Source organism: Papio anubis, chromosome 3, assembly GCF_008728515.1.
Source record: "Papio anubis isolate 15944 chromosome 3, Panubis1.0, whole genome shotgun sequence".
Taxonomy (NCBI): Eukaryota; Metazoa; Chordata; class Mammalia; order Primates; family Cercopithecidae; genus Papio; species Papio anubis.
Window position 1 is genome coordinate 112,320,218 of NC_044978.1, and position 72,089 is coordinate 112,392,306.

The 72,089-nt window shown below is 35.6% G+C and overlaps 2 protein-coding genes across 2 annotated transcripts; both read right to left on the reverse strand.

The window, feature by feature from the left end:
- Positions 1–4,899: 4,899 nt before the first annotated feature.
- TMPRSS11F (transmembrane serine protease 11F) lies at positions 4,900–53,424 on the reverse strand. Its single transcript, XM_031664824.1, has 10 exons — positions 53,398–53,424; positions 52,754–52,955; positions 45,236–45,354; positions 30,332–30,399; positions 28,407–28,570; positions 26,036–26,074; positions 24,643–24,844; positions 21,040–21,299; positions 15,616–15,758; positions 4,900–10,026 (listed from the first exon to the last, which is right to left on the reverse strand). The coding sequence occupies exons 1-10, from the start codon at positions 53,422–53,424 to the stop codon at positions 9,868–9,870; spliced, it is 1,383 nt and encodes a 460-aa protein (XP_031520684.1). The 3' UTR covers positions 4,900–9,867.
- Positions 16,862–19,654, reverse strand: LOC110743284 (putative synaptotagmin-14-like protein). Its single transcript, XM_021938576.2, is given in 1 exon segment — positions 16,862–19,654. A coding segment is annotated over 1 exon segment (573 nt). The 5' UTR covers positions 19,475–19,654; the 3' UTR covers positions 16,862–18,901.
- Positions 53,425–72,089: the final 18,665 nt, after the last annotated feature.

Sequence of the window (72,089 nt, forward strand, 5' to 3'; positions counted from 1 at the left end):
AGGAGGGTGCTGTAAAGAGTCACAGAAGCCGCAGCCCCGACAAGCCGGCGTTGTGGGCATGTATTTAGTACAGATTTAATGACAAAGGCTTTGAGTTAACACAACTTGTGGATAACTAACATGGTTGGCCCCCCCCCCCCACCCCGGAGAGAGCAGTCCTGCACACAGATTATTAAAGGCCAGGTTCCAAGGCCTAAGTAAACTAACTTATCTAGATCAATTCCTTACACTTTCTTGTTATCTACCCTGAGAGAATTCAGCTGCCTTTAGCCAAATCCTCTTTTGAAGCTTTTGCAAAACCTCCCGGCCTTCCAAGAAGGTTTGCATCTTCTTCCCATAATTTCTCCCCCCACCACCCTGACCACCTGACCACCATGACCATCCTATGTCTATCTGTGTAATAAACCTTCACATGTACCTCCAAACCTAAAATAAAAATTTTTTTAAATGAAGGTGCTGTCTATGTTTATTCACCAGACATTGAATCTGTCTGGCATCTTGATCTTGAATTCTTCAGCCTCTAAAACTGTAAGAAATAAATGTTGTATATAAGCTATCCAGTTTACGGTAGGTGTTTTTATTATAGCAGCAGAACAGACTAAGATGGTAACATTAATCACATCTACACAATCTCTTTTGCTATGGAACATAACGTAATTATGGGCATGGTATCTCATCATATTAGGACAGAAGACTTTGGGGGACCGTTTCAGAATTCTGTCTACCATAATGCCAAACAAAATATTATTTTTTATGCTTTAAACTATACATTTAAAGCATGCACACGTGCTTACACACACACACACACACACACCCCTATAATTGAAAAACACCCCAAATTTCTGTTAAAAGTTAATGGAAATAAAGATAAAATTTTTCTATCTAAATTTTGGGGCTCTAGATTAAGTAACTCTGCTTTAGGAGGTGAGAAAATGAAAGGAATTTGAAAAGAGGTGCAGGAGAATGAACTAGAGCGGATCAACAATGCAAGAATGCAGAAGGAAGATCAGTTTAATGTTCTTCCAACATGAGATGGTGGGAATCTGAACAGAGCACAACCCAGCAGGAATAGAAAGAAAAGATTCAAATAGAAGATAATGACAGAAAATACTGATAGAGGTGAGAAATAGGACAGAATCAAAGCTAATTTCTAGGTTCTTAGTGCTGTGGGTCAAGGGCACAGGTTCTGAAAATGGTCAGTCCATCTTTCCTACTTTCCTTCTTTTCTTACTTCTTTTTCTTTCTTGATAGAAGAATGTAGAAAATGTTTATAGCTTAACTAGAAGGAAACAACAGAAAGAGTGACAGAACAAGAGAGATGGAGACAGAGAAGGAGAGAGAGAGACATTTAAATACTAGAGAGAGGGTAAGTGATGAACCAACATCTGGGGCAGAACAGGAGGCAGTAATAACAGAACACAGTTTCTGGTCTTTCACTGAGAGGAAAACACTTTGGTAAGACAGAACAAAAGGAGGCAAACAATAATACAAACACTAGTGTGAAAGTGAGTTATTGAGTTGCAGAATTTTGGATAATCTCTTCTGTTCTTAGCATGGTTAGCACCAAAGTGAGTGGAGAGAGCGTGGGCTAAGTACCAGTGCTGGGGTGAGTGTTGTCTTGTTGGAACAACATGTCAGAAAAATGTTTTTAAAACAAAAAGAATTGGCCAGGCACGGTCGCTCACACCTGTAATCCCAGCACTTTGGGAGGCCGAGGCGGGCAGATCACCTGAGGTCAGGAGTTCAAGACCAGCCTGACCAACATGATGAAACCCCATCTCTACTAAAAATACAAAAATTACCTGGGCGTGGTGGCACATGCCTGTAATGCCAGCTACTCAGGAGGCTGAGGCAGGAGAATCGCTTGAATCTGGGAGGTGGAGGTTGCCGTGAGCTGAGATTGCACCATTGCACTGCAGCCCGGGTGACAGAGCAAGAACCTATCTCAAAAAAAAGGAGAAAAAAAAAGAAAAAGAGTTATTTGGTGTCATCAATAGTAAAACTGAAACAAGATAGCCCCAATTACTCATGGTGTTAATACGTATGGTTGGATTAATTTTCTCTAACTTTGCTCATTTGTACCAGGCACAGAAGAAGAGCCACTGAATTTTGAGATTGACCTAGGGCTGATAGTTTGTTGGATTGGTAGCCTGCAAGCTAAGGACTAGGAAACTGACCATTATAGTGATAGAAAACTAGTTTATGACATCTAAAATGAAGTTCCACAGGCTTGTATGAAAGTGTGGTTTTTAAGAATTAGACATACTATGATACTACGGAGACTCTGAGACATTTAATAAATCAGAACATCAGATACCTAAAGTGAAAAAGAAGTTGAAGTCATTTGAATTTATGAGCTCAAAGAATTAAGGATAGGTGTGGGTCATCTGCCTGGATTTTGAAATTGACCACAAGGAAGAGATGAGTTGGGTGGAGAGGTTTGTGTTGAGTCAGGTGCCTAGTCCCTCAGTAAATGCGGGGAGTGAGCAAGAGGCTGACCGTAACTAGGAGTGGCAATGTGCGGTATAGCTAGAGGCATGAATATCAGGGAAATACATTTTTATACTAGTGTGCAGCAAAAATTATTGGAAGACTACACAAGTATTTGAAAGTTTGTAGTTGGGAGTTGGAAGAATTCTGACTTAGTATTAAAGCCAGGGAGAAGAGACAATCACTTGAGATAGCTAAAACAAAGTGATGTTTTAGATAGTGACATCCAGACTTTAGTAAGATGATGTGGAAGCTTTCTGTGGAGAGGCTGAAGGTATAGGAGCATTTTAATGAAAGGGAGCAAGGAGGACTCAGGGAAACCAGCTGGGAAAGAGGGTGCTAAAGAGATGTTAAACCAGTGGAGGAGGGAGTGGTACAGGGTAAAGGGGGAAAAACCACACACATTATTGGCAAGGAACAAAACAGGGGAAATGACAAGTGGTCACAGGGTGTTTATTGGTGCATAGAGTGGGGAAGGGCAGGATGCCATACTTATGATTCCTGATCCTAGTATTAAATTTAACTGACAACAGACTAGCCTAATGCTCTGGGCTAGGTCTCTGTGGCTTAACTATTTGATGTATCGTAGACATCAAAACTGATGATTATATAAAAATATGGTCATAAAATATATAATTTAAGGTGGAGAAATACATAATTTTATAATGCTATTATGTCAATTTGTGAAATATATGCATTCATATATACAAGAATTAGAAAATAAAAAGTAAAAATAGTTAAGTTTGTACAATTGTATGCTCTCCCCCATCAGTATGTGTCATAATGTTCCTTTAATTTTTTTCAAAAGTGGTGAACAATCCATTTTTTCTTTACTTCTTAAAAAGTAAACTTTTGTTCTGAATTCCAGTTATTTTTTCTTCTATGAACCTTTTCATCAAGTAGCTGTGGTTTAGCATTTGTCTTTCCAATAGTTTCTTCTTTATTTTTAGATTCTGTTTATTTTTCCTATCCACTTTTAAATTCCCCCTTTTCTCATAGTGAATTCTAGCCTGTTCGTTTAACCTTTGAATCCACTTTTCCTAAAGATTATCAATGTAGGACAAACACTAATGGGTTTAAAAATTATCCCAAGAATTTAGGAGTCACCACATGGATCTAAATAGAAAGATACATTTTTGAGGTTCAGCAGAAGGTATTTGCTTTGAATACAGACCAAGGGTAGTAATTAAAACCACTAAGATGGCAATCTTATGTGTATATGAAATTTCTCCTTCTGGAAATAATTAAAAGAGGGGCATATGAGCATCTTTTGTGGAGAGTACCGAAGTTTGGGAGTCAAAAGAGAAGCCAGATCAAATAAGATGATCTCCTTATCTCCAATGCTACGTTTTAAAATAACAGTTAGGGACACAGGTTCTGACAGAGGAAGAAAATATATAAAAATATAACTCCACAGGAATTATGTGACCTAAAGAAAGTTTAATAATTCAGAATACAGACTGCTATGGCTCAGATGTTTTATGCCCACCAAAACTCATGTGGAAATTTGATCCCCAATGAAGCAATGTTGGGAGATTGGTCCTAGTGGGACATATTTGGGTCATGGAGGCTGATTCCTCAGGAGTGGCTTGGTGGTGTTCTCTCAGTAACGAAGGAGTTCTCACTCTTGAGAAACTAGATTAGCTCTTGCAGGAATGGACTAGTTCCCATGAGAGCAGGTTGTTAGAATGTGAGGTTCCTCCTCCTGTCTGGTATCTCTCTGTACATGTCAGCTTCCCCTTTGACTATCTACCATGTTTTGACTGAGGACAAAAACCCTCACCAGAAGTGAAGCAGATGCTGAAGTCATGCCCTTAAACGTTTCAGCATGCAGAATTGTGAGCTAAATAACCTATCTTCTTTGTAAATTACCCACTCTCAAGTATTCTGTTAAAGCAACATAAAATGGACTAGGATATAGACGAAAACATTACTTTGTAAAATGCTGACCCTAAGTAGCATTTTTTTTTAAATTTTCCACTGTCAGCTACATAATAGCATTAAAAACATTCCAAGTAGATTGATGTAGAGTTCTCAGGCATGCTATACTAAAATATTAGTTAAATAAAATAAAGTTGGATTATATTTATTCTTAAAGCTATCAAGTGAACAATAATTAATTTGATTCAGCTAGTTATTCCTTTTTCCAATAAATTAATATTAAATGCACACGTTGTATGGTATGTTCCTCATCAGAAAATGCTAAATACAATTTAAAGGAACAGCAGTATTTGCCAAATAACAAAACAACACTATAGATAAAAATGTTAACATTATATAAAAACTTCTTTACAATCTTAACAAATGTGTGGCATTGTCTGTGCTGAAATCAGTTTACAATAATATGCTTTGCACTTTTTTTTTTTTTTTTTTTTTTTGAGATGGAGTGTCGTTCTGTCACCCAGGCTGGAGTGCAGTGGCGCGATCTCAGCTGATCTCGAACTCTTGACCTCAAACGATACACCCACCTCAGCCTCCCAAAGTGCTAGGATTACAGGCCATCTTCCTCATTTCTCATTAGTCATAGTTAAAACATTAAGGCAAAGAATATATTGAAACCTGTAAAAGAATGTTAACTGTAAGCATTTACAAAAGTGACTTAATCAAAACTTGTTTATTTTTTGCATTTTAGTGGGCTTCTATAGCTTTTTTTTAATAAAAAAGAATATTCTAAAAAAGTAAAGAGTAAAACAGATATTTGTTGTTTTAATAAGGCTTGAAATCTTTTGCTGCCTTATTTTAAAATATGGTATGGATATTTTATTTCTATCACATTAAGGCTTTAAATTACTTCAAAATTTTAAAAATTATAACTGTGTGGAGAGTGAGAAAAGGATGGAATTAGGTATGAATTTGGGGGGAAACTTCTCACAAAGTATTATGATCTTCCTATTTAACTAGCTTAGTAGCTTTGCCTAATTCATCTTCTGTTTCCTTAGGTATGGTTGAATATAGTTGTAAGTGGCTTGTTGTCTTAATCATAAAACTGGTTTGGTCCAGCAATATACTTTGCAGAACACCATGTAAGTTTAGCTTACTTCACTTTTTTTTTGTATCCAATAGATGTGAGATAAGATCTTGCAATTCTTATTATTGAATTACAGAAATTAAGTATAATTTACTTACTTAGGGCTTTGAGGATTCTTGGTCTGATTTAACCTAGGTTTCTAGTTTAATATTTAAAATATTGGTGAGATTGGCAGGAATAGGGCTGAAGTAATAATGAATGGTGGTAGGAGGAGGATTTGTTTTATGTTTTAAAATTGCAATTTTAATGTTATTAGTTGTTAGGAACATCATTAGTGATGTGGAATAAATTAGATGTATATAAAAGTACAGGTTGAGAAGAGCTATGAAAGCCATGAATGTAGGTATAATGAGGCTATTATTTCTTGTTATTTCTTGAATGATAGCTCATTTGGGTAAAAATCCTGTTAGCAGGGGCAGTTCTCCTAGGGATAGTAGAGTAACAAGGATTATAGATGTTAGTAATGGTCATTTATTTCACATATAGGATAGTGATAATGTTGTGTTACTTATATTTGCATTGAACAGTATAAATAGGTTACTGTTGATATTAGGTAAATTAGTAGATTTGAGAATGACGGTGGGGATGTAAATTAAAATTGCGATTACTCAACCTATGTGGGTAACTGATGAATAGGCTAGAATTTTTTATTGTGTTTGAGTCCTCTTGAACCTCCTAGTAGAATGAATAGTACTGTGATTGCTAACAGTATATTTTGGTCTAGTGAGGAAAAGATTTAGAACATAATAGAAATTGGGGCTAGTTTTTGTCACATAAAAAGAATCACAGTTGATGTTGGGGAAATCCCTTGTGTTACTTCTGGAATTCAGAAGTGAAAGGGGGAATTCCCAGTTTCATTGCTAAAGTTACAATAATTATTGGAGATGCTGTTTGGTTTAGCATATTTATAACTACTAGGAGAAATTAGTTTGGCAGTAGTCATTTAACTTTAGTGACTTGTAGGTCTGCAATGATCCTGCCTACTGAACCTGCATAACTCAAGTTAGAATAGAGGAGAAAAGACTGGACTGGATACTAGAGCTCCTAGATTCTCTTCCTCCACTGTCTAAAATCCACTGTATAACCTTGCAGAAATTCTCTTGGCCTTGACTTCACATCAGTCAAAAGAGGAGGCTGATGTAGATAATCTCTTAGGTCTCTCCCAGCTCTAATAGCTATGATTCTAGCTTTCAAGTTTGTTTTTCATTTTCATGATTGCATGAAGAGATTCCTTGCATACCTCCTTTGTCTGTCAAATAAATACATTAACAAAGAAATAAGTTTATTCAGTGGAAAGAGTAGATTCCTATTAAAATATTTTTGTTCTCCATATTGTTGTTGAATCATATAGATTTCACTGAGAGATGGTTAGCTATTGGCAACAATTTTGGTCTAATATTGTTCTAGCATTATAAACTAACTAGAGTTCTCATGCCACTCAAAATTCCATCAGGACTGCACGGAGATTATGAGCTGCCTTATTTATTGTCAGCTTAATGAATCTGACCTGTATTTTAAAAAGAGTCAGACAAATTATAAGTTTTTTTCTATGAAAAGATATGAATATTACTATAGGATCACCACACAGGAGGCAAAGTCTGTTTTTCTTTATGTTTTAGGGTGTTTTTTTTTTTTGACCACAAATATATTTTCAAAACTCACAGAGCATAAAAATGCCAATACTGTAGAAAAATCCAAACTTCTTTACAATCTTAATGGAATTTCAGCATCATCGGGAATGATATCAGTTTATAATGATATACTTTGCACATTTGAGCAAGTTTTGAACATTCATAGAATTTTCAACTTTATTATTCATCTCAAAAGTCTCACAACAATGCCAGAAGGTAGACAGCTTAAGGTCCCATTTGGAAGATGTAAAACATGAGGTAAAAAACATTACATGATTTCTACAAAACCATTCAATAAGTCAGACACCTAACTAGAAATAGGACATATAAATTCTGTTTAAAAAAATCCACTTTTCCATTCTTAGATTTTCTTATAACCTTGTGTATTTATTTCTCTCATTTGTGCTTAAATATCATTGAACTCGATTGAATCAAGCACAGAAATATTTAAATCAGTATACACAGTTTCACAGATACTTACACACAAAAAGGTATCACAGTCTTGTTAAATATAAATAAGATTACATAAAACACATATTCATTGTTATAGAAATTACACAGAGGAAAGTGATTTTTTGGTAGACAGATTTGCTGTCCCATATCTACTAAAGGAAGTGTTTAAATTTAATATAAAATATGTTCATCATCAATCAAGCCTATCTTTAATATGCTAAACATTCTCAAAAACTTCAAATGTTTCTGTGCTATATACAAACTGTAGAAGTTTAAGTGAAGGACGTGTAAGAATTTAAATTTTTACTCTGCTTTCTCTGGTGGTATTTAGTTACATCTAGTCATTGACTCAGAAATTCGATGACATTTCGTTTTTAAAGAGAAAATGTGTATAATAAGCTTTTTGTGTTCATATCTTATTGACATGTGAATAATAGCTGGGAGATATTTTAGTTGTATTTCTCTCATTTACATGTATTACATATAAACACATGTACATGTAAACTAACAAAATTTTCTAACACTAGGGAAATTAATAGTCTAGATTTTTCTCTAATAAATCAGGGCAACAAATCTAATCTCACATTTGAGGTCTATAGATGAATACAAATGCATCTCTGTAGTCAGAACCATGGTGACAAATGATTGTCACATCCTATGACTACTTGTCTATAAGCAGACATAGTTCAAAGTATATTAATGAGGCATAAAAGTGATTTTGAAAAAATTCTAGTAGTTCACTGAATTTGTTTTACAATGTAATTCAAAGTACTTTGAAATCAATTACATGGCTTTAAAGAAGCAAAGATCAATTTTTTAAAAGTATAGTAAGTTTTATTGAGGAGTCTAAAACACATTATTAACGATAAATAGAAGCTAATTCATATTGAGAGACTACTGTGTGCAGACACTATTGCAAGTGTTATACTTGTTTTAATTCATTTAATTCTCAAAACAACTATATGAGGTAGTACTATTTTTATTCCCGTTGTAGAGGTGAAAGAGTTAATGAAGAGAGATATTAAGGAACTTGAGCAAGGACACACAGCTCCTATGAGGCAGAGACAATGTTTCAGCTTGAGGAGCCTGGTTCAAAGTCCGTGCTATCACTATTGCCATCCTTAGGATTTGGGCCGTATGTAACACTTACTTGAAAAATTGAGTTCATTTATCTTAAAGCTTGCCAAGGCATTCAATTCCATATAACAAAGATTTATTTAGTTCATAGTATATGCCAGGCACTGTCCTAAGTGCTTTACACAAAGCTTTACACAAATCAGCTCTGATATTCTGATAGACATCTGACCTGATACTCTGATGGACATCTGACTTATCAGAGAGCTGAAGACTTACAAAAGTACCAGTTGCCATATACTGATATAAATATTTCTAAGTAAATAATTGGATAGCTCATTCCATCAAAAATTAGCGTGCTTGTCCTGTTACTAATTATTTGAAACCAACTCTCCTAGGCTTCATCTGCTTCTTTTTATCCTCTTGTGCTCATGGAAAAACAAGAGTCTTTGTTTTGTTTTGTTTTGTTTTTTCCTTTCTGGGCCAACTACAAGTAACATATAGATGCCAAGATGTTGTTAAAGAATAAATCAGAAATGCTTCTTAACAATGCAACATGCTTCCTGAAGCTAGTGCTTGAGTGTGTAACACTGTGTTAACAGCAAGTTCAGATACATTTAAAAACTTTTAAAATGTCAACTGTTGAGGTTAGTGATAGTGCTCTGTATTATTAGATATAAGCCCAGGTTAAGAGTTCAAGTCATATTGCAAATCCCGTGCTTCTCCGTTCTTGCACACTGAAGGTCCACTTATCAGTTCTAAAATGTTGAAGCCCTGAGTCGTCAGGGAAGACTGCTCTTTTTCACTAGAAGAATCTCAGGTGCTCCAGGTATTATATGAGGTAAGATTTTGGCATTACTGGCAGCTCTTCATATCTTGTGGAAAACGATGTTCCTGTCTTCAATTGAGGGAAACCACTTATTTATCTTATTAGGAAGTATCCCAAGCAGTTTCCCTTGTGAGTAAGGAATAGGTGCTATCTGTCATTTGCTGTGTCTTCTTCCCTCATGGTAGAGAAGTTTTGATCTTACGTACATAAAGACCACCTCACGATATTAGATTTGTCTGAGTCTGAAGGGTTTCTTGACATCTAGCAAAAGCACTAATCCAAACTACATTAATTTAAACAATAGAAAATATTCAGGAGTATCAGCTCCGTGTGCCATGTGTATAACTCACGGACAATCCACACTACATACCAGTCTTTGAGGCAATCCAATCTCGATACTTAGTTACTCTGGTGTAGACCCCAGGTTTTTTGGGAAGAGCACATGATTGTCCCCAACTTACTATACCTACAATGTACCAGATGTCATGATTATCATAAACCAGAGGTCCACCAGAATCACCCTGAAATAAAAACATATTTTAAGTTGTTAACTCTACTTTAATTCAGTGGGAAGGTATTGTAATCTGATGTTCACAGAAAAAAACAGGACATTGGTACACAGACTATAGACTATGTAATGGATCACTCAACTGAATAAAAATTTTTGCTAGACTTTAAACGGCATTGTTTTTCTTAGGAAGGCTAGCACTCATTCACAGGAAATGGTTACATTATTTCTGTTTCAGTATCCTTAGGTGTTTTTTTTTTTTTTCTTAGTTTGACCAGACCTGTTTAGCAAGGTTTAGTAACTATGTATATAAAATGTTAAATGTGAGATTAGCATTTGTAAGCCTAGGTATACAATTTCAAGGATCTCTTCCAAATGCTGTATTTTATGGACCTATTCTTGGTCTTGATTGTATTTTTTGGACTTATTCTTGGTCTCCTTTTCTTTAACTCATCTACTTCTAATTAGTTTTCTTGCTAAATTTTTATAAGCTCCTTTAAATCTCTTTTGAAAAACAAAAAGAAGAACAAAGAAGATTAAGTAAATAAACAAATAAGTAAATAAATATGTGGTCGTTAAAAGTGTAGTCTCAGCAGCTGAACTGCCGGTTTCAGGTCCAGCTCTATTAATTACTGGCTGTATGACCCTAGGTAAGATACTTAAGCTTTCTGTGCCTCTTCCTCACTTATTTATTTATCTGTTTCTTTAATTAACTATTTATTGAGTTCCTACTCTATCTCTGAGGCAATCTGATGTCTATTAGGGATAAAATAATGACCAAAAATGACACGCCCCTGTGCTCATAGAGTTTGAAGTTTAGGTTAAAATATATATATATAAAATAAGCCTAAAAACAAACACAAAATTACTATTATGATAATTACTATGGTAACATACAAGAGGGAAATTTGACTGATAAGGAAAAACAGAAAAGTTTCCCCTGATGAGTATAATTGAGCTGATATCTGAAGGAAGAAGAGCTAACCACAAGGGAATTGGGGGTTGGGTGTGTTATAGGCAGAGGGAACAGTGTGGCAAATGCTCTGTGGCATGAAGGAGCCTGGCAAATGCAAGGGTCTAAAAAAGGAAGTGGGTGAAGAAAGGAGTGTAAGAGGGGCAAATAGTGTGTGATGAATCTGGAAGGTAAGGAAAGACAAGTCCTTGTAGAGCCTTATAGGTCTTCTTTAGAAGTTTTGTTTGTATCTTAAGACTAAAGGTAAGCCACTGAAGTGTTCTCAGAGAGAGAGCTGACGTGATTAGCGTTTCTTTAGAAATGGTTCTGGCTCTTATGCGACTAACACTTGAGAGGAGCATAAGAGTAAAAATGAGGAAATCAGCAAGACAGCTAGTGTAGTTGTCTGGTCACGGGAGGAAGGAAAGGAGCATGAAAGAGAGGCAAGGAAAGGCAATGGAGAAATGGTGATGCAGAAATATTTAAGAAGGTAAAACACCCTATTAAGACCGAATCATGAAGAAGTGGAAAACCTGAAGAAATGGAAAACCTGAACAGACCAATAATAAGTAAGAATATGGAATCAGTAATTAAAAAGTCTCCCACCAAAGTCAAGTCTAGGACCAGATGGCTTCACAGTTCAATTCTACCAAACATCTAAAGAAGAACTAACACCAAGCCTTCTTAAACTCTTCCAAAAATCTTAAGATGGAATACTCCCAAATTCATTTGACAAGGTGAGGATTACCTCGATACTAAAGCCAGATAAGGACACTACAAGAAAAGAAAATTATGGGTCAATATTCCTGATAAACATAGGATGTAAAAATCCACAACAAAATACTCCTGAACCAAATTCAACTAGATTAAAAGAATCATTCACTATTATCAAGTGGGATTTACCCCTCAGATGCATGAAAGGTTCAATATATTTGAATCAATAAGTGTGATTCATTACATTAACAAAATGAAGGCTAAAAACCGTGATCAATTCAACAGATGCAGGAAAACCTTTTGACAAAAGTCAACACACTTTTGTAAGAAAAGCTCTCTACATAATAGGTATATGTCAAACACAATAAAAGCCACATATTGGCTTTTATTATTAAAACCATAGTAAAATGTTTAAAGTGTTTCCTGTAAGACCAGGGACATCAAAAGGATGTCTACTCTGATTTCTTTTCAACGCAGTTCTGGAAGTTGTCACTAGAGAAATTAGGCAAGAGAAAGAAATAGAAGACACTCTAATAGAAAAGGAAAAGATGAAATTGTCTTTGTGTGTTGACAACATGGTAGAAAACCCTAAAACCAACAAAAAGCTGTTAGAAGAGAGAAACAAATTCAGTAAGTTTGCAGAATACAAAATCAATATACCAAACTCACTAGTGTTTCCATATACTAACAGTGAGCTATCTGAAAAAGAAATTAAGAAAACAATCCATTTACAATAGCAACAAAATATAAAACACTTGGGTGTAAATTTAACTGAGGAGGTGAACACTTTGTATACTGAAAACCATAAAATATTGAAGAAAGAAGTGGAAGAAAACACACAAAAATGAAAAGATATTCCATGTTTATGGATTGGAAGAATTATCACTCTTAAAATGTTCATTAAAATGTTAAAATTATCGTTGTTAAAATGCAATCCCTACCAAAATTCCAATGCCATTTTTCACAAAGAGAGAAAACAATCCTTAAATCCATATAGAAGCAAAAAAAAAACCTTGAATAGTCAAAATAATTTTGAGCAAAAAGAACAGACCTAGAGACATTAGACTACCTGGTTTCAAAATGTCTTATAAAGCAATTGTAATCAACATAGCGTGTTACTGGCATAATAAAAGACTCATCAACTAATGGCATAGAATAGAAAGCCAGAAAAAAAAAAAAAAAAAAAAAAAAAAAAAAAAAAAAAAAGCCCACATATTTATGGTCAATTGATTTTTTGACAAAGATGCCAAGAATACACACTGAGGAAAAGATAGTCTATACAATAAAAGGTGCTGGGAAAATTGGTTATCTATATCAGAATAATAAAATTAGGCTGGGCGTGGTGGCTCACGCCTGTAATCCCAGCACTTTGGGAGGCTGAGGCAGGTGGATCACTTAAGGTCAGGAGTTCAAGACCAGCCTAGTCAACATGGTGAAACCTCGTCTTTACTGAAAATATAAAAGTTAGCCAGGTGTGGTGGGGCGTGCCTGCAGTCCCAGCTACTCAGGAAGCTGAGACAGGAGAATAGCTTGAACCTGGAAGGCGGAGGTTGCAGTGATTCGAGATCGAGATCGTACCACTGCACTCCAGCCTGGGTGACAAAGTGAGACTCTGTCTCAAAACAAAAAACAAACAAAAAAAAACTCAAAATGGATTAAAAACCTAAACTTAAGACCTGAAACTATAAAGCTACTAGAAGAAAACAGAGGAAACACTCCATGACATTGGTTTGGGCAAGGATTTTTGAATATTACCTCAAAAACTCAGGCAACAAAAGCAAAAATAGGCAAAAGAGATTTCATCAAACTGAAAAGTTTTTGCACAGCAAACAAACAAAACAAAAAAAAACAATTAATAAAGTGAAGAGACAACTCACAGAATGGGAAAACATGTTTGCAAACCATATATTTGATAAGGGCTTATATCTAAAATATATAAAGAAGTTAATTAACACAATAGCAAAAAATAAAACAAAACAAAACCTAATTTTAAAAAATTGGCAAAGGACTTAGATACCTCTCAAAAGAAGACATGCAAATGGCCATCACGTTCATGAAAAAAAAGCTCAGCATTACAAATCATTAGGGAAATGAATTTAAACCACAGGAGATACATCTTTACTCCTGCTAGAGTGGTTTTTATAAAAAAGATGAAAGTCAAGTATTGATGAGGATGAAGAGAAAAGGCAACCCTTATACACTCTTGGTGGAAATGTAAATTAGTACAGATATTATTGAAAACACTATGGAGGCTCCTTATAAAACTAAAACTGAACTATTATATGATCCAGCAACCCCACCTCTGGGAATATATTCAAAAAATTAAAATCAGTATATCAAAGGAATATCTGTGCTCCCATGTTCACTGCAGCATTATTCACAATAGCCAAGATTTGGAATCAACCTAAGTGTTCATCGATGTGTGAAGAGATAAAGAAAATATGGTATATTTACAAAATAAATATTATGCAGCCATAGAAAGAACAGATTCTGTCCATTTGGGACAACATAAATGAATCTAGAGGACATTATGCTAAGTGAAATGGGCCAGGCACAGAAAGACATATACATCATTTCACCTATATGTGCAATCTAAAAAAGTTGGATTCATAAAAGTAGAGAGTAGACTGATGATTACCAGAGTCTGGGTGGGCCTAGCGGGGTGGAGAGTGAGGGAAGGGGCAGTTGCTAGTCAAAGGGTGTAAAGTTTCTGCCAGGAGGAATAAGTTTTGAGATCTACTGCAAAGCAGGGTGACTATAATCAATAATACTCTATTATAGACTTCAAAATAACTAAGAGAGTAAAATTTAGATGTCTATCACAAAAAAAGTTAAGTGAGGTGATGAATATGTTAATTAGTTTTACTTAACCATTCCACATTGTATACATGTATCAAATGTCACGTTGTACTCCATAGATGTAATACAATTATTATTTATCAATAAAAAATAATAGTGAAATCTGAGCTGGAAAAGTAGAAGATGGAAGAAAGGAAAGGATTAATGGACTGTGAGAAAACAGAGGAATCAATGGATAGTAGGTGTCTATGAAGTTGAAAAAAGACTGTTTTTCATTCAGTCAGTCAACACATGTTTTCACCAGTCTATTTCAGGTGCAATAAATAAAATAGATTAAAATATGTCTTCCTTCATGAAGCTTACATTTTAGTTAGTGGAGAAATAGGCAATAAGCTAGATAAATAAAAAAACTGCATACTGCATGGTGACAAGGCCTAAGGAGAAAAACAGAACAAAGAAAGGACACAAGGAATGTCCATGCAGGTTGTGCATGTTGGGAATGAGAGTTGGTAGGCGAGGGTATAACATAGTAAGAGTATCTAGGGAAGCAGTAGTTAAAAAGCAAGGGGGAAACACTGGGGATAGGAGTCAAAAAGGAAGATGTAAATAAGCATTTTTGGAGATGGAGCAGTTTTTGATAACAAGGCCCATAGTGTGACTCTAAGAGGAAGGTCTGAGGTGGCTGAAGAGTATAGAAGATCACTGGAGAAGAGGAGGTCTAAGAACTAAAAGTCCAGCATTTAAACAGGTCAGTGTTGCTAATGCAGGGCTACTGCAGGCCTTTGCAGTAGATCTCAAGATCTACTGTGAAGAAAACCTGTTTCAGGTGTCGCTGTCATTAAAAAATGCAAGGGGTGAAGGGAAATGACTGGGAGGCTGGGGAATGAATAAGGATAATTATGATATTGCTTTTATCTCATTACATTAAATGAAATAATGTATAAAAAGTGCTTAATTTTTGGCTTAGCATATATTAAACACTCAATACAATTATTATTATTGTCATGATTATTAAATAAACTCAGTTCTTGGTGTAAGAGATGCCATTTTTTTTTCTCCTAGGTAAAATATATGCCAAACTCAGAAATAGCTAATGGAAACTTTCCCCACAAACTTTTGGTTTTACTATAAACTTACCTTACATGCATCTATTTTTCCTTCCATGAATCCAGCACATAACATTCCTGGAGTTATCAGGCCATCATACACATCCTTTCTGTTACACACATCAGTGCTTATGGTTTCCACTCTGGCTTGCCGAAGTTTATTTTGTATAGGTCCTATTGCACAAATGGACAAACAAATAAGCGATATTCCTCAAATACAATTGTATCTAAGACATAAAAGACACATAAATTGTACATTTTATATTCTCAGTAGGAAAAACCAAAGATTATTTTATTAACATTAGGTATCATCTTATTTTCTGTGCCATAAATGTCTACATGCAAGGAGCCATAAATATACATGTCCCAGTATTACATCACATTTGTAGATCTCTCAAGGCTATTAGGAGCCTTAAAACTACATGTGAAATATTACATATGCATACATTTTTTTCATGAGGAAAGGGTCCGTAGTCCTCATTAGATTCTCATAGAGGTTCATAACACTGGTCTTGTCCAACTGCCACATTTTCCGTATAAGGAAACCATGACCCCTGGAAGTTCACTGATATTCCTAAAGCTATTCACGTAGAAACGAGGACATAGCTGCACAGATCTCTTCACCCTACTCTACTCTGTCATGTATTATTTAGGGGTATCTCACAGCATGGGAAGCAAAATTAATGCCCAATATGTGCTAGTGATCTGATGACAACACAGAACGGGGCTGGATGTTAGGAGGAGCGGATACTGCCTAGTTGAATACAGAAAATAAGTAGTTTAGGGCTCCGGGTTGAAGCTATTGGTGAATACCCCTGTGCTAGCCGTAAGAGACTTTTAAGAACCTCTCACAAAGCCAAGTTGGGTATGCATGGAGCATTTGGAAAACTTTTCATATAATAAAATTCTGTCAAAAAAAAAAAAGCTAGATTAAGATACATTAGCACTAGATGACTGGGCGCGGTGGCCCATGCCTGTAATCCCAGCACTTTGGGAGGCTGAGGCGGGCAGATCACGAGGTCAGGAGATCGAGACCATCCTGGGTAACACGGTGAAACCCTGTCTCTACTAAAAACACACACATAAAAAACATTAGCCGGGCGTGGTGGCGGGCGCCTGTAGTCCCAGCTACTCAGGAGGCTGAGGCAGGAGAATGGCATGAACCCGGGAGGCGGAGCTTGCAGTGAGCCTAGATCACGCCACTGCACTCCAGCCTGGGCGACAGCGAGACTCCATCTCAAAAAAAAAAAAAAATATATATATATATATATATATATATGTATGTATTAGCACTAGTTTTTGTTTGTTTGTTTGTTTGTTTCAGGATATCCTTGAAAGAAACTTAAGTGTCTCTCTCTCTCTTTTTTTTTCTCCAGGTTCTAACTTTTACTAGTTTATTTGAAAAAAATCCTGGAAAAAGCTCTTGGATGTAACAATAAAAGGTGAATTTTTCCTTTTAATGCAGCCCTGTAACACACATTCTCAAACCTCAAGTCATCCAATATAGTTTTTATGTTTTTTCTTATAATTCATGTGTATGAATGCATAGAGCTGCCATATTTTAAATGAAAAAATATAGAATATCACAGTCTTTTTGGATTTCTTTTAAGGCCTTTCGGTATAGCCAAGCTGAAGTAATGCCTATGCATTGTTTTGTTATTATGGTAATAACAAGTTCTAGTTTATAATAATATGTAGCACTTAGTTGGGACTAGGAGCAATGATATACTGTTTTTTAGTAACTGATAAATAGTATGTTTTTATATATTTTAACCAGAAGTGAGGAGAAAAAAGAAACTTTTTAATATATATAAAACATACTCCAATAAAGTATATGCATAAAATGATATATTAGATAAGAAGAAAAATTAAAAAGAAAATAGCTTATAATATTCCTGATTAATTAGAGTTCCTAAATATAAAAACAAATGAAAGTACCTTGTCATTTAAAAAATTAGCACATTAGACAACTTTTACATATCTCGGAGGAAATAAAGATCTTGTGACACTGTTCTGAGGAATCGTTACCTTTATAAAAATCGAAGGCTTAATTTTGCAAATACAACTTTCAAGCTGTATGAGCAAATTTTACTTACATGAAAGGCACAAGATAACATCACGTTGAAGAACTTTATCTGTAAATTTCTTAAAGTCTAGTCACAAGTTACTAGAAACTTCATAAGGAATCACAGAACTGTTTTTAACATGATATTCCGATTCATACTGAGAACTGCATACTCTTTATATCACAAATATAAATTGAAGTAAGAGTGACGATTTAGAGAGAGAACAGTTTATTATTTTGGATGCTACCTGCTTTACGCAAGGTTGGTTACTTAGAGCAGAAAATTAAAATTGAATTATTTTTCATTTTCTACAGCTTATCTGCTGTATTTTCAGTTTGTAAAAAAAAAAGAAAAAAAGAAAAAAAGAAAAAAAACAACGTATTTTCACGTTACTGCAATTTTTGAAGAGTCAATCACTGAAAGAAATTTTAAAGTAAAGTCTTGCTCTACTAGCTTCCTACATTGGACTACAAGAATACAGGAAGTGCTTTCAACAGGAAGTTACATAGTTCTACAGTACAACCTGTCTAAAAGACCTGCAAGGGACCAATACAGTGACTTTATCTCTTCGGATCAGGCAAAAGCAGAGGCAAATGAAAAATAATCTTTTAAAAAAATAACATGTTGAAAACATTCCTGTATGAACATGAATACTTGTTTGCACTTAGATTTAGTGCTATAGAGAGGAACTGAGGCACAATGAAACTAAGTGCATAAAGGGAACATGTCTGAAATAAAACAATTTTCAATGTGACTGAAATTCTTCACCATTAGATATGACTTATGATGGGGTTGGAGAACTACTTTTTCTTATTAAAGAACATTACAAATACCAGGGACTGGTCAAGCTATGTTTTATAAATAATATGTTGGGTGATATTAAAATTATATTGCAACTAAAATTCTAATTTTTAAAATCACTTATAATTTCGATTTTTCATAAAATTACTGGCTCTTTTGCTAAATTAAAATTAACTTCAAATCAATAACACCTTATTAAATTTCTGGAGGACTATTAGTTTAGCAATGATAATGTACATTTCTCAGTTTCCCAAACAAGCTCTACCAGATACACATATTTTCTTCATTTATGTCAGTATGAGATGTTCTTTCCATAGAATTTAAAGCATTTTTTGAAAAGGTTGAATATGATTCTTCAAAGAACAGCTCTTCTAATAGCACCTTGGTAGAAACAGTAATGTTGTAATTGGAAATATGTTGCCTTGGATGGTAACTGTTTGCTTATTCTATTCATAATGACTCTAGCAACGCATGCCATCTATGTACTTGCTGTCCTTTTGACTCTTTCATTTCAGTCCAGTGATTGAGTTCTTCTTCTCCAGAGCTGTTGAGACCTAAAGAAATCCAGCCTATCATCTCTTTACTTCTCATGCTGCATTTGTTATACACAGACAGTATGAGTGTCACATCAGAAAGCTGAAATAGGGCCCCTTGAAAAACAAAAGTTTCCTTGTATACTGGATTTGGCTGCCCTCTGCAGATGGGTATCTTGCATTTGGACATCTCTTGATCCATGGATTTCAGCAGAGTTAACTTAATATATGTATTGGGTGGTCTATTTGCTGCCAAATTTTTGAAGTGGCTGCCTTTTATCACTTCTGCTGATAGTCATCCAGTTGTGGCATTACAAAGCAGGCTAATGAGAATTTCTGGAACTGAGCCGTGTTCAAGAGACTGACATGAGGATGTACTTTCACTACACATCATTTCTGACATTCTCATTTGGGAGTCACGGCCAAATTTTATCTTGTGAATTGTTCCTTGTACTCTATTCTGAACCAAGATCTGGAAGCCCTCCAACATTTTCAAAACAGAACTGCTTATTAATATAGAGAAAAAGAAGCAGCATCAAGATAATACCCCAACAGCTGACAAAAATCCAACTGCCTCTGGAGATCTGTTTTCTAAAACAGATAAGTTCATGAACTCTACATGTTCTCTCTCCACCTTCAATTGCCATGATGTGCTCGCCATGGAACGCACCAACTGATGGCGAAACTTTATTTCTCCTTAAAACATTCAGTTAATCTCTCTCTTTACTTCCTTCCTTCCTTCCTTCCTCCCTCTCTCCCTCCCTCCCTCCCTCCCTTCCTTCCTTCCTTCTTTGTTTTGTTTTGAGACGGAGTCTTGCTCTGTCACCAGGCTGGAGTGCAATGGCACAGTCTCGGCTTACTGCAACCTCCACCTCCCAGGTTCAAGCAATTTTCCTGCCTCAGCCTCCCAAGTAGCTGGGACTACAGACATCCACCACCATGCCTGGCTAATTTTTTTTTGTATTTTTAGTAGAGAAGGAGTTTCACCATGTTGGTCAGGACGGTCTTGATCTCTTGACCTCGTGATCCCCGACTCAGCCTCCCAAAGTGTTGGTATTACAGGCGTGAGCTATCACATCTGGCCTAATCTTTCTCTTTAAAGTAGAGTGAACTAGTACCTAGAAATCTTAAGTTCTGGTATTTAATTTATACAATTACTAGACTTGATGTCTTTTAACACCCCTAGCAGGTTGGATACAGGAAAATGACACAGATTTTATTAACTAACCAAAAAAAAAACTCAAAAGATTTACAACCCATTTTAATGTTTATGACCATCATAAATTATCATATAATGAGAAAGAATTAAAATAAAGGAAAAAGCTATCATTACATTTGTGATTTAAAATACATGCTGATTAAAATAAAATATATGTGACTTAAAGTATATGTAACATATTCATATCCAGGAAAGACAAAATTTGTGATTACTTACTGCCTTGAACTCCCGTAGTGTTCTGTCCCTTCTTATATCACCTGATTTAGTTGTTTTTTTCCTTTTATATTAGTCTCTTTCCCTGACTTTTTTTTTTTTTTCCACTGCTCCAATTGTGGAGATTTCTTTCTTCTTTTTTTTGGAGACGGCGTTTAGCTCTGTCACCCAGGTAGGAGTGCAGTGGTCCGATCTTGGCTCATTGCAACCTCCGCCTCCCAGGCTCAAGCAATTCTCCTAACTCAGCCTCCCAAGTAGCTGGGATTACAGGTGCACACAACCATGCCCAGCTAATTTTTTGTGTGTTTTAGTAGAGATGTGGTTTTCACCATGTTGGCCAGGCGTATCTGGAACTCCAGACCTCAGTGATCCACCTGCCTCGGCCTCCCAAAGTGCCGGCATTACAGGTGTGAGCCACCACACCCGGCCACCACTGCTCCAACTGTAAACTCAAAGACAGGACCTGATTTTTACTTTTTAACCCCTAGTCCCCTGTTCTGCCCAAGCCCACACACATTGAAAAGACCATTACTTTTATTAAAAGCTTAAGAAGGATTCCTTTAGATAGCTCGTTTGATCTTAAGACATTTTTGTGCTAAGAAAATTAGGTTGAAACTATTCACCGTCATCTACAATGGATCCAAATCCTGTGACGAACACACTTGTTTTAGGTGGCAACTTTATAGACGAATCTGGGAGGCAAACTCTCTGGATTGTATTTGAAAACTCAACTCCAGTAGTGAGCTGAGCCAAAGCAATGTCATTTTCATTTGTTTCTCTATGGTAATTCTCATGAAGAATAATTTTCCTCAAATTTCGTTTCACTGCGGGTGGTGTTATAGTTGTACCAAAAGTAGCAATCCATTGAGTTGGGTCTCTATTTCTGCAAAATATGAAAAAGTAATACTTGTGATGCTTGACTTAATTCTCTAAAAAAGAATGAGACTGTATTTCTTCCCAACTATCAGTTTTATGCTCCTAAAACATCCTTTTGGTGAGAAAATTTGTAGTTGATAACATAATAGGAAAACAATAGTTCTTAAAATTATTACAATTAATTATGTACAAATAATTAATAAGTATGATTAATTTCCAATTTTTAAAGTTCTTACTAGGAACTCTTCAGATTCTCTTTTTTCCCTAATTTCAACAAACTGTGTAGAAATTAATTTTGATTTGTTTTGGATAATAAACATATTAAGAGATATTTTCTCTCCATGTCACACCTTCCACCCATTCTTATTTTATGACTCACTTGTTGGTTCTTATTTTACTGGGTTTTTCTGTGATCTTTGAAGTGAAGTGTAATTTGTCTGCTTTGCAAACCTTCATGTATATACAGGGTTTTTTCTCCACCCTACACCCATATTCCTCCCTCATATACAAGGACTAAGTAATCCTAACTCAAATTCAGCTCCCACCACCCATGGATCTGGCCTGGTCAGTCCCTCTTACTAGACTTTGAGTTCTCCTTTAAAATAGATGCTTTTCTCTCCCACAAGGTTTATATCACCAGCAAATTCTACCTAATACTATCATCTCTTTACCTCCTTATGGTCCTCCAAAGCCCAGTTCCTTCTTTTTAAAGTTATCCCCATCCTGAGTGACTGGAAATATATAGTAACTTGAAATTCTCTGGGTGAAGAAGAATTACTATGTTGGTGAATCATCAACCTTTAAATGTAATTTTAAAAACCTGAAAGATCAGTGTTTTCCTAAGTGCTGTACTTCTCTAAAAATGAGCAGGCAGAGGCCAGGTGCGGTGGCTCACGCATGTAATCCCAGCACTTTGGGAGGCTGAGGCGGGTGGATCATGAGGTCTGGAGTTCAAGACCAGCCTGACCAATACGGTGAAATCCCATCTCTACTAAAAATACAAAAATTAGCCAGGCGTGGTGGCATGTACCTGTAGTACCGGCTACTCAGGAGGCTGAGGCAGGAGAATTGCTTGTTGAACCCTGGAGGTGGAGGTTGCAGTGAGCCAAGATCACGCCACTGCACTCCAGCCTGGGTGACAGAGTAAGACTCTGTCTCAAAAAAAAAAAAGCAGGCAGAGCCCAGGGAGATGGAGGGGTTCTGCTCTCATCTATTTTACTTCTTTACAGATTAAGATAAGATTTTATTCAAACCAGAAATCTTAGGACTGACTAAAAACTAGGCACTAGATACTAGAATTCTTGGAGATACAAAGACATAATATGACTTCAGGTCTTAAGGATTTCACAAATCAATCAGATGGAGAATAAAAATTATCCCATCCCTTTATGTACTGCCAATGAGAGAGGAAGCCTCACATGATGGGCCAATTCAACACATTTTATGAATAAGAAAATCAAGGCCCAGAAGTTCAGTGACTTGTGCAGGTAAGTGACACTCTGCTGGTTAGTGCCAAAAGGAGATGATCCAGGTCTCTTTCCATCTTTTCAAGAGTGTCTTCCCCACCCACACTGTTACACAAAGACTGGAATCATTTTTCATAGACATAAGGGTGCTAAGATTTGTCTTAAATATGATTTTGAAAATACGTTATTTCTGCAGAAAAAATAAATTTATAAAAATTTAAAGATGTGAATAATGCAATATTGTCTTCAAAGTACCACATAGTTTTCCTTCACAACAGTATACCACATTGTGCGATTACATGAAATTATTAATATATCACTTCTAGATTGCACTCTTTTTTCTCTAGGATCATCACTTTACCCAACTCTTTTGGATTATTATTATCAGCATAAAATATGCTATTATGTGTCTCCCATATTTTAAAAAATCTTTCCTTTAACTTCACAACTGCCATCAACTGTCAAATTTGGTCTGATCCCTTTCATTTAAAAATTTATTAAAAGTGGTTTTAAAACTTACTGCATCTAATCCTCCTTCCGTTCTCTATTGAATCCATTTCCATCCCTATCACACTAGAAAAACTTCTTTTATCAAGGTCACCAGTAATCTCTACTTCATCAAGCTCAATGTCCAATTCCCATGTAGGTCTGTGAGTACCCAGAGCCTGCACTGGACCTGCTGAAACAAGTATTTCAATTGCCACGGCTTATATTCTTCACTAAATATTAAGTTGGAATTCTGGATTTGTTTATTTTTAATTTACATAAAGAGAGATCAATTATAAACTAAAATGGAAGACACTCTCACAAAAACAGAAGTGCAAAGATTGGAGGACTGTGTGAATATGAAAAAATTAGAAAATCTTCACAAGTGAGTGGGACTCAAATTTACCCATAAGTCATAATGTCAGTTATTTCAGGAGCTGTAAATGCACATATATAAGTGAGTCCCTTTCTCTTCTCTTGGGTAAGGAAGCAACAGATAATCAACTTAGTATCTTGGAACCATCTGGGATGTTACCCTTAGAAGGATGATAAAGCGTCTCCCAGAATCACCAAGGATAGGCTCCTTTAATAAGGTGTAGCGTGCAAAAGTAGTGCCACTGGCCAGGCAAAGGGTCTCTATTTAGAGTTTTGTCTTTGAGAGTTTAAAAGGAAAAGTTTTCTGTACCATAACGGTAAAACCTCAGGGAAGAAAGGCAGTGTGTTCCTGACCTCCTTGGGCACTAGAGTGCTGTGTATGTCTGTGTACATGAAATGATACAGCTGAGTTTTAAGAGGTACAACCATGAAAGTCCAGAGAGATTTTGCTGGGCTGTACATAACCAGTCTTGAATACTGTGAGGGGAGCAAGACAAGGTAGCAGGTCTCTCCCACCTTCCACACACCTTTCTGGACCATACAGGCCTGCAGGGTTCCTAGAGAATGCAATGAGAAGAGAGAACTTCAAGAGGGATACCTATGATTCTTTTCTTATTTGTAAAGTGATGGCAATGCTGACAGTGGGAAGTTAGAGGGATTAATTAGAAAAAAAACAAAACAAAACAAAAGTAGCTGACTTTCTTCTTGAGTATGTAAGACATTAAACTTGTTACATGTGTAATAGTCTTTACACTACGATAATCTACTTATTACTTTATATAATACATTGTAGGAAAGACAGCACTAGGGTCATGAGAGAGGAAAATATATAAGAAGTATAAATGACAAAACCCAAGCATCATAGATAGGGCATAGGGGAAGCATAATCCATTTAGGGGATAGCAGGGTCTACGCTGAATGGAGCAAAGGATACACTGGCAAGACTGGACTCTTCTGATGCACTAAATCAATGGCAGATGAGGACTGTTGAAAGAAGGTTCACAGCAGCCTTGGTTAACTTACCTCCGAAAGCAGTGAGCAGCTGTGAGCAGCCATGTGTTACTGATGAGGCTGGCTCCACACTGATGGCCTGACCCTATGAGCTGGAGGCTGGCCTGCCACGGCCATTCCCCTTCCATAGCTGTTTCCCTTCCTTGGACAATTCTTTGAGTAGAAGAGGATGCTGGTAATGGCATGTTTGAAGATGTCATCCTTATTCCACAGCCTGCCACAGAAATACATGATCGTTCGTATTCATAAAAAGGAGGAAAAAAGTATATTCTGATTTGCTTTGGTTGTAGATAATCCTTTGTCCCTGCTACCTTGTGAACCATTCATAGCACTCAGCCTTTGGGCTTATTTGATACAGGTCTTGTTGATCCTATTGAGATTCAGAAGAAATGTTCACTAACATTTCAAGGCATTCAGACCAGGAATTAACTTCTGTCTCTCCTTATAAAACATATATAGGTAATTCATCTAGCACCAAAAATGTATAGATCCTCTGCTATGTGTTTTAGATGTGTTTATAGCAACATACCTTTTAGATGAGAAAATTAAGTCTTGAAGAGGGAACACTGCTGGTGGTCACCCAGCTGGTAAGTGACAGAGTGGGATACAAAATTAGGAGGACCCACACCAAAACTAGTAGCAGTATCCTTATTACTGAGAGAGAGCCCAATACTAAATGTGGGTCATGATTTTCCCTTAACTAATGACTAAGGAGAATCAATTTATTGTGTTTGCAAAGCCCTGTATTTTAACAGATTCAAACAATATTGACCTTTTTGATATTTTAAAACTTGAAAGACTAGTTTAAAAAAAAAAATTCTTCTTCCCTGTTATCAAACCCTCAATTGACTAGATTTCAAGTCAATCTTAAAAGAGACCTTAAAGTGTTACAACATTTTTGATGGGCACGTTTGTCCACAATAGACCTTAATTGTGTACCAATGCTGGAATGTGGGGTGCAGGGCAGGAAGAGGAAGAGAATTTACGTAACAGATATATCAATAAAAATGCAAAGCAAATTTAAAAAAAAATTAAAGTCTAAATGTTACCAGTTTAAAACACTCTCCTGAATTGTCAGATAATATTAAAAGAGCTATTTATAATGAATATTAATATAATATCTAGAATATTATGTAAGGTGTTAGGTCATATAAACTTATAGGTAGTATAAACATATAAACATATATAGGTCATATAAACATATAAACTCATAGGTCATATAAACTTAAAATTGTATTTGGTATAAATTTATAAATTTAAATACTAAAAATAATTTAAAAAGACTTACAAAAATATAAAATGAGTCTTAAAAAGCTTGGTAAACCTTACCGCTAACTTTTCTATAACTTTTTTTCATGATCTTTCACTGTGAAATAAACAGTTAATTGTGGGTTTTGATACTTACGACTGTTGAGAAGATTCCTCATCTTTCTGCTGTCAATCGCTGGAATAAGCAAAATACGAATTAGCTGGCAGAATAATATATTCCCATTTTCATGTTACCTTGTTCAATTGGTCATTAATAGAAATGCGAATTATCCAAAGCATACATATTTCAAGAGAGCATGAGATTTTTCATAATCAAGTAATATATAAATAACTCTTTACTCTGATTTTATTTTTGGTCCAAATTGTATAATTTACTTTAAAATTAAATCAGAGGGCATTTTATTTCCTGATTTTGCTCAGGAAAAAGAAATAGAAACTAGGAAATTAGGAAATAATAAATAAGGATAAATGTCTCTGACTGCTTTCTTTGGGGGCTTCAGTATAATCTGAGGGAGCAACCTCCAATTCCCATCACAATTGGTGTTTACCAACCTATGTGGTTTAGGCACATTCCTAATGGCCAGTCTGAAATGGTAGCTCTATGGAGCTAAATGCATCACAGATCCCTGAGGGCCCAATTTCAAGGCTCTGATCTAACAGAGTAGGAATTTAGTCAGTGCAGGTTGATAACCTTGTCTCCCTGAGGATTCTCTCTTGTGAATGGCTTGGATGGTTGTGGCTCAGGCAGCAGGAACTAGAAGCATGAAGTTCTTTCACATACAACCAGTCCAGAGTCCCCAGTCACACCCAAACTTTCACTTCATTTTATGTTTCCCTTCCGTGACATCTTTTTTCCCTTCAAATTTATTCATCCATGTTCACTTAACTCAGATACATTAGATGTTTGTTGGGTGATTGGTTTTCTGTTTGTCAGTGAGAAAATGGAGAATTACAGTGATTTTATCAGGAACATTGACTTCTCCCCAGAAAGGGATGCAAGCCCCAATTCCTACTAGAGGTTTCATGGATATGTCTCTTTATTTAACAGAATACATGTGTGTGGCAGAAGAAAACATATACGGTTCATTACTGAGCATGGTCAGAGAATTTAGTTATTTTGGTATTAAAACAACTTGTATCATAAAAAATTGTTGTATATAACCAACAATGACAAAATTTTTAAATAAATTGTACAATAAGAAATTCTACAACAGTAACAACTCAGTAAACATAATATAATGTCACTTTTATAATGGATATTTTACTTTAGGATATATGATTGTGGCTTAGGGACAGTTATATCATCAGGAATTGAGATTTCCATGTATAGAATGCTGGAAAATACTTATACTTTGGAATAGAATTGATTAACAATCAAGGTGGATACTATACTCTCCATTATTTCTAATTACTTTATGAGAACATAACAATATTTGTGGGGATTCTATCTCAAAATATATTTGAAGAACTTTCCTGATTTCTAACAACAAAAGAATTAACTTTAGATAACTTGCTTCCTAAATAAATACATGGCTATTGGGAAGGGAGAAGTCTTTTGGGTCCAAAATACAAGCCCCTCTCCCATCTTTTCTGTATTAAATTAGAAGTAACTAAACTTGGAAATACATAAGAAGCAATGAATAGAGCTGGAACACCTATCACATGTGAGATATATGCTAGTGTTTGAGGGAGGGGTAAGAAAATAAAAAGACACAGTTCCTGCCCTTGACATTTAAATTTTTATTTAAAACACGTTATTTTACTACCTTCAATTACATATTGGCATAGAAATGAGCTCGGATTCCAATTAGCTGTAAGGTAGTTTAAATTTCAGTTTCCTAATTTGAACTTCCTTTTCTTCCACTTTGGGAGGAAAACAAAACAAGAACTTTCCCATTTCGTTTCATGAGGAATAAATAAGGAACAGATGAAAAATAGTTTTAAGTTGGAAACAAGCTAGAGAACCTCTTTACAGTTCATGTCACTGGCTCTTCCTACAGGGGTAAACCTTCATAAATGTGTCTTTCTTTGATACTATAAAAAATAACCCCCAGAACTGAACTGTAAAGACCTCTGTGAGTCACAATACCTGCGTCTAATTCTAGCCCCAAGGTTTGCTAATCTCATGTCACATCTTCTTTGAGTCTCAGCTTCTTTACCTGTAAAATGGTGAAAGTAATACTTACCCTTTGGAACTTTTGTAAGGACCCAATAATATATGATATGGAAAAAAGTTTAGAAACCTTATTAAAAGCCCTAGTAAAATATGAAATAAAACATGTTTTAATACTAAATTTTGTCTCACAGTGGAAATTTATTTTAGTTTTATTCCGTGCTGATATTTTATAGACATATATATATATATTCTATTACAAAAAATTACATATGGGTACATATGTTAATGGGTATATTTTACAAAAAATATATATGTATGTTGCTTATAAAAATTAAAGAGTATTATAAGAGGAGGGAACCACAAAAGTGGCAAATAAAAGTAAAAGACTTACGTGTGAGTCTAAATGATGATTTGTTTATGGTCAAAGACAACTGTTTGGTCTTCAAACTTTGATATAAAGCCTTTTCAATTTTTTTCTTGATTTGTTCAACACTATCAGTAGATGGGTATCGAAACATGAGCACTGTAAGAATGTCCACACCTTGTTCATCTGGACTGAGGAACAAAAAAGCAGATAAAAAATGCCATTTATCTAATCATTAATGACTTTAACCTATTAGGACTCATATTAAACTTTAAAAACATAATGCATGATACATGTGCATACCAGATTTTTAAATTATCTCTAGATACAGAGATTAAAAATGAGTGTATAATAACCAGGAAGTGTTGGAAGCACTGTAGAAGAACTAAAGACAACATGCTAGAAATACTGGATAAAATACATACCTGAAAACAGTTGTTCACTGTCTTTACTCAGCTCATAGTTTAGAGGGGCTTGTGGGAGAAGATGTTTGTGAAATCATGCTTTATACATACTTAAATGGCTTGCTTTTTAAGGCAATTTTAGCAAAAGCTGTAACGAATGTCATTATTCTTTAGAAAATGGTGTGGCAAGGAGGATCCTTTTGTTTACCAAACCCAGTTTCCTTTGTCTCCTGAGCACAGAGGTAGATTCCATTTCCTGGACATTCCTGAGGTTTATTGAAACTTTCTAAGGAATCTGGTCAATGAGATATGGAAAGAAATAATGTCCCCCACTTCCAGGTCTGGCTTCTAATAAACCTCTCATAGTATTTTCCTGCTCTCACTCTTCCCTTGTCTGCCACCAGATGCAGAAGATCCAGTGGGCAGTTTCATCTCATAATCTTAATTGGCACCCACACCCTTGCCCCAACTTCTGATTCTTTGGACTGTATCATAAAAATGAAATAAACCTTTACTATATTAAAGCACTGACCTGTTGGGGTCTGGTGGTCTGTTAATAGATAAATGATTAAAGAAAGCAGTTATAAAAGAGAATCATTTGATAAACAGTTCAAATGTATAAATTTATATTGTGATGTGCGGGGTTAGAAAGCCTCAAGAAATCTTTTGAGAATGAATTTAATTTGAGAGATAAAAGAAAAGAAGAAAGGAAGAAGAGAAGAAGGGGAAAGAAGGAGAGAAAAGTGGAAAGGAGAAAGGAAAAAAGGTAAGAAGGTATGAAAGAAAGAAGTGCAAGAGAAAAAGGAAAGACATGGGTTCCTTAATCATTTAATCATATTTATATTTACTTTATCACCAAGAAGTGAAGCAAACAAATATTACAAATATATATATACACATGTTATAAATATATATACATATATAAATATATATAAAATACATATGTTACAAATATATACATATATACATTTTATATACATATATACATATATATGAAGAGGCATATATCACTATGGAATCTAAGCTTTTTAGACAACATGTAAAAACATTCAGGATGGATTCTGTAATTTTAGTCTCTGATAATAACTTCATGATTCATTTTTGTATATTAGTTTTCACCAAAGCATCAAAATGAAAAGCCATTTTAAACTAACAATAAGCGCTGTCATGAAAGAAAAACTTTACTGAGGAGAAAGTCATTGTCTGACGGTGGGGTAGGCTTAAAATGAGGAAAATGAAAAAGACGTTAAGTTCTACTTAGCCCCTAACTTAAGAGGCCGGGGGAAGAGGGAATGTCAGCTGTGTCATTCCCCTGTTTCTTGTTATTTTTTTCCTCTTTTTCTATCCAATAGCTGAGATTTTCTTGTCACAAAGCACCTTACGACTTTCTATTGTGATTGAGGAATAGGTAGGAAACCTTGGGCTGCTCAAGATTTATGAAATCTGTGTGTTGCTGTAAAGACTTGCTCAGGGCAGCTAAGCAATTAGGGTCATCAAATACCTCATCTTAACAGTATTAACTTGAAATTACAAACCAAGTTTACATACCTTAATTTGATAACATGAGATTTGATAAATCGACCGTCTACAGAAGAATGTCGAAATATCCTAGACATCTGATTTTTAAAAAATAAGTATTAGTCTTCAGAACTTAAAAGTAAAATAAAAAATAATAATAATTTTAAAAAAGAAGTATTAGTCTTAAGAAAAGTGTTATTCCTTGTCTTAGCCAGAGACCTGGGCAAAAAAAAAAAAGGTTTTCAGCTTATTCTCAGTCATGTTAATGGGTATACTGACAGTTGTAAGACTAAACCTGGGGCCTAATCTTTGTGGAACCAAATAACCACAACGAAATTGTTCAACTTTGCTAAGCCTCTGTAAAATGGGATAACAACAATATCTGCCTTATACAGTTGATTTGAGAATTAGGTGAAATTACATCACACATTTTACACCTTGTCTGGTATCTATTAAGCTATTGATGATAGTTTTAAATACTATCAATTAAAAGTACACGCTATTTTTTTAAGACAGCATCCTAATTTCTAAGAAAGCCTACCTTGTTTGCTGCACTTATCCCAAATATGTTATCTCATCAGTACTGACAGAATTTGTTGATTTCTTAAATGATTAAGTCATTTGACATGACTTGAAATGACTTCTGCCATGTGACTCTGACACCCTCACTTATTAGTCATCTCTATGAGAGACAGGATTTCAAAACTGGTACTCTGCTTGGGAGTAAGTTTCACCACACTCTTATATCATCAGCATTTCATTACTTAGCTTTTCCAGTCTAAGCCATTGGAAGTTTTTCAATATTCAGGAAACTGATTTCCTAAAGGGTTCTGATTCCCGCTGGCTATTGAGACACTGCCTTTTTGTCAAAAAAGCACTGGGCTAGTTGGGTGTGGTGGCTCACGCCTGTAATCCAAGCACTTTGGGAGGCCAAGGTGGAGAAATTGCTTTAACCCAGGAGTTCCAGATAAGCCTGGGCAACATGGCAAAACTCCATCTCTACTAAAAATACAAAAATTAGCCAGAGTCATAATCTGTTCTCAAAATAAATAATAAATAGATTAAAAAAAAATTTAAAAAGCACTGGGCTGAGAGTTATAAGTCAGAATAACAAGTCGATGTAAGTTTACATAAGATCTATTTCCATAGTAAATTTTGCCCCCAATTTCTCCATCTTGTCAGGACAAGGAAAGTCTCCCTCCCCACAAGATTCCTTCCTCTTCCTGACTCTTCTAATGTGGTAATAATGCCCAGTAGACTTTACCTCCTAAATGTTAAATCCACTTCCCTTGATTCAATCCCATTGCTATGGTCTCAAATCAGCTCCTTAGAAACTTGTATCTGGGCCTTTGCAGCAGCCTCCTCATGGCATGTTGATGTGGTTCTACCCTATCTTCTGTCCCCTCAGTTGTTCCCTCCGAATGCTGCAACCAGGATGATATCTTTAAAATGCAAACCTGAGTATATTAGACCCCTGCCTCAAGCTCAATATTTCCCTCAACACAATCTTACCCCTTCATTGGCCCCTACTTTGCCCCATCCCTACCTTCAAAGTCTTCTCTCTCTCTCTTCTCTTTTCTCTCTCTCTCTCTCTCTCTCTCTCTCATTTTAAGGTATTTATTTTGTAAAAGCTTATATGGTAATATCCTAGATAGGACTTGAACAGGTACTTAATATATATTCAGTGGCAAGACTAAGTACATTAAGAGAAATAAAAGAAAACTAGGTCACCAATAACAGTTTATAGGACAATAACCACTTTCCTGGAAGAAGAAAGATATTCAACCTAAGAAAGAATAGGCCGGGCGTGGTGGCTCACCCCTGTAATCCCAGCACTTTGGGAGGCCGAGGTGGGTGGATCACAACGTTAGGAGGTCAAGATCATCCTGGCTAACAAGGTGAAACCAGGTCTGTACTAAAAATACAAAAATTAGCCAGGCATGGTGGCGGGCGCCTGTAGTCCCAGCTACTTGGGAGGCTGAGGCAGGAGAATGGCATGAACCTGGGAGGTGGAGCTTGTAACGAGCCGAGCTTGCACCACTGCACTCCAGTGTGGGCAACAGAGTGAGACTCCATCTCAGAAAAAAAAAAAAAAAAAAAAGAAGAAAAGAAAAGAAAAAAGAAAGAACAAGGAACACTTACAGAAGGAAAAATCAAATTTACATACTTAGAAATCATGATATAGTTAACAGAGAAAATTTTGCTTAAAGTTATACCTCCTTTCTTGATTTGCATTAGGGTAACACAGTTTCTCAGAATAACCATGGAGACCTCACCCTTCCACCCAGAGTCGAGAGTAAAACCACTGTCCAAATAACATGGTTGCCTCCCATGCTTAATATAAGGCATATAATTATCATTTCTAGCTGAAGGCTGGTGATAATTTTTCTACTTTAACTATAGTCATTGAAAACTGTTACTAAAATTCCTGCTAAAAGGATAGCAATAGCAACAGCTAAAGTCATTCCACAATAAAAATCAACTGTCTCGTCAAAACATCCCCAACAGAGGGCACTGCATATGAGGAGTTTTCTTCCATCAGTTGTATGGTCTGGTGCTCTGGTCTGATGATATCAGGCAAAATCGCTCCATCGGTTACTTCTCTTTCTGGGATAGGTAGCTCTGTTGGGGTAGCTATGGTCTCTCTGCACCCTTTTAAACTTGCTCAAACTTGTGCCTGCTCTGCAACTCTATTCTAGTTTATTCTCAAAATGTATGCTAAATAGAAGAGGTTTTAAAAGACACGCTCAATCCAGACCAGAGTCCTATTATCCCGTTTAGCAGCAAACATCAGAGATACTCCCATGGGAAAACAAAAAAGGTTTTCCCATAACCAATGGTAGTCAAGATAGCACCAATCTTCCATTTTCCTGTGCCTCTCACGACTCTACCAAAGGTACCTGCAAGTGCATCAAGTAGATGAAGAGGAGCAAAAACAGGCATCATTTGGCTCATAAAGGGAAATAATATCTGTCAATGGTAAATACATAGGCAACCACACTCTTCAAAACTACAAGTAAAAACACTTGCTGCAAGTGTACACACACTGGCACACAGGAGAACAGTAAAGTGGGGGCACCAAGCCTGCTCATGATTCCTTGTTGCCACAGCATTGCCCACTCGTACACCAGCTGCCATGCCAAAGTCAGGGGGCAACCATCTTGACTACAAAGGCCAGTTCACAGATGATGCCCTGAGCTTCCAGCTCTGTCACATTAATCAGTCCTGCAAGAAGGGTTCCAATCTCAAGTTTGTCACTCAGTATACACCATGAGCATAATTGGATAGCCGGCTGGATGTAGGAGCCCCACTCCTGGGAAAAGTCCCTAGTCCAACCTCCCCAAGTATTGATAGTTTTTTTTTCCACATGTAGAGGAAAAGAAGTGCAGACAGGAAGAACTAGGAAGTGGTGTTGGCCCAGGCAGATTCTAACCCTCTAATGTCCACAGTCTATAAGTAAGAGTACATTAAGGCCCACACAGACTGCATTCCCTGTGATTCCAATGATAACTTAAGGCAAGATGATGCCCTGACTTTTGTAAATATCTCCTCTGCAGCCAGAACAGAAATGCTGCTAGAAGAGCAAGAATGAAAATCATCACATAAATTTGGGCCATCCTGGTGACGTCAGGATCCCCTTAAGAGCAGGAAGATGCTGTCAGTATTGAGAAAGATGGCCCAGCAAGGAAAACAGCACAGCATCAAGATAAGGATTCCTCTTTGAAGTATGCTCCCCACACATTTCAGGTTCTTGCCTACAAAGGATTGAGACATTAGCTTGTCACAAGAGGAGGCTAATCCAGTTTTAACTGAAATCCCAGTATCATTCACAAGTGTAACACTACCCAGCTTGACTGCCCAGATGTCCACAGAATGTGAGACAGATGATGCAAATAAGAAAGACCATCAACTGTGCAAGGAACACCAGGCTTTGAGCAAGCCCTGCCAGCTCCTGCAGCCTAGCACCTTAGGTAGTGGGCGGTTCGCCGGCAGGCTTCACACCATCCTAGATGTTAGCCAGGGCTCAGTGTCATTGAGGGGAGAGGGTTCTGTGGCAGCCAGGATGAGTGCATTGGGAAATGGAAGATGGAAGCAGAGACAGGAGGCTGGGCTGCCCTGCCCTGTCCTGGCCACTAACAAACCCAACGGAGGCACAGCCCTCCCTGGCCTCTGGCAACCCCCATCCCACCCTTACTCCCACCTGCTTACCTCTTTTGTACCCCCCTCCCCTCCCCTGAGCCTGGTCCAGCTGGAGAGGGGCCAAAACCTCTTATCTACTGATTTAATTTCTCTTTCCTAATCACAGTAGGCTGGTTCACACCTCTGTGACTGTGCACATTCATTTTCCTCTTCCTACAACGTTTTTTTTTCCCCCTGGCAAATTTCAATTACAACTTTACCTTACTTGAGAAACTCCAATGACAATTAAGTTAGCTCTAACAAGCCCTCCTCAAAGTTGAACAATCCTTTATTTGGGCCACCTTGTCATCTTGAATATGATTTTATTATATTAATAGCAATTATCACACTGGTTTACAGTAGTGTCTCTCTCACTCTAGACTGTGAACTGTGTAAGGCAGGGGGTGTGATTTATGTTTGTATATCCAATGCTCCACACCTTGTCTGGCCAATGGTGAACACACAAGCCATGTTTGATAAATAAATGAGTGCATGAATAAATGAATTAATGAATTAAGAATCAACAAGATGGTAAAGGGAAGAAGATGGTAACACATTGTTTTATCTGCAAATCGTGTTGCCAAGTGAAAGTAGAAATCTGTGGTAATCTGCAGAAAGGTGGGACCCAGGAGACCCCAGTGGTGACCTCACATGTTTGGGTCATTCCTCAGGTTTGGATCAGTTCTGAGTCATGACACTTACGATTTCACTAAGTTTCTCTGAGTGTATTTTGTTTTCATCATTCAGGAAACAGGGAGAAAAGATGACTTTTATGTTGCTAGCACTTCTGATAAACGTCCTCTGAAATTCTGAACTTTGTACCTATGACACTTTGGGGAAGGATTAGGAATCTTATTATATTAGAGTATAAGAAAATATCAAGATTCAATTCAAACTAAAATGTGATATTAACAAACCATGGTCCCCCAACACATCAACCTCTATTTTAAAATGGCATATTCTGGTATAGTACAATACTGGTGTGACCTTTACTTAAAGCTTACAAGTATTAATTCCATACTACATGGCAGGCACTGGACTGATTCTTTTGTTTAAAATTCAAACCACCTTAGGAGGAAAAGTATCATTCTCATCAGCTCCATTTGATAGATGAAGAAACTGAGACTCAGGATATATAATCTTGTCTGAGGTGGCAGAGGAAATGGTGGCTCTGTAATATGAACCAGGGAAGCCATCTTTAGATCTTGTGTTAAGCGCATTAAGTGACTTTGACAACCTTGAATTAATTACATATTTGAAGACAGATGTTAAAGTTGGTGGGAGACAGGCAGGTAGAAAGGTCATGGTGAAAGAAACCCTTAAAGAAGACCTCAAAGTCATCCTTTATTCCCTGAATATAAATCTCCTAAGAGACAATCTCTTCAGAGGTTGTTTCCTGCTTCTAAGTTTAACAGGGGTAGGGGAACTATTCCTCCTCAGATACCTAATCATTGTTATAACTAGTTTCTGGAAAGTTTAACTCATATTTACATTTTTCTGTTGGGAACTCAGTACTATGATGCTTGTAATATGATCCAAACTACAAAAAATAATTGTATCCTGTCCCTTTTTATAGTTCAAACCTAAGAATAGATCATTTTACTAGAGATGATTCTGTTTGAAACAAGATAGTGTGCTCGTGGTAAAATGGGCGAAAAAAACTTCACCTTAAAATCAGATATCTATTGTAGCCTTTGGTTTGAACTCCAGTATTCAAAAACAAAATAACATATTTGAAATGATACCTATGGCTCTGACTAATTAGCTTCATACCCATCCAGGTACTGTTTTTGACAAGTTTGAGCTTGCATCTTTCCTTTGGTTATGAACTAAATGCAGATTAAGTCCTCAAGGAAGATCAGCAGTTACTGCATGCCAGGTAGGGAATCCCTTTTGAGGTCCACCCATGAAAATATTCAAGCAGGTTATGCAAATTTCCTGCTACTGTCAAGGGAATATGTGCCAGCAGAGCACAAAAACACCAACAAAACTGATTCTTTTCCTCTTTCCTCTCCAGGAAAGCTTCCTGCTGACTCAAAGGGATTTTCTTCTTCTGAACTCCTATTATGGGAATGGATGAAATCACTTACAGAGCCACAGAAGGAAACGAAGCAAAGCCAGGATCATGAGTTGGATTATCTGGAGGCCTAGGTCAATGGGAAGTTATTGCTTGCAGTCACTTATCAAGCAAATAAACTTTTTCTTCTTTCTTATGAAATTTATTTAAGAAGCTGAAATTACTTAAATGATAATAAGTTGTGAGAAAAGAATTGTAGCAGATATTTGTTCTCTATCCAAATTGCACTGAGTGGGGAGGTGTACCCATACCCCAGCTTCGAGAATTGACTGATAACAGTTCACACCTGCACTTCTGCAGAGGATTGTCCTTGTCTGACCTGAGCACCTTGTTTAGTAATGTCTGGTAGGCTATGCTCCACCTTCCCCTGGGCAGCTCTACTGGTGTAAGACAAACAACCCAACCCTCTATTTCTGGGAAGAATCACCTCCGTGATTAATCTAGGCTCTAGATCTCCCAGAGAAATCATGCTGAGGCTACATTTTTGAAACTACATCTTTATCTAGCTTCTTCCTTTGCCCTTTCCTGCTGTCCTCACTTCCTTATGAATTTTTTCTGAAAGATCTTGATTAATAAATTATCTAATTAAAATTTAAACAAATTTTATAATTTAAATAAAATCAAAACAAATTAGTTATAAAATAAATTATTAATGATTTATTAATAAATTAATAAATATTTTATTAATAAATTAATGAATTAATAAATTATTTAATCAAGATCACCAGTCATAAGTTCTGTGTTTTGGAATATAATCTATGTAAAAATAAACTAATCGGTACTAGATAATGCTCTGCTATGCATCTATTTCAATGTCTCTATTCTTTGGAAGTTCTGTCATCACACATCCCCAGTTTTTAGATAAGGATTTTAGCTTACAGCCAGGAAAAGATTCAATACACTTAAATGAAAAAGTGTTTTTAAAGGTAATATTTTTTGTCTCTAAAGAAGTTTTTGTATTGCAAATGTTAATCTCTTAAAATAGAAGGAACAAAGAATGAAAAAAGAAATCTCTTTAAGATGTCCTTTTAAGAGATAATCCCTCAAGCTAGTTGTTGTAGTTTTAGAATATAAGGAGCCCAATAAAGATGGTTTCAGTGAGAAGCTATTATTAAGAAATGAAATTAGAAAGTGATGGAGTCAACATCTGTAGCCTTTTGATACTGAAAATTCTGCATAGTGGATGGGAGTCGTGAGAATTTTCCAGTCTTTATTTTGGAAATCATTTACCTATCTAACTATAATATACTATAATTATAATACTATAATTTTATTTATAGTATTATCTTTTTGGATTGTCCTGAACATTCAGTTCCAAGATGAAGTCAATGTATCATAGAGCATATGGAAAAATTCCAGAACTCATGTTTATATTTATTTTTATCTAAAAAAACAGTTTTTTACAGCATTGGCTTTGAGGTGTGGAATCCTAGCGTAAGTACATTAATTACTGGATGCTCCCAAGGGGAAAATGGAAACCAGTCTGTTAGAATGATTCCTTGTCCTAGGATACGTACTTGATAAATCATTCCTGCATTCCATTTAGTTAAGTAGTGATACTTCACACATTAATTTTAAGTAATCAATATTAATTTAATCATACTAGCAATTCTCAGTGTGTAAACAATTAGTATCTTGTTTTAATTACCAGACTAGTCATTTTTTTAACTTTGGTAAAAACGATGGAGTACTGTCAAAATATAAATTCAGTTTTTAAACAAAACAGTTCCATGCAAACTCTACACATGCATGGCTTTCATATGGCTTTTGGGCATAGAAAGATGATAGACATTTTTGCTGAAGAACTATGATTTAAAGTATAAATTTATCATTAAAATGGATATGTTTCATTCACTTCCTCTCTTTGCCACCAGTGAAAAATAACTGAGAACTTGTTGGGGGAGTGGAAAGATGGTTGTCCAGATACAGCCAGAAAAGAACTTTCCCACTGAGAGAGACCAAAATATTGAGTAAGCCAACATATATCAAACAGATTTCTGGGAGAGAAAACACTCAGAGTTGATAGAGAGGCAATGCAGACACAGAGGCTGAAGAGGAGGAAGCTGGCAACTCTATGTGGTCTTGCTGGATGTTAGGACTAGCTCCTGGCCCTGAATAGCTCCTAGAGAAGGGGTGAATGAAGTGACCGCGGGGCAATTCGCTCTTGCTGGGGATCTCTAGGATCATACCTATAAGAGATCCCACGACCCCCACAGATACTTGAATTGGCAGGGGGATCTGCCTCGAGAGTAGGCAGAGAGCTCCTGCCTGCATGGAGCCCAGAGGGTTTTGCATGTGGGGCAGCTGCAGCAAAACACAGCCATAGGAACCCATCCTCCAAGGCTCTCTCCCTTCCTCCAAATAGCTCTGACATCTGCTGACTGCAGGGCCAGGAGAGAGCAGGGTTGCCTTTCTCATGAGACTAGGGTGTGTCTCTTCTGCACAGGCTGCTCTCTGCCGGTCCCTCCCAAGGATGCTACCCGGTTGCTCCCACAAGAACACACACACAGCAGAGCCTCCACTGCCCAGTACGAGTGCTTTACTGGTTTGCCTTACTGGTCTGCTCCCCCAGCAGAGCCAGTCTCCAACCCAAGAGGCCAGAAGACAAAGCTGCAGGCTCAATCTCAACCCCGTCGGGTTAGAACACATAGTTCAGGAGTGCCAAGCCGAGATCTATGGCTGGTGCTTGAGCAGGGGAAGAGCCCCCACTCTCAGAACACTGAGAAGACTGAGACATGGATTCATGGGCTGGTGCAGAAGCTGGTGTGCCTCCCTCTACAGGGATAATCCAGAAAGAGTGTGCCCTGTCTGACAGTCACTGCCTCTGACCAAAGAAGCACCATAGCCCCGGACACCTAACAGCCCAGTGATCTGGATACAGAAGGCTTGGGACAAAACCAGCTGGTTGGGCCAAATACTCAGGCAGCAAACAGAAGGTGACTTGGTTGAGGGAGAACAAGCTGGGCAGGCCCCACAGCTGTCTGCTGGGCAAAAAAACTGTGAGCCACAAGCACTACATAAGCTGCATACCCATGACAACACCACCCTGCCCAGAGATCCCTCACCCTTGACCAGTAGGCCAAGGCATCAACAGACCACCTTCAGATATACCGCACAACCTGCTTTGACTCCACCAAGCAGAGAGGACCAGTGAGCTTCCACAACATTGCAGGTCTCTTGGCAATCTAATCTTTGGCTTGGACTGTCACTAGTGCAGGCAGAAACACAGCCTGCTAGGGCACCTCTTGAGGCTAAGGAAATGAGGGCATGGTGCCAGTGACTAAAGGGAGCCCCCTAGGGCACAGGGATGGACCTGGTAAGAGCATCATCTCTCTTCAATCTCACAACCACAGAGCACTGCTGCAAACACGCTGAAATACACAAGAGCAGGGCAGCTAAGAGCCTATCTGCCAGCCATTACTCTTAAGCACCATCTACTGGATCACAGTCTGAATTATAACACCAACAAAATTCTCCCAGAACACATGCCTATGAAACCCATGCAAGAATCTAGCCACAAATAAAGACCCAGTAAAGAACTCTGACCCTCTGAAAGCACGAAGAAATGAAGACAACAGACTATACTCAATTTATACAACAGCCAAAATCTCAAGGGAAATAAAGAATGAAAAAAAAAAAAAAAAAGCCCCATTCAAATGACAGCAAACTCAAAAAGATAAAGGAATATGAGACCTCTCGTATGAAAAAGAATAGGTGCAAGAACTCTGGCAATTCAAAAAGTCAGACTGTCTCCTTGCCTGCAAACAATCACTTTACCTCCCCCACAATGTTTCTGACCAGATTGAAATGACTAAAACTACAGATACAGAATTTAGAATCCGGATAGCAAGGATACTCATTGAGATTCAGGAGAAAGTTGAAATCCAATCCCACAAGCCCAGTAATATGATCCAAGTGGTAAAAGATGACATAGCCACTTGCCGAGAAAGGACCAAACTAAATTCCTAGAATTGAAAAATTTACTATAGGAATTTTATAATACAGTTGGAAGCATTAACAACAGAATAGATCAAGCTAAGGAAAGAATCTCAGAGCTCGAAGACGAGTTCTTTAAATCAACTTAAGCAAAAGTAAAGAAAAAAGAATTTTTAAAAAAGAACAAAACCTCTAAGAAATATGAGATTATGTAAAGAGACTAAAGCTATGATCCACTGTCATTCTAGAGAGACAAGAAGAGACAGGAACAACTTGGAAAACATATTTAAGCATATGATCCACAAAAACTTCTCCAATCTCACTAGAGAAGTTGATATGCAAATTCAAGAAATTCAAAGAACCCCTACAAGAGGCAATATAAGACAACTATCCTCAAGGTATACAGTCATCAGTTTCACCAAGGTCACTGCAAAAGAAAAAAAAAATGTAAAGGTAGCTACAGACACAGGTCAGGTCACTTACAAATGGAACCTCACCAGGCTATCTCAGCAGAAACTTTATAAGCCAGAAGAGACTGGGGACCTATTTTCAGCATGCTTAAAGAAAAGAAATTCTAACCAAGAACTTCATTCCCCGCCAAATTAAGCTTCATAAGTAAAGGAGAAATAAAATCATTTTCAGATAAACAAAAGCTAAGGGATTTCATTGCCATTACCAGTCTTACAAGAGGTCCTTAAGAGTATGTTAAATGTCAAAATGAAGGAACAATACCAGCTACCACAGAAACACATTTAAGTACATAGCCCACAGACACCATAAAGCCACTATACAATTATCTACAAAACAATCAGCTAACAACATGACAGGAACAAAATACCATATATCAATAGTAACTTAAATGTCAATGGTCTCAATGTCCCACTTAAAAGGCATAGAGTGGTAAGGTGGATAAAAACACAAGAGTCTACAATCTGTTGCCTTCAAAAGAACCATCTCACATGTAGTGACACCCATAGGCTCAAAGTAAAGGGATGGAGAAAGATCTGTCATGGAAACAGAAAACAAAAAGGAGCAAGAATGGTAAAGAAGGAAAAAGAAGGCCATTACATAATGATAAAAGGATCAATTCAACAAAAAGACTCAGCCATCCAAAATATATATGTACCCAACATTGGAGCACTCGGATTCATAAAACAAGTTCTTCTAGACCTACAAAGACTTGGATAGCTACACAATTAGGGTGGGAAACATCAACAGTCCCACTGATAGCATTACACAGATCATTGAGGCAGAAAACTAACAAAGAAATTGTGGACATAAACTTGACACTTGACCAACTTGACCTAACAAACATCTACAGAATAATACACCTAACAACCACAGAATACATACTCGTCTTATCTGCATGTGGAATATACTACAAGATAAATCAAATATTTGCCCACAAAGCAAGCCTCAATAAATTTCAAAAAATCACAGCAAGCACACTCTCATACCACAGCACAATAAGAATAGAAATCATTACCAAGAAGATATCTCAAAACAACACAACTACATGGAAATTAAACAACTTGCTCCTGAATTACTTTGGGTAAACAACAAATTTAAGGCAAAAATCAAACATTTCTTTGAAATTAGAGACAGCAAAGGCACAAGACATCAACATCTTTAGGATGCAGCCAAAGCAGTGGTAAGAGGAATGTCTAGAGCACTAAACACCTACATCAGTAAGTTAGAAAGATCTAAAATTAGCAATCTAACAATGCACATAGAGAAACTAGAAAAACAACAACAAACCAACACTGAAGCTAGCAAAATAAAAGACAATTAAAATCAGAGCAGAATGAAACTAAATTGAGATACAAAAGTCTGTAAAAAAAAGATGAACAAAACCAAATTTTTGGTTTATTGAAAGAATAAACAAGACTGATAGCTATCTAAATTAGAAAAAAAGAGAGACAATCCGTATAAGTACAATTGGAAATAACAAAGTTGACATTACAACCAAACCTACAGAAATACAAAAGATAGTCTACTACGAACACTTATGCATGTAAATTAGAAAATCTAGAGGAAATAGATAAATTATTGGTAACATATAGCCTCCCTGACTGAACCAAGTAGAAACTGAAAACTTGAGCAGACCAATAACAAGTTCTGAAACTAAATCAGTAATAAAAAACCTACAAACCAACAAAATCCCTGGACCAGATGAATTCACAGCCAAATTCTACCAGACATACACAGAATAATGGGTACCAGCCCTACTAAAACTATTCCCAAAAAATCAGGAAGAAAGGAGTCCTCCCTAACTCATTCTACAAAGCTAGCATCATCTTGATGCCAAAATTTGACAAAGACACACGAAAAAAAGAAAATATCAGGTCAATACTCCTTATAATCATAGACGCAAAAATCCTCAACCAAATACCAGCAAACCAAATCTAACTGCACAAAAAGTGAATTTGTCACAATCAAGTAGCCTTTATTCCTGGGATGCAAGTGGCTCAACATACTCAAATCAATAAATGTGATTCGCCATATGAACAGAATTAAAAACAGAATGATCATCCCAATAGATTCAGAAAAAGCTTTTGATAAAATCCAATATCCTTTCATGATAAAAACCCTCAACAAACTAGGCATTGAAGGAACATATGTCAAAATAATAAGATCCATCTATGACAAACCCACAGCCAATATCACACTGAATGGGCAAAAGCTGGAACCATTCCCCTTGAGAACTGGAACACAACAAGGATGCCCACCCTCTCCACTTCTATTCAACATAGTACTAGAAGTCCTACGCAGAGTAATGAGGCAACAGAAAAAAGTAAAAGGTGTCCAAATAGAAAAAGAAGTAGTTAAACAATCTCTCTTCACAAATGATATGATTCTATGTATAGAAAACAAAGACTTCACAAAAAAAGCTCCCAGAATTGATAAACTTCATTAAAGTTTCAAGATACAAAAAATCAACATAAAACAATTACTAGCATTGGAAAACACCAATAATGTTCAAGCTGACAGCAAAATCAAGATGCAATCCCATCTACAATAGCCACAAAAAGAATAAAATACCTCGGAATACGTCTAATTGAAGAGGTAAATGATCTCTACAAGGAGAAATACAAAACACTACTGAAAGAAATCAGAGACAAAATAAACGTTGTCTCATAGACATGATCATGGATTGGAAGAATCAATCCCATTAAAATGACCATACTGCCAAAAGCAATTTAGAGATTTAACACTATTTCTATCAAAGTACCAAGATCACTTTTTACAGAATTAGAAAAAAAAAAAATTCTGAAACTTATAGAGAACCAAAAAGGGCCCAAATCACCAAAGCAATCATAAGCAAAAAGAAAAAAGGCAGAGGCATCACATTGCATGCACTTTTAGGGAAATGATTTTCAACTTAAAGTTGTGCATCCAAACTTTCAACTGAGTGAAATATAGAATACAGGATTTTTTTCAGTATAAAATAATTCATAAATTTTACATACCATGAACTTTTTCTTAGAAAAGGTACTTGAGGACATATCTTACTATATCAATGAAAACATGGGATGCAAGAAGCAATGGATCTCACAAAAGGGTGCAGTCCTGTCCTGGTTAGGTTTACCTTTGTAAAGTGCACCTACAGCACAACTAGTTGAAACTGAGGAGGAAACATAAGGTTTTAGAAAAGAAGATTTAAAGAAATACCAAGACCTTGGAAATGTCAGATAATACAGTAAAATGGTAGAGGGGTTACACACACACGAAAGAGAGAGAAAATATATTCATACTTAATTCTGGGAACATTATTTGAATGGCATAAGAACTGTGGTAATAATTGTAAAAAACAAAAATACTATTTAAAAAGCTATGGAAAGGGAAATGCTCTTATTGCTTTTCAACATTTAGAATCAACTTACGTAAATAACAGGATAAATTGTAAATATTTTCTCACATTGTGAATAATACAGAGAGAGGATAGTATAGTGAGGGAAGAATGGGAATGCCAAAGTTCTCATCTTTTACTAAAGGAGATTAGTGTCTAAAGCTAATCATAAAGAATCATATTAACATAGTGCTCTTCCTATTTGGCCATTAATTCTTGGTTCTAGAGTAACTCTTATAAGTTTAAAAGACTACAATCCAAGCTAATACACTGAATTTTCCTAAACAAATCTATGATCTCCATAACTATGCTTTTCATGGGACAAAAAATGGAAGACTATTCTCTTTGACTTTCTGCTACAACAGTTAAGGAGATGGCTCACCCAATATACTTAAAAAATTAGAAATAACTTGATAAATACATAAGCTATAATAAAACAAAATATGTGAGTCATAACCAGATTTAAGATTAATATCAAAAATTATAGACATACCATGTGCTTTTATATAATTTTCAAGTGCTTTCAAAACAAACAAATTAGTAAGCTGATTGTGGCAACTCTATATTCTTATGTTAAAAAAGAATAAAGAAAATGAATCGAAAAATATAAAATCAAGAATTAAAAATAGGGAAACATTTGTTTCAACCAACAATTTCTCAGGAGTTAATTAGTTGCCTACTCTAATCTACTATATACATTTGATGGTGCACACAGTACACTGAATATTTTACACATATTAAGTAATTTAATCTTTACAACTACATGACTTACATACTATATTATCTCCATTTTACAAAAGAAGAAATTGGGACTAAGTTCCTATATAACACCCACATTCAAAGTGATACAAAAGACACATTAAAAAACATTTAAAATTTCTATTGAGCTTACCATCCTTTCAATCTGATGACTCCTTTCTATAAACTCTCTTGAAGATCTCATGCCATAATTTTCTTTGTATTTGATATTTGTGACTTTAAAAGAGGCAAGGTAATAGAAAGACTTATCATCTAAAAGGTAAAACAAGCAAAAGTCTCATGGTTAAAGGTAGTAAGTTGTTTTGTCCCCTATGGCTTGCCCACATCTAATAGATAGGCTACTATAATGCATATTATTTCTACTTGGTGCAAAAATTCTTGCAGACACTTCTCAAATATTTTGTAATTTCACAACTGCCGCCAGTTAAAATGAAAAATTCTGATCCCAAAGTACTCATATAGAACACTCCATTTATAGATATTTATGCATATCAAAATATTCATAAAATTGGACATGCAACATACAGTGGAAAGATAATAGCGAAAGCAATTGCTGAAAGTCATGTAAATGTCATCAGTTCCCTCAAGGAATTCTAACAGGTATATCAGACATAAGCTGTATTATGAAGATACACTGAACAAGCTGTAAAATTTTTTTATGCTACTGCTAAGCTTACTTAAGTAGAAGTCCATATTTATTGTTTTCACCTTCTTTTTTTCCCATTCACTCCCTAATTCTCTGCAATCTGTTCCTACCACACCACTAAAGCTGTCTTTGTCAAGGACAACCGTTGTAATGTCTTTCATGGTTTCGTTTGTTTGTTTTACTCCTTGATTTCCTTGTAGCCTTCATCATATTCCCTGAAAACCTATCTTTGGTTTTATGAAGCCATCTTCTAGTTTTCTTCTTCCCTCCCTGGCCACACATCTCAGTTATCTTGGTGAGCTCTTTATTTCCACCCTTCTCGTTGGCATTCAAAGATTCTACCTTTGATCTGGTCATATTAAGTACTTTTTGGTAATCTTAACTGGGATGGCCTTACCCACTAACTAATTATTGATGACTCAAATTCTTTATCTTCAGACCAAATCTTTGTCATGAGTTTCAATTATCTATCAACTGACTTTAGGAGACTGTTTATTGCACATTAAATAGGCATCTCTAATATATTTCCAAAGTGAAATAATCATTTACTTCCTTATTTACTTAAACCTCCTCTACTTCCTATATTTTATATCTTTGTGAACAGCTCTAACATCCATATGGTTACCCATGGCTTGGTTTCATCCTGATTTCCAATATCCAATTAATTTTTCAGTCTTTAAATCCTGTAACTATAACCCATTTAATCTCTAATCTCTCTCTCTCTCTCTCTCTCTCTCTTTTTTTTTTTTTTTTTGGAGATGGAGTCTCACTCTGTTGCCCAGGCTGGAGTGCAGTGGCACAATTCCAGCTCACTGCAACCTCCATCTCCTAGGTTCAAGTGATTCTCTTGCCTCAGCTTCCTGAGTAGCTGGGATTACAGGGGCATGCCACCACGCCCAGCTAATCTTTGTATTTTTAGTAGAGAATGAGTTCACCATGTTGGCCAGGCTGGTCTCGAACTCCTGACCTCAAGTGATCCACCAGCCTCAGCCTTCCAAAGTGCTGGGAATACAGGTGTGAGCCACCATACCCGGCCAAATCTCCAATTTCTTACCGCATTTTAAACATTCATTTTAAAACATATTTTAAATGTTTAAAACATTTAAATATTCATTTAAATTTTTTTAAATGTCAAAAACAAATATTCATTTAAAAACATTTTTTAGATCATAAATGCTATATCAGAAAATCTGGAATGACCAGAAAATTATATACAAGAGAATAAAAATCTGTAACTGTAATATCTAGAAGTAATTGATGTTATAATTTTGGTTTTTATTTATTCTGTTAAAATAATTGTTTTACTTGACTGAGATAGCTTATCACCACAATTTTGTATCTTTTTTGTTCCACTTACAAAATTTATTCTAAGCATTATCTTCTTTAAAAAAGTACATTTTGTTCATTCAAAATGAGATGTCAAGAAATATGAATAAGGTGACATTTTACCACAACAGTTTACAATCTATTTTGCTATTTTGCTGACAATTTTTACTTCTTTTTTTTTTTTTACTGATGGATGAGTGGATGAATTAATCAATATTTACCAAGTTCCTAACATACACTAAATTCTGTCTAATCGGCTCTCACATAGATTATCTTATTAAATTTAATGAATTCAAGCTACCTCTCAAGGCACTTCTTGAAAAGATTTCACAATTAAAGTTTTATTACAAAAAAAGATTAAAATGAAGATTGATCTCAGAGTGACAGAGCTATTTTACTCATTATCATACACATATCCCTATATTGTCTTTAAGAATTTCCCTGTTAAGCAAAAGCATATTCTGGAATCACGTAGAAGTAAAAGTGATTTTAATATATACTTTAAGTGCTTTTAAAAGTGCTAAAAATATGTTATATGTGAAGCATAACTATATTAGTCACTATACTATAGCAATTATATTAATGTTGAACTTTTGTATTAATAAATAATAATACCTTTCCTTTACTGAACTGTCATTATATGCAGAGAACATGATATTTGCCATTTATTGAATATTACATGCTCAGCTCATTTCACCAGTGAAGAAATTCAACATTAAATAAGTTTTTATAAAAGATCAATTAGGAAGCCATTGTAGAAATCCAATTTAATAATGGCAAATATTTGTAAGAAATTACTATATACCAGGCAGTGTGTGACAACACAAAGCTAGTTTAATCATCACAACAATTTTCTGAATTAAAAATAATAGTAAACCGCTTTACATAACAGTACTGAAGCTTAGCGAAGTAGAAAAGAAGTTTGCTAAAGATCACCTAACTAATTTATGGTGAACCTGAGATTAAAACCAAGGTATGCTTGGCTCTTGGGATTTCATGGGAGAATAACATTTTATGAGAAAACAAAATCCCTACATTCCTGGAAGTGGATACACTTCTACAGAACAGGAAGACAAGTGATGCTATCTCAATGCAAATTTTACTCTTTAGGTTTTCAAGAAACCAAACTTAAAAAACAGCTTTAGATAATTCGGTTTCTGGATTTTGTTAAAACATAATTCTAAATACTAAAATCTTTAAAATATTTCATGCAAGTCTATAAAGCATATTTGTTTTTACCCCATAACAAGTGGTATAATTGATTCTAAAAAATCCTGAAAAAAATGTATCTGGGACATGAAAATGCTTGTTGAAAATATAATTTACTATATAATTCCAGTAACTAAACAACAAAATAACAAGAAACACAGAAAATCCTGAGACAATTGGCAAATTCAGTGTTTGAATTTTTTAAGTTAGGGTCATATTTCATGTAAATGGTAGTGAATATTATTTTCTTCATTAATCTCAAAGGAGCTTTACACAGTTATGAAGGCAGTATTATATACATACATCTTTATAAGACATAAAAATATATGTATATAATATGTGTAACACATAATATGTATTATATATAAGATTTGTGTGTATATATGTGTGTGTATAATTTTTTCACTAGCAAAGGATATTTCTAATACATACAACTGACAATGAATATATATATCCAGAGAGAGCTATTTGAAATCAAAAAGAAAAAACAGATGACTCAATACAAAATGGGAAAACGACTTAAAAAGGCACTTCACAATAGCAGAAAATCCAAATGACCGACTGAGACATGGACAGATCCTCAACATCATTGTAGAACAGACAAATGCAAATTAAGATTACGATGATAATGCTATAACCTACACCAAATTAGCAAATATAAAAAGTTATGGCAACAGTAAATGTTGGTGAGGATATGGAGCAATGGGAACTGAGATGCAGTGCTGGTAGAAAACTGTTTGGTATTATCCATGATGATAAAAGAGCACGTGCCCTGGCCAGGAGCGGTGGCTCACTCCTGTAATCCCAGCAATTTGGGAGGCCAAGGCGGGCAGATCACGAGGTCAGGAGTTCGAGACCAGCCTCACCAACATGGTGAAACCCTGTCTGTACTAAAAACACAAAAATTATCTGGGCGTAGTGGAGGGTGCCTGTAATCCCAGCTACTCAGGAGACTGAGGCAGAAGAATTGCTTGAACCTGGGAGGCAGAGGTTGCAGTGAGCCAAGACTGCACCATTGCAGGACAGCCTGGGTGACAGAGCAAGATTCCATTTCAAAAAAAAAAAAAAAAAAAGCATATGTCTAATGACCTAGTGATTCTGTATCTGCATAGTTCCTGGACAAACTCTTGGATGTGTGTAACAAGATCTATGTATAAAAAGATTTACAGCAGTATTGCTTTAATGACTAAAACCTGGAACAACCCAAATGTCTTAAGTATTTGAATGACAAGTAAATTATGGAATATTTAAGATAATGAATATCAGTCAGTAATTTAAAAAGAAAACAGACTAAAGCTACCTTCAACAAGGCAGATGATGCTTGCAACAATGTTGAAGAGATGCAAGTCTCAAAAAAATATGTAAAATGCTGTTATATTCATTTAATATTCAAATAGGATTTCATTTTAAGACATTTTCTTTCCCTGAGGAAATAATCAATAAGAATCCAAATGGAAATCCTGAGGATAATAAGCACACATTAATCTAAAAGTGTTTTCATCATGTCAAGTAATAAATAGAGACATGAATTCTATCAAGCATTTAATAGTCAATTAATAACACAGTAATTTTTTTAAAAATGATACTCAAGTAGCATAGAACAATTTTATGGAGTTGTAAATATAAAACCTGAGAAGGAAAAGGTAGTTCCTGATATCCATGGGCTGAGTTTTGGTATTTCCATTGAACATCAACATCAGACAAAGCCATAATGTGACCATAAGCAATGAAGACCAAAAAAAAAAAAAAAAGACCATTCCATATTATGTCTGAACTCAGACAAAGACAAGAACACTATCTAAAACAATAAAACAAAACAAAAATGGATCATCTCCCTATTTTAGCCAATAGGAGTGATAGGAGTGACTACTGTTTCTCTACCAAATTACAGCTTTAGCCTCACTTCACTGTTAACCTTCTAAATAGGATTTAGTAAGATACTCGGTCATAGCATTATTCCAGGTTTCTGACAGCAATCACATAAAATCCAGTTCAGAGAAAAGATCCAGTTCCTTCAACCCTCCCCCTGAATCACCTAAGATAAGCCAAAATCTTATAGTGCATTTGTTTAAACAATCTTTTACTATGCAGTCTGTGGTTCTCCACGGCCTATGTTCTTTTTCACCTGTATATATCTGAAGATGTATTCCTATGATCTCTGGCTGAAGGGCACTGATAAATCAACCATATTCAAAACTCACTGATTTTATTAATTCTTATTTTAAAATTTCCCATTTTTATAAACAGTGGATAATTGGTCAGAATTATAATACACTGAAAGCCGATCATTCGTAACTACTGAGAGCTTTAGAATAAAAATAACTCCGTCAAATACACTTCCATCCTGGTGATGTGACTTTTACCACTATGTCTGCTAAAATCCTTATTTCTATTGTGATTATTTCACAATTATTGATAATTTTTACTCCACTGTCTTTCAGATCTATTCATGTACAATCTATAAAAGTAGTATTTTAGAAATAATTTGTCTTCTGTTGTTACCCTGGTTACTAGAATGTAATTTCCTTCACTGAATTCCTTCTGTTATAAAAATAGGTATGTTCCTTTTAAAAACCGCATCATCTTATGTACCTCTATATCCCATTCTACTTGTTTAACTTTTGTCATGGTCTACCTTCTCCCCTCTTTTCCTAAATGTCCATCTGGAGTCAGGCAACTTTTCAATTATCTGCAGTCAGGAAATTCTTGGAGATAGAACACTCAAATCCTTGGGTGTTAGCCTCTGTATTAGTTGTCTACTGCTGCTATAACAAATTACTATAGGTTTGGTGACTTAAAACAACACAAATTTATACTGTTACAGTTCTGGAGGTCATATATTATATGTGAGTTTTACAAAGCTAAAATCAAAAAGTTGGCAGAGCTGGCTCCTTCTAGAGGTTGTAAGGGGAGAATTTATTTTTTGCCTTTTTCTAGTCTACCCTCATTCCTTTGCTGATGGTCCCATTTTACATCGTCCCATCCTCCTCTTGCTTTTGTTGTTTCTCCTCCTTTGACCTTCTTTCTTCCCTTTTATTAGGACCCTTGCAGTTATATTTAGGACCTATCCAAAATAACCAGGATAATGTCCCATCTCAATATCATTAGTTTAATGACATCTGGAAAGGCCTTTTTGCTACATAAGGTAACATTCACAGATTCTAACAAGTAGGACATAGACATCTTTGCATGGGAATGGGGCATTATTCAGTCCATGACAGCCTCTAAGATTTTTTTAATGGCTAAATGCTTTTTTTGTGATTATTTTTACTATCCCTTCATTTTATTCTTTTTTAAGCATTGGGAGTGAAAGGCATTTTAAAAACAAAACTATTTCAATACCTCCTAATCCAAAGAAAATACTAACAAAAGATAAAGCTGTATAGGGTAACTTGGCTTATGCTATCATCTTATGAGAGTCTAAGGGATGGATATTATCAATCCCCCAATAATGAGGGTAGGAAGATAAACTGGGCATGTTGGACAATATTTCATTTCTTCTTCGGATCATTCAAATGTAGTTTTATTGCCATGACTGATATGAGTGCCTAAAATTTTAAGTCTCAATCACCTGTGATTAAAAATGCAGAAATTGACCGGGCATGGTAGCTGATGTCTGTAATCCCAGTACTTTGGGAGACCAAGTTGAGCAGATCACCTGAGGTTGCAAGTTCGAGACCAGCCTGGACAACATGGTGAAACCCCAATTCTACTAAAAATACAAAAATTAACCAAGTGTGGTGGCAGGTGCCTATAATCCCAGCTACTCAGGAGGCTGAGGCACGAGAATTTCTTGAACCCGGGAAGTGGATGTTGCAATGAGCCAGGATCGTGGGACTGTACTCCAGCCTGAGTGATAAGGCAAGAATCTGTCTCAAAAAAAAAAAAAAAAAAAAAAAGAGGAAAATACAGAAACCAAAGAGGAAGGTAAATGAATCTTAGTTGATTGTCATTTGGCTCAACTATGATACTGACTCTCCATTTTTGCATATATAATTAGGAATTAATTCTGAGCTTTTCCTTCTTCCCATAGTCATAAAAAAAGTTTTTTTTTTTCAAAAATAATGCTTGATATTTAGCCCTTTAAAAGTATTTTTCAGATAACTCTTCTTATATTCTGAGTTTTTCTTGAGGCTACTCATTAATATACTGATTCTGAGAAGAGTATACTAAACTCTCAGCATATTATGTAATTTGTCGTTATGCTAAAGATGATCTTTTCATTCTTCTTTCTCTTTTTTATGTGTTTCTTTTAGATATGTCTATCAATGCAATGCTTATTATAAAGTTAACTGGGTGGAAATATGTAACACAGAGCTCAATACAGAGGCAAACTATAATTTAACATCAGTAAAAGACTGGTAATTAAAATGTTAATATCATGCAAATGTCACTTTTTATATAACAGAAAATTTCAAGATATGAAGTCATGGAGTACTTAGGCAATGGAACTATGACCTGGATACTTACCCTCAACAACAAAATGAGTAACAATACCAATTGCAATTCCTATGATTGCTACAATTGCCAATGTGAAAAGAGCTAGCCGTACTGAGTCCCAAAATTGCTGTTTTCTTTGATACTCAAGTCGTGAGAATTCAGCTTCTGAAAATTCAACAGGTCTGTGATAATAGAAAGAAAATAGAGACAATAAAAATTCATTATAGTTCAACTATGTTTACTTACTATATTCCTCTATGAAAATAGTTTATACTCCTAAATAACAGTGAGCAACTTAGACTTTGAAAAGAACAGTAGGTTTTAATTTGCATATCCCCCCTAAAACCCCAATCACAGAATGAGTTTTAGATAAAGTGCTGCTGATGTTGACATTCAAGTGAGGATATCTTCCCACTGTATTTTATCCGGCTTATTGGCAATTTAAAACTTTGGTAGTGAAACACAAAGACTGGCTTTTAGATTTTAATATAACTACTTTTTAAGTAACCTTAACAATTTCTTAATGGCACATTGTAAAAGTAGCAACATTACTTTTGAAGACCTGATCATGGCTCTTTTCATTTACTAGCACCTCCCAATGAAATCAAAAATGGTGAATTGCACTTAGTAAGATTCCATCACCCATGAGCATCCTTCACTTACATTTGACTCACATGACCCCACTGGTGCTTCACCTCCATTACTCAAAAATATCTTACACCATTTATCTTTTTCCAACTGAAAGTTGCTGTTTATTTACTTTACTGTCTGAATTCTTAAATAAGATTCAATATTATGATATCTTTCAGTGAAATTTTTCTGTAAATGTCTTTATGCTTTTAACTTTACTTAATCAATATTTCTTGTGAATTTATTTTGTTAAATAAGACCATGAAAAAGTCCTTAGAATAGTAGCTACCACATTAAAATAATGTTTCAGAAACTGTTCTAGATCCCTAAATGTATACAGATTTTAAGATAAACTATTTGTCTTTGGGATGCCCACACTTTAAAAGGGGAGATAGACATGGAAACAAGTAGTTATTATATAGTGTGAACTGCACCAAAATAAATTTGTACAAGATCAGGGAACACTAAACTTTTTGAAGGGTTGTGTCAGGAGATTTTATTAAGAAAGTGACATGATTACAATTTTGAGGAATAAAAGCTCACCAGTTCAAAAAAAAAAAAAAGACAGAGAAAACAGCATGTGAGTGGTGGGGGAAGGTAGAAATGTGAAACAGCATTCATTACCAATAGGGGATAAAAATATAAATAAAACATGACTTTTGTCCTCTAAGAATGTATTGTCTCAATATATGTTCGAGATTGCAAGTCTTTCACAAGACTGCAATTCTGGGAAGAGGATATGGTAGAGCTGGTGGGCTAGGAGTCTCATAATCCAAAGTAAACACCCGGAAATTTACTTTGGAGGAGGTGGAAAGTCAATAAAAAATTTTAATTAGATTGAAGAGTTCTGAAGATTTGGAAAAGTCACACAGATGTGAATGAGGATGGGGATTAGGGCAAGAGTGCAGACAGGTAGACCAGTTTAGAGGTCATACTGAAGGTCCGGGAAGGAGACTGTGAAGACCTGAACTGAAGCTATGGAATGGGGTGGAGAGGAAGAGATGGATTTAGCTGTAGTTCTTGAACTTCATTGAATGATTGATCATCTGTGGGACAAGAAAAGAATTAATGGTCCACTTGTTTGGATGTCCAGTTAAATGACTGTGACTCCAGGCAAGATGAGGAATATTAAAGGAGAATAGTGTTTCCAATAAAGACATCAATATAGTCAGTAAAGAGCAATTTGCTGTCCTTAGACTTGGGTCTGGGTCTGAATCAAATGAAAAGTATCTGTTTTATGGTCTTTCTCTTTGACTCATTTTATTTTAGTTATATCACTAATATCTGTTTATATGATTCTAATAAAGCAAATGTTAAGGTTAGAATTATATAACCTAGAGAAAAAATGAAAAAGTTACTGTGTACTCATGTGAAATACCATTCTTCTCACCCATAATCGAAGCCTGCACTTCCAAAATCTATGGCAATAGATAGTTTGAGTATGTAGCTTGTGAGTATTATGGCTGCTGTAATTATTTTATTATTCCCATTCCTTTTCCCCCCTTAGTTTTGTGGGTTTCATTACTGTACTCTGATCCCTTCAAGAAGCATGAAATAACAAGAATCAAATTTAATAAAATGTAAGGGGTTGATAGCCAAATATCACATCACGGTAGCACTGCATCGTTGTAAAAGGACTTTTAAAAAAATCATAGTCACATTTGATTTTAAAATAAGCTTCTTCTGCCTAGTGATTAGCTATTTTCAGTCTGATGTAACTGGAATGTTGCCTTCTGTCTAATGTGGAAGTTGAAATAAGTTTTACCAAATGCCATTTATGTGTTTTGAAGTGTAGCTGGCAGGTACAGTACGCAGACACCAGCCAAGTGCAAAGGAAGTGATGTTTACCCTAATTGTGGAAAATAAGGTCATAATAAAATAACAAAGTGTTCAGAAAATTGTTAAGAAATATGTTGGTTAGGCTGTTGTGAAAAGCTTGTAATAAGCATAATAAATAAAACAAAATATATTCAGGGCATTCTCAATTATGCAAGAAACTTTGAGCTTTTGACTATAGTTTAGATATGTTAGATGTATAAATGGGTTAAGCTTTGAAAAAGATTATTTAGATGACATTTAAATTCCCTAATGCCTTTAAAATTCCTGTATGTTTCTCCTGATTTGTACATGACAATTTTTTGTTCATTTAAACCTGAATGAGTTGGATGCTAAATGAAGCCTTTCAACAGCATTTTTTCAGAAAAATAAATTTTATTGTGTATATTTAAAGTATATAACATGATGTTAAGGGATACATATAGTAAAAAGGTTATTATAGTGAAACAAATTCACTTATCCTTTATCTCACCTAGTAACCATTTTTTGTTTGTTTGTTTTTGTGGCAACAACAATTAAAATCTACTCATTTAGCATGAATCCTACATAGAATACAATTTTATTACCTATAGTCCTCATGTTGTACATTAGATCTCCAGACTTTCCATCCTACATATCTGCTACTTTGTATCCTCTGGTTGACATCTCCCCATTTAATTGCCCCTATAACCACCATTTTGTTTGCATCTCTGTATTTTGTATTTTTTAAAAAATATTACACATCTGAGAGAAAATGCAATATTTTTCTCTCTGTTTCTGGCTTATGTCACTTAGCTAATATCCTCCAGGCTCATCCATGCATGGCAAATGGCAGGATCTTGGTTTTTTTCTGGGCTCAGGAAAATTCCATTGTACGTATTTACCACAGCTTCCTTATCCATCCGTCTGTCAATGGGCACTTAGGTTGTTTCCCTACCTCAGCTATTGTGAATAATGCAGCAATGGACATGGGAGTGCAGATATCTTTACCAGATGAAGATTTCATTTCCTTTGGGTATAAGCCCAGAAGAGAGATTGCTGGGTCGTATGGTAGCTGTATTTTTAATTTCTTTAGAAATCTCCATACTGTTTTTTATAGTGTCTATACCAATCCACATTCTCAGCAACACTGTCCTAGGTTCCCTTTTCTCCATACCGTGGTCAACATTTGTTACCTTTTGTCTTTTTGGTAATGGCCATCCTAAGGAGTGTGAGGTTGTATCTCATGTTAGTTTTAATTTACATTTTTTGATGATTAATGATGTTGAGAACCTTTTCATATACTGTTGACCATTTTTATGTCTTCTTTAGAGAAATGTCTATTCCGGTCTTTTGAAAATTTTTTATCAGGTTATTTTTCCCCACTGTTGGGTTGTATGAGTTGTTTATAAGCCGTAGATATTAACCCTTTATCAGATATACAGTTGCAAATATTTTTCCCAATCTGTGGGCTGTCTTTTCATTTTATCAATTGTTTCCTTTGCTGTGTAGAAGTTTTTAAGTTTAATGCTGTTCTGTTTATTTATTTTTGCTTTTGTGGGTTGAGCTTTTGGTGTGATACCCAAAAAAATCATTGCCAAGGCCAATGTCCAGGAGCTTTTACCCTATGTTCTCTTCTGAAAGTTTTGTAGTTTCTGGTCTTCTATTTAGGTCTTTTATCCAATTTTGGGTTGATTTTCTTTTTTTTTGTAAGGTGTAAGATAAGGTTGTAATTGCATTCTTTTGCATGTGGAAATCTTGTTTAATTTACCATACCAGTACCATTTATTGGTACCAGCACCACTTATTCAGAGACTATCCTTTCCTTATTGTGTCCTTGTGATGCCGTTGTCAAAAATTAGTTAACTACAGTCAGGCACAGTGGCTCATGCCTACAATTTCAACAGTTTGAAAGGCCAAGGTGGGTGGATCACTTGAGTCCAGGAGTTTCAGGCCAGCCTGGGCAACATGGCAAAACTCTCTCTACAAAAAAATATATTTAAAAAAATAGTCAAGTGTGGTGGCACATGCCTGTAGTCCCAGCTACTCAAGAGGCTGAGGTGGGAGGATCACCTGACCCCGGGAGGTCAAGGGAACAGTGAGCTGTGATCACACCACTGCACTTCAGCTTGGGTGACAGAGTGAGACCCTGTTTCAAAACAAAAACATTAGTTGATCATATGTGTCTGGATTAATTTCTAAGCTCTCTACTATGTTTCACTGGCCTAAGTGTTTGTCTTTATGCCAGCAGTGGTGCTGTTTTGATTAACATAGCTTTGTAATATAATTTTAAAACAGAAAGTGTGATGTCTCAAACTTTTTCTTTCTCAGAATTATTTTGGCTATTCAAGGTCTTTTATGGCTCCATACAAACATTGGGAGATTTTTTTTCTATTTCTATGAAGAATGCCATTGAGATTTTGATAGGGATTGTGTTAGATCTATATATTTCTTTGGCTAGTATGGACATTTTAACAATAGTAATTCTTCTGATTCAGAACATAGGATATCTTTCCATTTATTGGTATTGTCTTTATTTCTTTCATATTTTCTAGTTTTGGCATACAAATCTTTCACTTCCTTGGTTAAATTTATCCTAGGTATATTACTTTTTAAATTTTTGACTACTGGAAATAGAGTTGTTTTCTTCATTTATTTTTCAATTAGGTTGTTATTTGTGTATTGAAATAATACTGATTTTGTATGTTGATTTTGTATCCTGCAACTTTATAAAATTCACTTATTAGTTCTAATAGTGTTTTGTGGCATCTTTGGGATTTATACATTTAAGATCATGTCAAAATAATTTTACTTCTTCCTTTCTGATTCAGACACCATTTATTTCTTTTCCTTATCTGACTGCTCTTGCTAGTAGTTCCAGTACTATGGTGAACAGAAGTGGCAAGAGTGGGAATTCTTGCTTTTTACAGACGTTGGTGGAAATACATTCAGTTTTTCCCCACCGATTACAATATTGGTTGTAGGTTTTTCATAAATGGCATTTATTGAGTTGAAGAATTTCCTTTCTGATGTGGTTTGGCTGTGTCCCCATTCAAATCTCATCTTGAATTGTAGTTGTTATTATCCCTACATGTCATGGGAGGCACCTGGTGGGAGGTAACTGAATCATGGGGGTGGTTACCCCGTGCTGTTCTCATGAAAGTGAGTGAGTTCTTACAAGACCTAATGGTTTTATAAGGGGCTTTTCCCTGCCTTCACGCTGCACTTCTCCTTGTCATTGCCATGCGAAGAAGGACGTGTTTGCTTCACCTTCCGCCATGATTGTAAGTTTCCTGAGGGCTCCTCAGCCCTGCAGAACTGTGAGTCAATTATACCTCTTTCCTTTATAAGTTACTCAGTCTCAGGTATTTCTTCATATCAGTGTGAGAATGGACTAATACACCTTCTATTCCAAAACTGTTGAGAATTTTTATCAAGAAATAATGTTGAACTTTGTCAGAGATATTTTCTGTTAAGATAATCATGAGGCTTTTATCTATCATTCTACTAATGTGATGCATCACATTGATTGATGTATGTATGTTAAACCAGTCTTGCAGGCCAAAGTTAAATCCCACTTGATCATGATGTATAATATTTTTGATGTGTTGTTGTATTCAATATATTTTATTGAGCATTTTTGCATCAATGTTTATCTAAGAAAGTTGCCTGTAGCTTTTTTTTTTTTTTTCTTGTGATGTCTTTGTCTTCTTAGGTATCAAGGTGATGCTGGCCTTGTAAAATGTGTTGGAAATCATCCCCTCTAGGTCTTTTTTTTTTTTTTTTTTTCCCAAGAGTTTGGGAAGTACTGGTATCAATTCTTCTTTAAATATTTGGCAGAATTCAGCTGTGAAGCCATCTGGTCCTGGGCTTTTCTTTGTTGGAAATTAACAACTTTTATCATACTTTGTATTACATCTATTATAAAAGATAAAATTATGTTTGTTCTTTAGTTCTTTTGAAGGTGGAAATGTTTGTTTTGCTGTATTTTCTTTCTTCATGTTAAAGTAAAATGGGAATAAAAATGAGAAATACACAACTCAAAACTAATCTTCCATGTAAGTAAATTTTTTAAAAGTTAAACAGAAAATGTCTGCATATCCTCTAAACTAGTGATGGGTTTTTATGACTGAAATAAATACAAGTTGACTGGGTTTAATTCTGGCTCTGCTACTATCAGCAAGCTAGTTAAATTCTGTACTTCAATCTCCTCATCTGTAAAATGAAGAATCAAAGTCTTTCATGGCTTTGTCAGAATCCAAAATAATACAAATAATAAATACCAGTAAATAATTGGTGGATAGTCCTGTTTCTTTCAGTCCCTAAAGCAAAGGGCCTTGTTTTGTTCTGTTTTTGGTCTTTTCTTTAAATATAATTCTTCAGATGACCTGACAGTTTATAGTTAGGAACATTTCTCCATTTTCTCCAGAGCAATTTGTATAATTACTGTTAAAGTTACTCATTAATATTATTTTTCTTTAAAATTTATAAAAAGAAATGTTTCTGAATTTCTTGCAAAGTGAACAAAATGATGTCTAGAAGCATAAACATAAAGAATATAAACCTGTCAATATTTACTGCCACAATTCTCTATTTTAACTGCTTTAAGGTATTAACCACTCAGCAGAATTAAAATAAAATCTACAGACTGAAGGTAACAAACACAGAATATTTAAAATAAAACTGATACACCTGTTAAAAAAAACTTGTGGGATAATGCTTTATCCATTAATAATTCAATGTGGACACCAAATAAAATGACATTGTTGTGACATCACATTAATGTTGTAATGAGACATAAAATAACTAGCGTATTTGTCCATATCATTTAAAAAATCTATTCAAATAAACAGAACACAGTAACTAAAGCCTTTTGGTAATTTAAATAGAAATAAAACTTGAGGCCGGGCGCGGTGGCTCAAGCCTGTAATCCCAGCACTTTGGGAGGCCGAGACGGGCGGATCACGAGGTCAGGAGATCGAGACCATCCTGGCTAACCCGGTGAAACCCCGTCTCTACTAAAAAATACAAAAAAACTAGCCGGGCGAGGCGGCCGGCGCCTGTAGTCCCAGCTACTCGGGAGGCTGAGGCAGGAGAATGGCGTGAACCCGGGAGGCGGAGCTTGCAGTGAGCTGAGATCCGGCCACTGCACTCCAGCCTGGGCGACAGAGTGAGACTCCATCTCAAAAAAAAAAAAAAAAAAAAGAAAAGAAATAAAACTTGAACAGTCACAGGAATGGAGTACACGTCAAAAGAGTCCAATTTAGTTCTGTGGATGGCAGTGGGATTCCCTTTGGGAGATCTGTTTCTGTGGTAGGTCTATTGGCAATACTGGAAAGCATGAGTCAGAAACACTGGCAACGGGAGACAGTAAAAAGGAGGAGCTAATTGTGTTGTTGCAGCACTTAAAATGATACAGCCATCTAAGTCGTGATGACACTGGTATTTTCATGATGAGGCAAAATTTGCTTTGGACTCAATAAAAATTCCAAAGATAAGAAACACTAATCAGAGGACTGCAAAAAAATGTCCTTGGTTTTCTCAAAAGACATACGAGGGCATATTCTATAAATGTCATTACGATAAGTGACTTAAGAAGCATCAAGAACTGGCAAAGTGGGGGGAAACGGGTGGTGGGGTGGTTACAACTATGAGTTAGTTATCAAAATTAGCTTCCTATCAGCTAGAAATGACTGGTTTGACAAAAGAGTCAATGAAGAAGAATGAAATTGTGGAGTGTGGGCAGAAATTACATAGCACCCTGCTCCTTTATTGGAATGTGTAATAGCTCTGTACATGGGGGAAAATATTAAATCTTATTTACATAATGGAATATAATATAAAACATATAAGACATTTAAAGAAACTGGTTATAATAATTTCATGAGTTTTCTGAAACTTTCTTTGAAAACATTTTTAGACCTTTGAGTCCTAGATTCAGTAAAAGATCTATCTCTCTTTATAGCTGAGTTTCAAAATCATTATTACCATCTTGGAAGCACTACTCTCATGCTACAGTATCAGCAAGGTCAGCTATACCTCTGATAGCAGCTACACAAGTAACAATACTTAGTCACTTAATTTCATTCATACAAATACAAGGAGAATTTATGCAGTTTTCTTATATTAGAATGGTCACATTTTCTACCTCAAGAAGACTTTATAGTTTAACTGCCAAGTATAGTGTTAATAAAAATAAATTTCATTCATTCATTTAGCTCATGTTCAATTAGTACATGTTCATTGGACATCTACTATGTTCCAGACACTAATTTAGTTATATGGTTATGGCCGTACTAAGGATATAGACTGCCTTTATGTGTCCCAGTGGAAAAGACAGTTTGTGCAATAAACAAATCTATACACAAATGTCAGGTATCAAGTAAGAGGACAGAGAATAACGAGGGTACAGTGAGGGAGGTGGTAGGATTAATGTGATCAGGGGAGATTACTCTGCAAAGGTGATATCTAACTGGAGACATTAACAAGGTGAAAGACGGAGCCATGCAACTATCTAAGGGAAAAATGATACAGCAAAAGAAATAGTCATTACAAGGGCCCTGATGTAGGAGCAGAGTTGGTGAATTTGCAGAAGAGCAGAAAGTCAGTGTGGCCAGTAGGCAGTGTGCAAGTGGAAGAGGAAAGATGATGGAATCAGAGATCATTATAGACCACATCATAACCCAGCAGGCCACAATAACAACCATTTTGGTCCCAGCACTTTAAAAGGCCCAGGTGGGCGGATCATGAGGTCAAGAGATCGAGACCATCCTGGCCAACATGGTGAAACCCCATCTCTACTAAAAATACAAAAATTAGCTGGGTGTGGTAGCACTTGCCTGTAGTCCCAGCTACTCAGGAGGCTGAGGCAGAAGAATCGCTTTAACCTGAGAGGCAGAGGCTGCAGTGAACTGAGATTGTGCCACTGCACTCCAGTCTGAAGACAAAGTGAGACTCCGTCTCAAAGAAAAAAAAAAAGAACGATTTTGGAGTTTTGATCCCTGTGGATGGGACTGATCTTTTTAAAAGGATGACCCTGTGGAGAATACACTGGGTGGAAGGCAGCAACGAAGATGTGAAAAGTGGAAGCAGAGAAACTGATTAGGGAACCCTTGAAATAGTTCTGGTCTGAGATGATGGCTGCTTGGAGTAGGATGCTAGCAACAAGGAAATCAGAACATATAACTGGATTCAGAATACATTGTGAAGTTATAGCTGACAGAATTTGCTGACGAATTGGTTGTAGAACATGAGAGAAAGAGAAGAGTTAAGGAGGATGTCAAGGTCTTTAGTCTGTGCAGAGAAAAATGATAATCCAGTGGATATGAAACATTTGAAAATAGTGACATCGTTCTCAAATTAATGCTTATATGGAACTCTAGTGTATAACACAGACTTAAAGCAAAGATGTTCTGGGATGGAGAAGGTGTACAGAAGTCTGCCAGTATGTAATCTCCCCACAGGAAGGGACCCCTGAGACACATTTGCAAGAATTAATTGCTGAATTTCACACTGACTACAATTGCTTCAGCAAAATCCTGAAGATCCTCCACGATGGAGCCCTGGGCAGCACGATCTGTCACCCAGTTCCTACTGATGTCTCTTGCATTCCGTTCTCCAGCCTTTACCTGCCATATACCCAATGAGCACACCTTCATTTTTCTAATGTCACCTCCATAAAATCTTTCCAACATATAAAACTCCTGGGTAGGCTTTGACTTGTAAATAAGGAACCAGCATGCCTTTCATTTCCTCTCTGTCCTCAGAAGAGATTATTGCTTCAGAAGAGGTAGAAAAGGCTGTGATCTAGAGAAGTTAGTCTTTGATAAAGGGACCTGCTTCCTCTGAGACTAGCTGTAGTACAAATGTATTTGTAAGTATGGCGGTAGGGATTTGAAGGATTTCTTTTTTTATTTTACCCAGGACCTGACAGAATCACAGAATTTACAGTTAACTTAGAATTGTTCCACTTCATTCATCAATACTAACATCCACTTTATCAGAACCCTACCATAATGTTGTCTAGCCTATTCTTAAAACCTTTCCTTCTAACTTCCTGAGAAAGCTCCCCTCACCTTTACTTAGCCTGATGATGCTTTTTAGGCATGCATTCCCAAAGTTTGCATCTCCTACACTAACTGTATTTTCCTAAGAACATTCAAAATGGATATAATCCGTATGTCATATCTAATTCAGTCAACAAGTTCTAATTGAGCACCTACTATGTAACCTAACACTATTCTAGGCTCTGGGTATTCTCTAGTGAACAAAAGAAGGTCCGGTACTCCAGTAACAGAAATAAAATCACTTACACATTTACAGTTCTTCCCACCGACTGGCCAAACCAGAGGGTTAAATCCCCTTATTGCCTTGGTGAAAAATTAGGGTCATGCTGAGAAAGCATTTGCCACATATCTTTTATAAATTAAGAAATATGAATAGGAATTATATACCAGGTGGATATAATGATGAAGGTACAGCTCCCTAAAAATTTTGTAAGTCTGCTTTTTTTGTTCAGACTTTAATGTTTAGCTTTGTTTTAAATCAACCACCTAAATAATGTGTCTCAAAATTTGAAACAAAGAGCCAATAGTTTATGTTGAATAAGTTTATATATTCAACTTAGTAACACAAAGAAAAGAAGGATGAGTTGGCCAAGGGTTTAAGTGCAAAAGAGAAGTTATTTGTGAGGACTGTATAAACATTCTTTAATAACATATGACTACTATTATTCAAAAGTGTATGATCATCCTACATGACCCTCCATTGGGTTTATTTCTGTGTTTGTTTTTAACATCATTAAAACAAGAAAACACTGGGCAATTAATTTGAAGTTGGTGAAGTGAATCCATAAGATAACTGATGACATCAAGATGAGGATTTAAATATCCTATTATACTTGCTACTAAGGAAATGTAAACAACAAAACTTTAAATTAAATGCAGTACACTCTTCTATGTGCAGCATAAATATTTATGTGCTGATCAAGTATTCTCACAGCAGTAGCCTTGGGGGGAAATTCTTTTTATGTCTTACACATGTCTTAACATATTTGTATTCAACCTGAAGCATAGATACACATTAGATATTCTGTTTGGGCACAGTCCTCTCTACTTCTTGCCAAAAGGCCTTCATTTCTGGGAATTCTTGTGGTTAATAACATCTCCTTAATGACATGGGTTAACTAAGGTTAATGACCTTCCTTACTACACATACATACACACAGATACACAGAATGAGACTCACATGTCAGTGGTGAGAAGCAGCAATAGAGAACAAATACAATATTTATTTTAAATGCTATTTTAGATGCACGAAGGAAACTGTGAACCTCAGCAAAATCCACAGACTCAGACCTCTTCCTCCCCAGCGTTTAGCCATGGATATGTGGCAGAGTAAAATTAAATCACCAAAACTGGACTGCCTTTAATTATGGTCTGCTCTGTGGGCAGTTAAAAGGTATAAAGTTTGTTTTGAGAGATTTAAGTTGAGAGAGAGTATAACTAGTTAGAAGCACAGAGTCTGGAGTCCAGCTGTTCTATTTTAAGTTCCAACTCTGACATTTATGAGCTGTATGATTTTAGGCAAGATACTGAACCTTTTTGTATCTCAGTTTTTTTCATCTGCAAAATGGGTATAATGGTATCTACTTGATACACTCCTTGTGAAAATAAAATGAGATAATATATTTAACATGTCAAAAGTGCTATAAATGTTATTGCTATTATTAAAATGCTATCTGCTCACTGATTTTTATTTTAAAACAATGCGTAGGAATAATCAAATCCAAATGTCTTTGTTCCTCTTCAGTATGACCACTTTATTTCTGTTCTCACTTCAGTGAAATGTTTTTCTGCTTTCTTGACTTTCCAGTCTTTAAAAATAAAATTCCAAGGATGGGAATGGACAGTACAACTCTTTAACCATTTTTCAAAAGCGTGGTACTAAGTCCTTTCAAAATAAACAAGGCCATGATAAATTTCAATCTCACTTTCTTTTATGCCTTATTTGGACTGAAGTCCACCAATTAGAGACTGTTTTTATACAAATTCCATATAGCATTAAGCATGATGATGTAACATAACTAAATCTCAGTATTGTTCCCTTTTCTATGTGATTTGTCTAGTCTACTCTTCCCAGTTGGACCTTATGCATGTACTTTCACAATCTTCACCTATCTCAGTTTTATATTTCCAAAATGATTCTTTCTCATGCACTGAATCTCTTAATAAACAGTCCTTCCAAAACTTTTGACTACTCCTATGACAACTCAGACATCTTTGCCTACTGTATTAAAAAAAAAAAAAAAAAAAAAAGCCATGAAACAGATGCCCCAATACTTGTAGATAGCAGCTGATTTTACCACTTACTAACTGTATATGCTCTTTATATCCTTCAGTTTCTTCACCTGAAAAATGGTGATAATGGCCTTAAATTTCTGGACTGTAGTGAGGTTTAGGGATAATAAATTAAGTGCTTAGCACAACGTCTGACAGGTAATAGGCTATGAAAGGAAACTATTACAATTATTATTATTCATCAACTTGAAACTATAATTATTTCAATGAAACTCCCCAAATGCCATCTTGAGGGGGAAATGAAATTTGTGTTATTTCAATATTTTTCTGCCAGCATGGTGGTGGGCAGTTGATACATTTTATCTCAAATTTACCCAATTCTTTTTAGTAGTTATTTAATAGCCTCATTTAATGATTAGTTAAGTAAGGCCTAGAAAGACTAATTTAGGCAAGGTAAATTTGGCAAGTAATGGAACTAAGATTTTGACTTAGTACTATGATTCCCAATTCTCAATTATTTCTGTACTCTATAAATCTTCCTTTGATATTTAACCCATAGATAACTAAAACCAACGATTTGGCTAAGTTCTATCTCATTATGTACTTACTTAATTATCACAATGGAGTCTTAGCCCTTCTTCCTATTTCCACATTTCTCTGCAGCAATCCATCAGATGCTCTGTGATTTCAAATATTTTGGAAAGCCTTTGATACTGTCTCTTCTGCTCAAATGTCTTCTTCTACCTACTGTCTACTGAATCAAGCCCACACTCCATAGCATGAACTCATACCTTTTCAATCAAGCATTTATTATTTTCACTGGCGTTTCAAGTTCAGTGAGTCTAGCTTCCCTACTGAACTTTCTTGAGCCTTTGAACATGCCCCCACACTTAACTGATCCCGCTCAAGCTGTGGCCCCCCCCATCGGCACTGTTTTTTTCCTACCTCCCTACACTCAAATCCTATTCACCCTTCAAGATCCAGCTTAACTGTTACATCTCCATGGACCCTTTCTGAATCCCTACTTAAAAGTGATGTCATTTTACTAATGCCAAACCTATTTGGGGCTAATATTTTTCTGTTATTTGTTGTGCTCTCTCTGCTAAGCTTACGTTCCTATAGTGCCCAATACTTTTCCAACCTTAAATTAATAATAAAAATATAATTTGATTGAGCCCAAGAATTACAGTACAGCCTATGTAGTGAGACTCCTGCCTCTAAAAAATACTACTAATAATACATCAATAAATAATCAAATATTATTTGTATTGATTCTAATATCATTTTTACCCAGCTAGACAGTAAACTCCATAGAGTATGAATAGTACCTATTTTGCTTGTTGCTGTAACTCCAGTGTCTAGCAGAGTACCTGAGCCTTAGTGGTGTTTAATAAACATTATTGAGTTAGTAATATAGACATTGCAATCTACAATATTCTTTGATGTTAATAATTATACCTTCTCTTAGTTTACAGTTTCCTAAAGGGCAGAATATATAGCATTCCCCTCTATATCTTTTCCAGAGTTCCTAAATATGTGATTAAAAATATTAATAAATCTTCCCTCTGCAAAATTTGCTCCATAGAAAGTAAAATTCTAAAATATTTATTTTTCTAATATTATACAAATATTGGCCTAGGTGACTTTTATAGAACACTCCACCCAACAACAATATAATATGCATTCGCTTATACTGCATATGCAAAATTCATCAAAAAAGGGCATAATCTGGTTCATAAACATGCCTCAACAAATTAAAACAAATTAAATCTTACAAAGTATGTTATTTGATTATAGAAAAATTAAATCGTCCCACAAGGGGTGATTCTGGTGATGTCTCAGATAGAAATGAGAAACATGTTATTGGACAATGGAGAAAAGGCTATTCTTGTAATAAAGTGGCAAAGAATTTGGCTGAATTGTTTTTGTGTCCTAGTGTTTTGTGGAAGGTAGAATCTGAGTGATGACATTGGATATTGGCCAAGGAAATATCTATGTGAATTACTGAAGATATGGCTTGGCTTTTCTTGACTGCCTACTGTAAAATGAAAAATGTAAAGAAAACAAAATGCACTACCCGTGAAGTGCAGTAAAGTGAATCACAACAAAAAGAAGTATGTCTGTTTTAATATCACACAAAATCAACTTTAAATCAAGGGTTTTGCCAAGAACTAAAGAAAGATGATAATTATATAAAGGGGTCAATTCATCAACATAACAAATGTTAAAACAATCCGTAAATGTGTATGCGACTAACCACAGAGCTGCAAAGTACTTGAAGCAAATACTGTTATAATGAAGAGGAAAAGTACACAAATCCACATTACAGTTTAAGACATCAATGCTCTTCTCTCACTATCTGATAAAGTAGACAAAAATTGATAAGGAAATGTATCTATTAGCAACATTATCAATCATCTTGACCTAGTTGATATTTATAGAACACTCCACCCAACAACAACATAATACACATTATCTGCCACTGCATATACAAAATTAATCAAAAAAAGAGCACAATTTCGTTCATAAACACACCTCAACAAATTTTTAAAAATAAATCTTTTAAAGTATGTTCTTCGATTTTAAAAGAATTGAACCACAAGTTGATAACAGAAAGATATCTGGAAAATCCCCAAATATTATGAAATTAAACAACAAGCTTCTAAATGACCTAGGAATTAAAAAGAAGTACAAAAAAACTTAAAAATATTTTGTTTTAAATGAAAACATAAAAAAATTGGTGAGATGCACATAAAGCAATAATTGGGGGAAATTTATAGATTTAAATTCTTAATTAGAAAATAAGAAAACGGCGGGGCACGATGGCTCACGCCTGTAATCCCAGCACTTTGGGAGGCCGAGGCGGGCAAATCACGAGGTCCGGAGATCGAGACCATCCTGGCTAACACGGTGAAACCCCGTCTGTACTAAAAAAAATACAAAAAATTAGCCGGGCGTGGTGGCGGGCGCCTGTAGTCCCAGCTACTCGGGAGGCTGAGGCAGGAGAACGGCGGGAACCCGGGAGGTGGAGCGTGCAGTGAGCCAAGATGGCGCCACTGCACTCTAGCCTGGGCAACAGAGTGAGACTCCGTCTCAAAAAAAAGAAAAAAAAGAAAAGAAAAAGAAAATAAGAAAACAATAATCAGCCCTACCTTAAGACACTGGGAAAAAGCTGAGCAAAGTAAACCAAATAAAAGCAGAAAAAAGGAAATAATAAAGAAACTAATGAAATTGAAAACAGTAGAGAAGTCAATAGAAACAAGTCAGTTCATTATAAAGATATATAAAAATTGGTAAGCCCTATAGAATTATTCAGAAAAAAGAAGGCACAAATTTGTAACACTAGGAATGAGAAAGAAGATATTACCACAGACCTATTAAACATAAAAGAATGATAAATAAATGCTACGAGTAACATGCCAATAAATTTGCTCATGTAGTAAAATGGATAAATCTTTTTGAAATACAAAAACTTTCAAAGCTCATTCAGGAAGATACAAATGTCTGAAAAGTACATATCTAAAAATAATAACATCAATTTAAACAGATTTTGCCAGAAAATAACAGATTCTGCCAGAAAATAGAAAAAAAGGAAATGCTTCCAAATTTTTATAATGAATCCAGCATATCCTGATAACAAAACCAAAGACATTATTTTTAAAAATCAGACAAGTTAGAATTTCCTAAAGGGAACTGGAAAAAAAAATCAGACGAAAGCCCCTCAAAACAAGAAGTAAAAATCTTTAAAAAATGGAATTCAAGAGTACCTAAAACCGATATTATATAAAAACAAGTGAGGTTTATCTTAGAACTACAAAGTTAGCTCAAAATTTGGAAACCAATCAGTATAACTCATAGTATTTACAGACCAAAAAGCAAAACAGAAACAAAAACACTCCTATAGGATCATCTCAATGTATTCAGAGAAAGCATCTGAAAAAAACTTAACCTTAATTCATTATTAAAAGAAGAAGAAGAAGAAGAAAGAAGAGGAAGAGGAAGAAGAAGAAGGAGAAGGAGAAGGAGAAGGAGAAGGAGAAGGAGGAGAGCTTTCAACAAGCTAGGGATAGAAGAAAAGTTTCCCAAGTATATAAAGCTCTTCTAAGGAAATCCTATAGCTAATGTATACAGTGGTGAGACTGAATGCTTTCTTTTAAAGCTCGGAACAGAGCAAGGATGTCTGCTCTTATTACTCCTATTTGTATTGGAAGTCCTAGCCACTGCAATAAAGCAAAAAATTGCTTTTATTAACATACTATAAAGAAAATTCTTGAGAATCTGCCATAAAGAGACTAATATGTATGTTTGCAAAAATCACAGAGTGAAAGGTCATACATAAAAATCAAACTATTTCCATATATAAGCATTGAACAAATAGGTACTGAAATTGTAAAAGCAGTAACATATACAATAGCACTGAAAACTATGAAATAATTATCTGTGAATCTAACAAAATTTGTAAAATATTTAAATGGAAAAAATTTAAAGCATTTATGAAAAATCAAATAAAACCTTAAAAATTGATAAAGATATATTATGCTTAATTAGAAAAGTTAATCTTGTTAATTTGACAATTCTTTACAAGTTTAACTATATATTCTCAGCAAGAATCAACTATCAATCACAAAATGTGAGTCCTTCAGCTTTTTATTCTCAAAATTATTTTGGCTTTTCTAGGTCATTTGTTCTTAAATATCAACTTTAGAATTGTTTGTTTCTTTCTCAAAAAAAAAAAAATCCTACAGTTATAAAACTTAGAAAATAGAGAAGAAAATATTTTTGTCCTTGAAGTAGAAAATATTTTGTAGATAGGAAATACACACCTATTAGAATGGCTAACGTTTTTGGTTTTTTCCTAAGGGAAAATAACTAGAATATTCAAATGTTGGTGTTGGGAATGCAAAATGGTACCTCCACTTTAGAAACTGGTTTGGGAGAAATGAAGTTAAACATTAAAAAATGCACAGATAAATGGAAGGACATTCCATGTTCATAGATTGAAAAAACGAGTATTGTTAAAATGCCCATACTACCCAAAGCAATCTATAGATTCAATGCAATCCTGTGAAAATCTCAATGGCGTTTTTCACAGAAAAGAAAAAAAAAGTCCTAAAATTCATCTGGACTCACAAAAGACCCCAAATATGCAATGCAATTTTGAACAAGAACAACAATGCTAGAGGTACCACACTCCCTGATTTCACAGTATACTACAAAGCTATAGTAATCAAAACAATATGGTATTGGCATAAAATCAGACATATAGACCAACGCAACAGAAGAAAGAACCCAGAAATAAACTGATGCATCTATGCCAACTGATATTTTCCAAGGGTACCAAGAATACACAGTGGATAAAAAATAGTGTCCTCAATAAAGAGTATTAGGGAAACTAAACATCCACATGTAGAAAAATAAAATTGGGCCCTATTTCACTCCATTCATAAAAATAAACTTGAAATGGATTGAAAACTTAAATATAAAACTGAAACATTAAAACTCTTAGAAGAAAATATAGGGACCAAGCTTCTAAATATTAGACATGGCAATGATTTATTGGATATGACACGACAACAAAAGCAAAGGCAGCAAAAGCAAAAACAGACAAGGGGATTACATTAAACTAAAAAGCTTCTGCACAGTCAAGGAATCAATTAAAAAATTAAAAGGTGGTCTACGAAATGGGAGAAAATATTTGCAAACAATGTACCTGATAAAAAGTTAATATCCAAAGTTTATAAGGAACTCCAAAAACTCAATAGCAAAAGACCAAGTAATCTAGTTTAAAAATGGTCAAATGACCTGAATAGACATTCCATCAAAGAAGACATACATCCCAGCACTTTGGGAGGCCGAGGCAGGTGGATCACGAGGTCAGGAGATCGAGACCATCCTGGCTAACATGGTGAAACCCCGTCTGTACTAAAAATACAAAAAACTAGCCGGGCGTGGTGGCAGGCGCCTGTAGTCCCAGCTACTCGGAGGCTGAGGCAGGAGAATGGCGTGAACCTGGGAGGCGGAGCTTGCAGTGAGCCGAGATCGCGCCACTGCACACTCCAGCCTGGGTGACACAGCGCGAGACTCCATCTCAAAAAAAAAAAAAAAAAAAGACATACAAATGGACAACAGGTTTATGAGAAGGTGAACAACATTCCTAATCATCAGGAAAATTCAAGTCAAAACAACAATGAAATATCACCTCACATCTGTTAGGATGGTTGTTAGGTTGAATAGAAAGTTGGGTGTCTCCACTGAGAAACCCTTTGGGCTAGGGTTGGCTCCAAGTTCTCAACTGTCAGCTCACTGAATTATAAAAATAACTATTAATTACCACTGATTCTTCGGCAAAATCCCCTTAAAACACATTCCTACATATATTTCACACCCAGGTAGTTAGTCTCAATCATGATAATTCTATCTCTGCGGCTAAGGGCTGTTCAAAAATGGACATGCAATTCAACTCTAGCCAGTGATATGTGAGGGACAGTTGGGAAATTGTTGAGAAAGACTTCTTTTCTTCTAAAATAAGACAAACTGAGAGATAACTCCTTATTGTTTTCTCTGAATATTGTTGTGTCCTGATGTGACACCTGAGACTGCTATAACTCTATGAGAAGCAAGCGGTAAGAGAAACTAACCTGAGG

Coding starts and splice junctions, on each gene's coding strand:
- TMPRSS11F (XM_031664824.1), bottom strand. CDS start 53,424: ATGGAGGTGAAGCACCAGTGGGGTCAT. Junction 26,075..28,406: donor ATCATCATTTAGACTCACAC/GTAAGTCTTTTA, acceptor TGCTTATTCCAG/CGATTGACAGCAGAAAGATG. Junction 24,845..26,035: donor GAGGAATCTTCTCAACAGTC/GTAAGTATCAAA, acceptor TTTCTGTGGCAG/GCTGTGGAATAAGGATGACA.